Source organism: Patagioenas fasciata, chromosome 11, assembly GCF_037038585.1.
Source record: "Patagioenas fasciata isolate bPatFas1 chromosome 11, bPatFas1.hap1, whole genome shotgun sequence".
Taxonomy (NCBI): Eukaryota; Metazoa; Chordata; class Aves; order Columbiformes; family Columbidae; genus Patagioenas; species Patagioenas fasciata.
The window spans coordinates 7,652,360-7,713,416 of NC_092530.1; the positions used below are offsets into that span (position 1 = coordinate 7,652,360).

Here is a 61,057-nt window from a genome sequence, read left to right on the forward strand (position 1 = left end):
GGGCTGCAGCCTTCGTAGCATCCTCCTCTTCCCCAGCACCTCCGCGCACTGCACAGAACCAGAGCTGATTGCAATGACTGGGGCAGCAGTGGGCAGCAGCAGCAGCATCTCTCTTCCCAGCTTCCAGCTGCCGAGTTGCCCTGCGGGGAATTTCTGCCTGGGAAGGGCAGAGTCAAATCACCATCAACTGGGGGCTCAGGACAAAGCTCAGCACCGCCACGTCCCCAGAGCAGAGCCCTTCTTTTCCTGGTTTGGACTGGTGTATCCCTCCTGCTCACAGCGCGCTCCTTCTCTGGGATAAGGTGACGCCAGCACTTTCAGGGAAATTGGAACTTCATCATGGAGTGCACGTGAAACAGCCACACTTCATGAAAAGCAAAAGGAGTAAAATTGACATGGAACAAAGCAAGAAACTCGCCACAGCTGTCCAACCTGCGCTCCTCAGGTGGGAGGCGACCAGCGACATGTTCTGGTGCTGCGGGGCTGTGCCGCAAGTCAGTTGGGGCCGTGGCCAGAAAGGTAGTGATGTACATCTAGAGATACCCACATGGTTTTGTGGGAAGCATCTGCTTCCCCAGCACGACTGGGAACACTTTTGACACACGGGACTTGCTGGGCCCCAAATCACAGCTGTGTTGACTCCTCTAAGGCCCCAGTTCCAATTCAGCAGGTGCCCAGTTCAAGGTGTCGACACAGCAATGTGTTCTTCTCTTTCATCTGTATTATATGTTCTCTCTGAAATCAACACTTCCTTCCTAGGAGCAATCTGGGTCCTAATGTAGGCTACGAAGCCATTGGACTTGTTGACAGTAGTTTACCAACAGTCATTTGCCAACAGGAGGAGTTCTTGCTAAATGAACAGCAAAAGCCACGCTGAAAGACAAAAGGAAGGAATCAGGGAGGGCTGGAGTCGTGCTCGGGAGCTGTGTCCGTGCATGAAGGTTTATGTGTCTCGCTGGGTAGTGCCCAGGCAGTTGGTCTGATCGCACCGCAGAGCTCCAGGAGACATCAATCTGTTTGCTTCTCTCCTACACCAAGCTTTCAAGGCTGGTTTTGATAGTCAAATGGCATTCAAACGTAACATTCCTCCAAGAAGGCCTTGGGTAACTCATTTGCCAAAATTCAAACTTCTTTTCCCAGGGAGGCTGAATTTCCTCCATAGCAATCAAAGGATCAGGTTTTGCACTGAAGAGTTGCTGTGGTTCCGAGCGTCTTTATTTTGTCGATGCTGCCTGAAAGCAGCAGGCTGTTCTGCCTTTTGCTTTGGGTGATGCAAGTCGGGAATGGCCAGCGCTGTGCTTCATGTTCGGATGGTTTCATTCTCGTCTTACTGAAACTCAACTTTTGCGGGATGCAACTCCAAGAAAAACGCCTCAGTCTCTTCCAGGGCCCTGCTCTTTAGTCCGCTCTCAACATCAGCGGCAAAGAGCTGCTGCTTCTCTTCTGCCCTGGATGTTTGGACATCTCTTTGCTCTAGGGACAAGATCCCTTCGATCAAGAGACTGAAGCAGAAGCATCACAAGTTGACATTCCTCCAAGTTTTGCCCCAGTGCCTCAAGTCCCAAAGCAAAGAGAAGGGCATGGCAATGGTGTCATTTTCTACCTCAGGGATAAAGTTGTGGCAGGAATCGTAGTATGGAACATCTTCTACAGGATGCCTATTGCCGGCAAGGTCAGTGCAGGACTGATGTGCTGAACAGTGAGTCTTGCTTAGATTGGGGATTTTCTTGTGGAAAAATCAATCTGCCCATTTAAAATGATGAAAAAGAAATGGAGATGCTCTGTGCGTGTTGGTACGATACTTGCAAGAAACTTGTAGGTTGGTTGTGCTTCAGTTGTTAGCAGTGCAGGTCAGAGTGGCTTCCAATCATCTCCTTCTAAAGAAGTGCTGTTTTGTCTTGAGCTTTCAGACTTTTTTCTAATTTTAGGTGCATGTTTTCTTCTACCTCTCTCAAAATCACCGAATCATATATCAACTAGTGGCACATCACACTGGTGGATGGTGGGGACATGTTGGCCTTCCACTTAGGGCGGTGTAGTTGTTGAGACTGGGATTTTCTTCTTTTCCTGTGCTGACATAGGACGTGAGAATAATGCCTACTTTTTCCAAGGATTTGTCTGCTCCCTAGGCTGAAACCAAACTGCATGGAGGGGGGAATAAGTGTGCTAGGGGAGCAAAAGGAGACTGAGAGCTTGCAAGGACCTTGTTACGGTCTACTCAGGAATGGACTCATGATGATTCATTTACGTTCTTCTCGAAGCACAAAATTAAGGCATTTAAAATGACAAGGGCTTAGAGTGCAATCAAACAGTGTTACTTTATTATTTTGCCTGTAAAGTGGCACGCGATAGCGAGAGAGTAAGAAAAAGGGAAAGGAAAAAGAAACGGGGAAAGAAGAAGGAAAAGATGGCAAAGAGGATTGGTTTACCAGCAGATGAGTCCCAAAGGCGTCCCTCTGGTGTCCAGTCCCGTGGAGTCCTGCCGGTCCTCCATCGTGGTTTGGGATCCTGCGGTGGGGAGATCTCAATGATGGCCAGTCAGGAACCATCTTTATACTTCTCCACCCTCCCTCGCTGCCATTGTTTGAGGCCAATCTCCGCCTTGGTTTCTCAATTTGGGCGTAACTGCGCAGGCTCGAAAGTCTGCGCCTCTCTTGCCAGCGCTCGTCTGCGCCTGCGTGGCCTGCGTTCAGGGGTATCTCTCTGGTCCATTGGGTGACCTCAGGACCCTTGGCGAGCTTCTAGGCATGCTCTTTTTTGTTGTCCTCTGTTCGAGGGAGCGGGTGGGGGACAAGGTGTGACTGAGGCTGCAGGTAAGAATCCATCTTCTGGACGGCAGCGATTGTCCCTGGGTCAGAGTGACCCGTATAACCATCCCGTTTAGGAGGCGGGGGCTAGCTTGGCTGAAGCAGCAGGCGAACTCCACACAGCAGCCATTGTTAGCAGTAGCCTTCCAGCTCGGAGACACCTGTGCAACACAATGCTTCTCCTCAGGCCTCTCTCTAAGTCACTGTCAGTCTGTTCTTGATGGCGATGTCCAGGCAGATACTGCTCTTTGGACCGACTCCTACAGACCTGGAGCAGATTCTGAGAGTTTGCCATTCTAGAAAGGTTTGGCTGGTGCAGCAGCTGAGAGGTAACGGCCATGATGGGTCCCCAGAGTGATGCTTTGGGGCCGGTGGCACGTGCATCTCCCTAACCAGGCAGTAGAATGCACTTCGGGCCCGGTAGAAGGAAGGTGGCAGAGGCAATGCATTGGAGAGCTGGCACGCTAAAACTGGGAGTTGGATGAGGCCACCTCCTTTAGCAAGTGAGTCATGGAACAGCTCAGAAGTTCTGTAAAAGCGCACCTTGAGAGAGCCCTGGTTGTCACAAAAGGGGGAAACGGTAGATTCTATTGCTGCAAACGGACTGTGTGGTTTTGTGAATGTGGCTTCAGCCTTTTTCTTCAAAGTAGGCTCATGCCTACTTCAGAAAACTCATGACGATCATGTTGAAAACAAAGAATCAGTGTGGTGAGGCTGTAGAGCGGCCCTTGGTGTGTCCTGCAAACAAGCTCTGAACGCGGATTGTTGCAGGTGTAGCGGAGCAGGCAGCAGCATCTCTGAGCCAAGCTCTGGGGCACGGGCTCCTGTGTGCTGGGGACAGCTTCCCTCGCCATGCTCTGCTCCCTCCTCCTTCAAGCAGGGGCTGCCCCACGCCGTGCACAGCCAGTCCCAGCCGGCCCGGAGGTGGGTGTCTCCATGGCGACCGCCCGGGCTCTGTGATGTGGGCACCTCGTCATAACCAGAAGCTATTGTGACACGGGGTCGTCATAGCCAGAGGCCATTGTGCCATGGGGGTCCCCGCCCTGACCGTGGGGGTATTTAAGGAGCAGCTTCTGAGGAGGCAGCAGCTTCTGAGGAGGCAGCAGCTTCTGAGGAGGCAGCAGCTTCGGAGGAGGCAGCAGCTTCTGAGGAGGCAGCAGAACTCCTGGGTGCCCGTTGCAGCTCTGCAGCAGGCGAGGCCCAAGATGCCGATTGACAAGGAGGCGAACGCCCACTCCCAGCACTTTGGGCTGCCCCCCTTGCTTCATAAGCCACAGGGGAGGGATGGTACAGGGCAGGAGGGAGAGGCCGGTGGTTGGATGGGGCCGCAAGCAGCTGCTGCGGTGCCAGGGCTGCCGCCTCCATCCCACGTGTCCTGCTCCTCCTCCTGCCCGCAGGTCAGCCACGGCCCGGGCCAGCACACCATCCAGAGCACCTGGGTCACCCCCTTGGTCCAGAAGAGCTTCCAGGACCACCATGGAGGTCCCCAGGAGGGGTCTGGCTGGCCTCGCAGCACCGACACCGAGGCAGCAGCAGAGGCAGAGTGCCCGGCACCTGCCCCACAGGGCCCCACAGCCTACGACGTGGCTCTGTGGGACACAGCCCAGCGCATCGTCAGTGAGGCCGTGCGCAGGGCTGTGGCTGAGATCTCAGGAACTGGCCAGGAAGCAGAGGAACAGCAGGACCTAGCCCAGCACATGGATGTGGAGGATGAGAGCAGCAAAGAGGGGTGCCAAGGCAGAGACAACTCCATCCACAGCATATGGATCAACCCCTCGGTCCAGGAGCTCCTCCAGGACGCCCCTGCAGGTCCCCAGGAGGGCTCAGGCTTGCCCAGCTGCACTGACACGGAGGCGGCAGCAGAAGCAGGGAGCCCGGCACCTGCCCAGCACGGCCCCACAGAGGACGATGTGGCTCTGTCGGACATCGTGGAGTACATCGTCAGTGAGGCCGTGCGCAGGGCTGAGGCTGAGATCCAGGGACCTGGCCAGCAAGCGGAGGAACAGCAGGACCTGGCCCAATGCATGGATGTTCCAGCGGCAGCACCAGCACCTGCAGCACTTGAAGCCATTGAGGCTCATTTGGCAGGAGAGGATGAGGGACAGCCCAGCACAGCCCCTCTCGTCCCAGCTGCAAATGATCAAGAGGAAAACAGGGTTTCTTCAATGTCTGGAGAGCACGGAGGAGAGACCAGCACAGACATCGCCTGCCCAGCGCAGGGCCCAGCTCCACGGCGACGGCCTTCCCGGTTCAGGAGGGCGCTCCGGGCTCTGCGCAGGGCTTTCCGCTGCAGCTGCATCGCGGGACAGCAAGAGGAGTAGAGCCCGGCTGCCAGCGCCACGCGGGTCCCTGGACATGCGGCTGGTCCTGAGCCTGCGCAGCGCCCAGAGGGAGCGTCTGAGGGCGGCACACCAGGGATGGGAGCATGGACGGCGACCGCAGCGTTCACCTGCCCTGAGGACATGGTGCTGCCAGCCTCTGTCTGGCCTTGGATTGTTTTTAGAAATCAATAAAGCCAATTAAAAAAAAAATGACAGTTTTCCCCCTGTGCTCATCTGTTCCTGCTCCCCCTCGGGACAAAGAAGGCTGCAGGAAATCTCTGTCCTCGGGGTGTCCCGACATTGCTTTCGGGAAGCCCTGGGCTGGTGCTGCCGCAAGCCGGCAGTCTGGCTGGATCCCCCTCAAGCTCCCTTCCCACCTGCCTGTCTCCAATTCGAGTCAAGGACTTGGAACATTTGAGATCTATCGCCGACTTGGCCTGGTTGACCTAATCCATGCACCGTACGGCATCCCCTTCGTCTCACAAGGAACCTCCCCATTGCGGGGGTGTTTCGGAGCACCTCCCTGAGCTGATACAGGCGAGACCCTCCAAACCCACACGCGGTGCCTCGCCTCCACCGAGGGTCTTCCAAGTGAGGAAGAGCCGGCTGCTCGCTCCCTTGCTGGAAATCTGAGCCATGATCCATCTCTGCACAAGGCTCTGACGCACAAGGCTTCCAGCGTCACGAGAGCACGTTCAGGCCTGAGACACCGGGGAGAAGCGCCGCAAACAGTGCTGGTCTTGAGAAGCAATGCGCCCGCTCAGAGCTTCATCTCAGATGTGTACTCCTCCGCCCTGGGTTTCTGGGCTCTAAAAATGGAGGGAGGCTCAGGTATAAACCCGGTTAGCCAAGAGCCGCAGCAGCTGCTGATCCCTGTGTGGCCCATTGCAAACCAGCCACGGCTGTCTGTGGCTGCTGCACAGCCTGGGCTGAAGCCTTCGCAGCATCCTCCTCTTCCCCAGCACCTCCGCGCACCGCACAGAACGAGAACTGATTTCAATGACTGGGGCAGCAGTGGGCAGCAGCAGCATCTCTCTTCCCAGCTTCCAGCTGCCGAGTTGCCCTGCGGGGAATTTCTGCCTGGGAAGGGCAGAGTCAAATCACCATCAACCGGGGGCTCGGGACAAAGCTCAGCACCGCCACGTCCCCAGAGCAGAGCCCTTCTTTTCCTGGTTTGGACTGGTGTATCCCTCCTGCTCACAGCGCCCGCCTTCTCTGGGATAAGGTGACGCCAGCACTTTCAGGGAAATTGGAACTTCATGATGGAGCGGACGTGAAACAGCCGCACTTCATGAAAAGCAAAGAAGTAAAATTGACATGGAACAAAGCAAGTAACTTGCCACAGCTGTCCAACCTGCGCTCTTCAGGTGGGAGGCGACCGGCGACATGTTCTGGTGCTGCGGGGCTGTGCCGCAAGTCAGCTGGGGCCGTGGCCAGAAAGGTAGTGATGTACATCTAGAGATACCCACATGGTTTTGTGGGAAGCATCTGCTTCCCCAGCACGACTGGGAACACTTTTGACACACGGGACTTGCTGGGCCCCAAATCACAGCTGCGTTGACTCCTCTAAGGCCCCAGTTCCAATTCAGCAGGTGCCCAGTTCAAGGTGTCGACACAGCAATGTGTTCTTCTCTTTCATCTGTATTATATGTTCTCTCTGAAATCAACACGTCCTTCCTAGGGGCAATCTGGGTCCTAATGTAGGCTACGAAGCCATTGGACTTGTTGACAGTAGTTTACCAACAGTCATTTGCCAACAGGAGGAGTTCTTGCTAAATGAACAGCAAAAGCCACGCTGAAAGACAAAAGGAAGCAATCAGGGAGGGCTGGAGTCGTGCTCGGGAGCTGTGTCCGTGCATGAAGGTTTATGTGTCTCGCTGGGTAGTGCCCAGGCAGTTGGTCTGATCGCACCGCAGAGCTCCAGGAGACATCAATCTGTTTGCTTCTCTCCTACACCAAGCTTTCAAGGCTGGTTTTGATAGTCAAATGGCATTCAAACGTAACATTCCTCCAAGAAGACCTTGGGTAACTCATTTGCCAAAATTCAAACTTCTTTTCCCAGGGAGGCTGAATTTCCTCCATAGCAATCAAAGGATCAGGTTTTGCACTGAAGAGTTGCTGTGGTTCCGAGCGTCTTTATTTTGTCGATGCTGCCTGAAAGCAGCAGGCTGTTCTGCCTTTTGCTTTTGGTGATGCAAGTCGGGAATGGCCAGCGCTGTGCTTCATGTTCGGATGGTTTCATTCTCGTCTTACTGAAACTTAACTTTTGCCGGATGCAACTCCAAGAAAAACGCCTCAGTCTCTTCCAGGGCCCTGCTCTTTAGTCCGCTCTCAACATCAGCGGCAAAGAGCTGCTGCTTCTCTTCTGCCCTGGATGTTTGGACATCTCTTTGCTCTAGGGACAAGATCCCTTCGATCAAGAGACTGAAGCAGAAGCATCACAAGTTGACATTCCTCCAAGTTTTGCCCCAGTGCCTCAAGTCCCAAAGCAAAGAGAAGGGCATGGCAATGGTGTCATTTTCTACCTCAGGGATAAAGTTGTGGCAGGAATCGTAGTATGGAACATCTTCTACAGGATGCCTATTGCCGGCAAGGTCAGTGCAGGACTGATGTGCTGAACAGTGAGTCTTGCTTAGATTGGGGATTTTCTTGTGGAAAAATCAATCTGCCCATTTAAAATGATGAAAAAGAAATGGAGATGCTCTGTGTGTGTTGGTACGATACTTGCAAGAAACTTGTAGGTTGGTTGTGCTTCAGTCGTTAGCAGTGCAGGTCAGAGTGGCTTCCAATCATCTCCTTCTAAAGAAGTGCTGTTTTGTCTTGAGCTTTCAGACTCTTTTCTAATTTTAGGTGCATGTTTTCTTCTACCTCTCTCAAAATCACTGAATCGTATATCAACTAGTGGCACATCACACTGGTGGATGGTGGGGACATGTTGGCCTTCCACTTAGGGCGGTGTAGTTGTTGAGACTTTGGGATTTTCTTCTTTTCCTGTGCTGACATAGGACGTGAGAATAATGCCTACTTTTTCCAAGGATTTGTCTGCTCCCTAGGCTGAAACCAAACTGCATGGAGGGGGGAATAAGTGTGCTAGGGGAGCAAAAGGAGACTGAGAGCTTGCAAGGACCTTGTTACGGTCTACTCAGGAATGGACTCATGATGGTTCATTTACGTTCTTCTCGAAGCACAAAATTAAGGCATTTAAAATGACAAGGGCTTAGAGTGCAATCAAACAGTGTTACTTTATTATTTTGCCTGTAAAGTGGCACGCGATAGCGAGAGAGTAAGAAAAAGGGAAAGGAAAAAGAAACGGGGAAAGAAGAAGGAAAAGATGGGAACGAGGATTGGTTTACCAGCAGATGAGTCCCAAAGGCATCCCTCTGGTGTCCAGTCCCGTGGAGTCCTGCCGGTCCTCCATCGTGGTTTGGGATCCTGCGGTGGGGAGATCTCAATGATGGCCAGTCAGGAACCATCTTTATACTTCTCCACCCTCCCTCGCTGCCATTGTTTGAGGCCAATCTCCGCCTTGGTTTCTCAATTCGGGCATAACCGCGCAGGCTCGAAAAGTCTGCGCCTCTCTTGCCAGCGCTCGTCTGCGCCTGCGTGGCCTGCGTTCAGGGGTATCTCTCTGGTCCATTGGGTGACCTCAGGACCCTTGGCGAGCTTCTAGGCATGCTCTTTTTTGTTGTCCTGTGTTCGAGGGAGCGGGTGGGGGACAAGGTGTGACTGAGGCTGCAGGTAAGAATCCATCTTCTGGATGGCAGCGATTGTCCCTGGGTCAGAGTGACCCGTATAACCATCCCGTTTAGGAGGCGGGGGCTAGCTTGGCTGAAGCAGCAGGCGAACTCCACACAGCAGCCATTGTTAGCAGTAGCCTTCCAGCTCGGAGACACCTGTGCAACACAATGCTTCTCCTCAGGCCTCTCTCTAAGTCACTGTCAGTCTGTTCTTGATGGCGATGTCCAGGCAGATACTGCTCTTTGGACCGACTCCTACAGACCTGGAGCAGATTCTGAGAGTTTGCCGTTCTAGAAAGGTTTGGCTGGTGCAGCAGCTGAGAGGTAACGGCCATGATGGGTCCCCAGAGTGATGCTTTGAAGCCGGTGGCACGTGCAAACGGACTATGTGGTTTTGTGAATGTGGCTTCAGCCTTTTTCTTCAAAGTAGGCTCATGCCTACTTCAGAAAACTCATGACGATCATGTTGAAAACAAAGAATCAGTGTGGTGAGGCTGTAGAGCGGCCCTTGGTGTGTCCTGCAAACAAGCTCTGAACGCGGATTGTTGCAGGTGTAGCGGAGCAGGCAGCAGCATCTCTGAGCCAAGCTCTGGGGCACGGGCTCCTGTGTGCTGGGGACAGCTTCCCTCGCCATGCTCTGCTCCCTCCTCCTTCAAGCAGGGGCTGCCCCACGCCGTGCACAGCCAGTCCCAGCCGGCCCGGAGGTGGGTGTCTCCATGGCGACCGCCCGGGCTCTGTGATGTGGGCACCTCGTCATAACCAGAAGCCATTGTGACACGGGGTCGTCATAGCCAGAGGCCATTGTGACATGGGGGTCCCCGCCCTGACCGTGGGGGTATTTAAGGAGCAGCTTCTGAGGAGGCAGCAGCTTCTGAGGAGGCAGCAGCTTCTGAGGAGGCAGCAGCTTCGGAGGAGGCAGCAGCTTCTGAGGAGGCAGTAGCTCCCCTGGGTGCCCGTTGCAGCTCTGCAGCAGGCGAGGCCCAAGATGCCGATTGACAAGGAGGCAAACGCCCACTCCCAGCCCTTTGGGCTGCCCCCCTTGCTTCATAAGCCACAGGGGAGGGATGGTACAGGGCAGGAGGGAGAGGCCGGTGGTTGGATGGGGCCGCAAGCAGCTGCTGCGGTGCCGGGGCTGCCGCCTCCATCCCACGTGTCCTGCTCCTCCTCCTGCCCGCAGGTCAGCCACGGCCCCGGCCAGCACACCATCCAAAGCACCTGGGTCACCCCCTCGGTCCAGGAGAGCTTCCAGGACCACCATGGAGGTCCCCAGGAGGGGTCTGGCTGGCCTCGCAGCACCGACACCGAGACAGCAGCAGAGGCAGAGTGCCCGGCACCTGCCCCACAGGGCCCCACAGCCTACGACGTGGCTCTGTGGGACACAGCCCAGCGCATCGTCAGTGAGGCCGTGCGCAGGGCTGTGGCTGAGATCTTGGGAACTGGCCAGGAAGCAGAGGAACAGCAGGACCTGGCCCAGCGCACGGATGTGGAGGATGAGAGCAGCAAAGAGGGGTGCCAAGGCAGAGACAACTCCATCCACAGCATCTGGATCAACCCCTCGGTCCAGGAGCTCCTCCAGGATGCCCCTGCAGGTCCCCAGGAGGGCTCTGGCTTGCCCAGCTTCACAGACACAGAGGCGGCAGCAGAAGCAGGGAGCCCGGCACCTGCCCAGCACAGCCCCACAGAGGATGATGTGGCTCTGTCAGACATCGTGGAGTACATCGTCAGTGAGGCCGTGCGCAGGGCTTGGGCTGAGATCCAGGGACCTGGCGAGCAAGCGGAGGAACAGCAGGACCTGGCCCAATGCATGGATGTTCCAGCGGCAGCACCAGCACCTGCAGCACTTGAAGCCATTGAGGCTCATTTGGCAGGAGAGGATGAGGGACAGCCCAGCACAGCCCCTCTCGTCCCAGCTGCAAAGGATCAAGAGGAAAAGGCGGTTTCTTCAATGTCTGGAGAGCACGGAGGAGAGACCAGCACAGACATCGCCTGCCCAGCGCAGGGCCCAGCTCCACGGCGACGGCCTTCCCGGTTCAGGAGGGCGCTCCGGGCTCTGCGCAGGGCTTTCCGCTGCAGCTGCACCGCGGGACAGCAAGAGGAGTAGAGCCCGGCTGCCAGCACCACGCGGGTCCCTGGACATGCGGCTGGTCCTGAGCCTGCGCAGCGCCCAGAGGGAGCGTCTGAGGGCGGCGCGCCAGGGATGGGAGCATGGACGGCGACCGCGGCGTTCACCTGCCCTGAGGACATGGTGCTGCCAGCCTCTGCTCGGCCTTGGATTGTTTTTAGAAATCAATAAAGCCAATAAAAAAAAAAATTGGCAGTTTTCCCCCTGTGCTCATCTGTTCCTGCTCCCCCTCGGGACAAAGAAGGCTGCAGGAAATCCCTGTCCTTCTCCCTTGCAGAGCCGGCTGACGTTGCACAGTCGTGACCACGGTGACGAGGGAGATTTAAAAGCGGCTGTAACTCGAGACAAGCACTCAGTCCCTCGGATCAGGTGACTGAAGCCAGCTCGGCCCGAGCCGTGAGCGAAATCTCGAAGCTACAGAGGTAAGAGAACGTAAAGAGAGGAGTATCTGGTCGCGTTTTCGATTCCGCTACCCGGCAGTCCCCGTCAGCCGTTGCGCGGACGTTACCACCGTGACGGGGATCACACCCCCTCCCTCTTGCTTTGAAAAAGCCTCCGGGAGGGTAGCGACGTCCACCAGGCGCTGGGAGGTGAACCTGCTTGTGAGGCGGGTGAGCACTGCCCACACTGTGCTGTAGCAGCAACTGGGGCTGCTCGTGCGGTAGGGCTCAGAGGTTCTGTCACTCCTTGCTGTTAGACCTCTCACCTGTTCCTGGTGACACAGACTGGGGTGTGGCAGGGCAAGTAGACTGGACACAACCAGCTCTTGTAGGTGAGTTTGTCGGGGGTTTCATTTTGTTTTTTTCTCCCCAATTTAACTAAAGGTAGTAATGGTTTCTAGAAAAAGGAAAGCTGTTGCTGTCATTAATACAAAGAACGTGTCTACACAGACACTACCTGCCAAGAGGGATGCAGCCACCCAGGCTTCTGGCTGTGCAGAGTGTCTGTGCCTGGCATTAGTAACAGAGAATGGTATGGGAGGCACCTGTGTACGATGTGACCAGGCCAATGACTTACTGTGCCCAGTGGCAGAGCTTAAGGAAGAGGTGGAGAGACTAAGGAGCATTAGGGATAGTGAAGAGGAAATTGACTGGTGGGGTCAAACTCTTTTGACTCCTAAGGGTGTGCAACAGGAGATGGCAAAGCCTTGTCCATCCTGCCATAAGGGAGATAGAGCAGATCTATTTGATGGGGGGAATGGAAACAGGTGCCTGATCGGAGAGGTAAAAGAACCCTCTCTCAAACCCCACCACCACCCTTGGTGCCCTTAACAAATAGATATGAGGCCTTGGACCCTGAAAATCAGGCAGAGAACAGCCAAGAAGATCTGCCTGGAGAGCCTCCTGGAGATGGACCTCATCTACAAAATGGATTACAACTGCAGCTGTAAGAAGAAAAAAAAAAGGAGTGGTAGTAGTTGGTGACTCCCTTCTGAGGGGAACAGAGGGCTCTATATGTCACCCAGACCCATCCCACAGGGAGGTCTGCTGCCTTCCTGGGGCCAGGGTGAGGGACATTAATAGAAGACTTCCCAAGCTAATTCAGCCATCAGACTATTATCCCCTGTTAGTAGTCCAAGCTGGCAGCAAGGACATTAACAGAAGAAGTACCAAGATAATTAAAACAGACTTTAAAGCACTGGGTTGGTCAGTTCATGGGATGGGAGCACAGGTGATATTTGCCTCAGTTCCTGTGCTATCTGGGATGGATGAGGAGCTAAATAAAGAGAGGAGTAGAAAAGCCCATCTCATCAACAGGTGGCTTAAGGATTGGTGTCACCATCAAAATTCTGGGTTTTTTGACCATGGAGCAAACTCCATGGTACCTAGTCTCCTCAAATCAGATGGGCTTCATCCTTCTAGGGAGAGCAAGAGGACGATAGCCCATAAGTTGGCGGGGCTGATCAGGAAGGCTTTAAACGAGGTTTGAAGGGGGAAGGGATTGAAACAAGCTCTTCAGAGAAGATAAGCAGGATAGGGGAGGTGGAGGAGTGGCTTTATATGTTAGAGAGTCACTCGACTCTGTTAAATTTGAGGTCAGCAGTGACAAGGTTGAGTGCCTGTGGACCAGAATCAGAGGGAAGTTCAACAAGGCTGACATCCTCGAGGGTGTCTGTTATAGACCGCCCGACCAGGACGATGAAGGAGATGAATTATTCTACAAGAAGCTGGCAGATGTCTCAAAATGGACAGCCCTTGTTCTTGTGGGTGACTTTAATCTGCCGGATATCTGCTGGGAGCTCAATACTGCACAGAAGAGGCAGTCTAGGAAGTTCCTGGAGTGTATAGAGGACAATTTCCTTCATCAGCTGGTAAATAAGTCTACCAGGGGCAAGACCCCGCTAGACCTACTGTTTACAAACAGAGAAGGGCTGGTGGGAGATGTAGTGGTTAGAGGTCGCCTGGGGCATAGCGGCCATGAAATAATAGAATTTTCAATACTCAGAGATGCAGGGAGAACCATTAACAAAACCTCTACGCTGGACTTCCGGAGGGCAGACTTTTGCCTATTCAGAAGTCTAGTTCAGAGCATACCCTGGGAAACAATGCTTAAAAACAAGGGGGCCCAGGAGGGTTGGACATGCTTCAAGCGGGAGGTTTTGAGTGCACAGGAACAGGCCATACCAGTGTGCCGAAAGGCTGGCCGGCGGGGAGGACAACCGGCTTGGCTAAACAGGGAGATTCTGAATGAAATCAGAAATAAAAAGAGACTTTACCGACCGTGGAAAAAAGGGCTGGCTACTTATGAAGAATTTATGGAAATAGCTAGATCATGCAGAAAAAATATCAGGGAAACAAAAGTGCAATTTGAAGTTAAATTGGCCAATTCTGTCAGGGATAATAAAAAGTCCTTCTTCAAGTATGTTAATAACAAGAGGGGCAAGGAAAACCTCCATTCTCTGTTGGACTTTGAGGGAAATATAGTTAACAAAGATGAGGAGAAAGCTGAGGTACTTAATACCTACTTTGCCTCAGTTTTTACCTGTAAGACAGGTGGCCCTCAGGACAACTCATCTCTGGAGGTGGTTGACAGAGATAGGAAGCCAAATAGCCCCCTTGTATTCCAGGAGGAAATAGTTGGTGATTTACTGAGCCATCTGGATCTCACAAGCCTATGGGACCAGACGGGATCCATCCTAGGGTGATGAGGGAGCTAGCAGAAGAGCTTGCCAAGCTGCTCTCCATCATCTTCCAACAGTCCTGGCTCACTGGGGAGGGCCCATATGATTGGAAATTGGCCAATGTTACCCCAGTCCACAAAAAGGGCTGCAAAGCTGACCCTGGCAACTACAGGCCTGTCAGCCTGACCTCGGTGCCTGGCAGGCTTATGGAGCAGATCATCCTGAATGCAATCACACAGCACCTTCGGGATGGACAAGGGATCAGACCCAGCCAGCATGGGTTTAGGAGGGGCAGGCCCTGTCTGACCAACCTGATCTCCTTTTATGATCAGGTGACCCACCTGGTGGATGAGGGGAAAGATGTGGATGTGGTCTATCTGGACTGCAGCAAAGCCTTTGACACTGTCTCCCATCATATACTCCTGCAGAAGCTGGTGGCCCATGGCTTGGACAAGTGCACTCTCTGCTGGGTTAAGAACTGGCTGGCGGGCCGGGCCCAGAGAGTGCTGGTGAATGGGGCTGCATCCAGCTTGTGGTCGGTCACTAGTGGTGTCCCCAGGGGTCACTGCTGGGTCCAGTCCTGTTTAACATCTTTATTGATGATTTAGATGAGGGGTTTGAGACCATCATCAGCAAATTTGCTGATGACACCAAGTTGTGAGGGAGTGTCGGCCTGCTGGAAGGCAGGAGGGCTCTGCAAAGAGATCTGGATAGACTGGAAAAATGGGCCGATTCCAATGGGATGAAGTTCAACAAGGCCAAGTGCCGGGTCCTGCACTTTGGCCACTGCAACCCCCTGCAGCGCTCCAGGCTGGCACAGAGTGGCTGGAGAGCAGTCAGGCAGAAAGGGACCTGGGGGGACTAATGGACAGGAAGCTCAACAGGAGCCAACAGTGTGCCCAGGTGGCCAAGAAGGCCAATGGTGTCCTGTCCTGTATCCAAAATAGCGTGGTCAGCAGGACAAGGGCAGTGATCCTTCCCCTATACTCTGCACTGGGGAGGCCACACCTGGAGTATTGTGTTCAGTTCTGGGCCCCTCAGCTCAGGAAAGAGATTGAAGTGCTGGAGCGGGTCCAGAGAAGAGCAACAAGACTGGGGAAGGGACTTGAACACAAGCCCTATGGGGAGAGGCTGAGGGAGCTGGGCTTGTTCAGTCTGGAGCAGAGGAGGCTTAGAGGTGAGCTGAGTACTCTCTAGAACGACCTGAAGGGCAGTTCTAGCCAGGGGGGGATTGGGCTCTTCTCCCAGGCAGTCAGCAATAGGACAAGGGGGCATGGGCTTCAACTCTGCCAGGGGAAATTGAGGCTGGAGATTAGAAAGCAATTCTGTGCAGAGAGAGTGGTCAGCATTGGAATGGCTGCCCAGGGAGGTGCTGGACTCACCGTCCTGGAGGTTTTTAAACTGAGACTGGACATGGCACTTAGTGTCATGATCTAGTAAATGGACTGGAGTTGGACCAAGGATTGGACTGGATGATCTCTGAGGTCTTTTCCAACCCAGTCGATTCTGTGTCCCGGCACTGGTTTCGGGAAGCCCTGGGCTGGTGCTGCCGCAAGCCGGCAGTCTGGCTGGATCCCGCTCAAGCTCCCTTCCCACCCGCCTGTCTCCAATTCAAGTCAAGGACTTGGAACATTCGAGATCTATCGCCGACTTGGCCTGGTTGACCTAATCCATGCACCGTACGGCATCCCCTTCGTCTCACAAGGAACCTCCCCATTGCGGGGGTGTTTCGGAGCACCTCCATGAGCCAATTGCCCCTCCATTTTTACGTCCCTCCTCCATGGTGCTTGTGCTCTTCCATCAATGGTAGCAAGTGCAGCGCTCTACCCTGTTGGTGAGTCCTTCCCGGCAGTGCATAATCGTGGCCTTCGTTCCAGTCCCACCATCAGGGCATTCCCGCTGCCCTTGATCTCTCACAGCCACGTCAATAACCTGCCAGGAGCAATCACAAGCCTTGTGCCTCTCATCCTCTGGATCACCACACAGCTCGGGGATGCCAGTAGTCCCTTTTCTTAGGGACCGCTGCGTGGCAGGGTGCTGAGCTCTTTCATGGATTCCCTGAATTAGTTTCACTTGTTTTTTCTTCACAGCTGAAGAGAATTTTCTCTGTGCAGCCCATCCAGGGTCCCTTCCTCTAGAGACTGGAGGTTGCAGGTGTGCTCTGCTTCCCCTAGCCCAGCTGTGGGGCCCTGGAACAGCTGCACCATGTGTCCTTCTCCACTTGCCTGACTTTTTTTCCTCCAAAGCTCAGCTGTTTGCCCCTCTCCCACAGGCTCTAGTCCCTGGAGACTCTGCACTCCAGTTGGAGCAGCAGCAGTTGGGTGTTGTCGGAGGGTAACGTGTGACCCTTCATTTGCTTATCAGGCTGCCCTGACTGCTTCTCTCCAGGCTGGTGGGGCCGTGACTGCTGCCCTGGAACCTGCTCACTGCCACGCTCTGACTCCTGCCTCGACACCAGCTTGTTGCCATGCCATGCTTGCTGCCTCGTTGTTTCCATCCCTTTTACCCACCTAATCTGTGTACTGATGCGGCTCTCAGATTCTTCAGCAGGGGACTTGTAGATCTCTGCCAGAGCCTTCTTGCTCCAAACTTGACCCCTGTTGGTGACTTCTCTGCTTCTTTGGCTGGTACAGATGGTCCCCTACTCAGGGCTGTAGGCCACCCTCTGCTCTGACTTCATCTCCCTGGATTCTGTGCTGAGCTCCTGCTCCTGGCAGGTCTGCAGGTCTGCTCCAGCTCAAAACCGTGTCCTGGAGGTTCCTGCCTTTGAGAAACACGTCGCTGCTGGCCTGCTGAAATGCAGCACCCATCTTACTGCATGAACCTTCACCCTCCTGGTTTTCTTGTGCCCCGGTGCTTGGGCACCACCTCCTGGTTCTGGTGCCAGCAGGTGTTGGCTGCTGTAACGGTGCTGGTGTCGCTGGCTTGCGGGCTGATACAGGCAAGACCCTCTGCACCCACACGTGCTGCCGGGATGGGGTCCCTTGCTTCTGCCGAGGGACTCCCAAGTCAGGAAAAGCCGTCTGCTTGCCCCCTTGCTGGAGAGTTGAGCCTTGATCCATCTCGGGGGACACTGGAGGGTCCCTCAAACACCAGCAGCCCCCCCTTCACACTCCTGAAGGCATCAGGAGGGGACCAAGGGGGCCCAGCCATAGTGAGGTCTGATCTCATTGTGTTTCTGCAGTTGCTTGGGGCTGGAATACGCGCTACATCCATGTCTGAACCTGCCTTCTACGGGAAGCTCTCCTCCATGGGGTGTTCTCAAACCAGTTTGGCTTGGTTTATTTTTTGTGTATACCTATATATCTCGCTCCAGGGTTTCCTTAGACACCACCACACAAGGCTCCGCAGAGGGTTTTGCTGTTGCAAAGCAGCTGTTTTTGTGGAAACGCCCTTCACTCCCCCTCCACACTGCTAAGGTGATGGAAACAATTCAGGGGAGCGGAAAAAAATCCTCATCCACCTCATACTTTATGTGATAAACGCTATGCAGATCTCTGTGGTCTCCCCTGTGATGCAAAGCCATCTTTTAGCCATGTTCCCGTCCTCTTGAACTCATGCTAGGAAGCTGCTCTGGTAAAATTATTAAAACCCATTTCTTTGTCACTGTCATGGGCTCCTTCGTGTGCCCTCACAGTCCTGCAAATGACCCATGGGGTCAGGGAATATGTTGATGCCATTCCATGAGTGCCCTTTTTGACCTGGCATTTGGATTTTTTGCACCTGTGGCAGTTGCACATCCCCCTGAGATCTGGAGCCTTCACTGGGGCAGCTGATGGCTCTTTAGCACCTTTTGTGCCCCACTGTGCCTGTCCCCACGTACACACCTGGGGTGGTACCAAGGTGCTGACAGTCACATCCTCCTCTATCCCGGGGCAGGGTGACTTCACCTCCACCAGCTGGGGGGGCAGGAGGGGTGAGACCCTCAGCCAATTGACAGGGTCGTTAACAAAGGAGGTGCCCAGAGTAGCATGAAGCTTCTGGACCATGTTGTAATGCCCACAGCCAGATCTGACCTGACTATAAAACAGGGTCCCTGCTGAAGGCCCCCTTGGAGTGGTCTTCTCAGAGCAGCGGGTCTGCAAACTGGAGCCCTCTGCTTAGACTGGGACGCTGTCTAAGGAGATTCCCGGCATTGAGAGCGTCTCACCTCCTTGTTTGGTAATTTACTGGATATGTCCTTGAATGAGTCCTTGTCCAACCCAGGCGAGTGTAAGCCCTCACCTAATCCAGGTGAGTGATTATTTCTTGCGGGTACCCTGGAGTCAGAGGCCTTCAGTTTTGTTTCTTGTGTGTGCATGCACGCTGTGGACCCTCATTATTCTTACTTTGCTGTACCCCAATAATCTCCTCAACTGATATACAAACCTGTATTTTATGTTGTCGGAGTGCTAACTAATTGCATGAACCCTGTTTCTGGTCGATTTATTGGCTGCACTTTTCCAGCCAGAATAAAGTCTGTTTTGGAACTCATTGTCCGCCTAAAACTGACTTTGTGGCGCCTCTGTGACAAAACCTTACAGACCTCTCAACTGCTGCACAAGCCAAATCGTTCTAGAATGACAGGGTCTAAAAATCTGCTACCAGTCCGCACAAGCTCTCAGTCTCCTTTTGCTCCCCTAGCACACTTATTCCCCCCTCCACGCAGTTTGGTTTCAGCCTAGGGAGCAGACAAATCCTTGGAAAAAGTAGGCATTATTCTCACGTCCTATGTCAGCACGGGAAAAGAAGAAAATCCCAGAGTCTCAACAATTACACCACCCTAAGTGGAAGGCCAACACGTCCCCACCATCCACCGGTGTGATGTGCCACTAGTTCATATATGATTCAGTGATTTTGAGAGAGGTAGAAGAAAATATGCACCTAAAATTAGAAAAAAAGTCTGAAAGCTTAACAAAAAAACATTTGTAAAGGGAACCGTGGCAAACAGAGCAGGTACCTGAGAGGCAGCAGGAGGCATTGCTTGTGGATTTATTCCTGCGTGCTGAGTTTGGCCGCTCTGGGAAGGGGCGTGGAGAAGCAGAGAAGGAGGAAGAGGCGAGGAAACGGGGCTGCGGAGCCAGCAGCCGAACCCGCGCTCCCCCACCCCTGACCCCTCCTGTTCCGAGGAGGCGCCGCTCCCCAGCCAGGGCGGGTTCTCCGGGCTGCGGCGGGGCCGCCCGGCCGGGTCTGCGTGCCGACAGCTGGACGCTCTGGCTTCTGTCCCAAGGTCACCCCGCTGAGCGACAGCGGCACAAGCCCGTTGGGGCGGCTCCCGGTCTCCCCCCGCCCCGTCCCGGTGCCCCATGGCGGAGCTGCCTCCGCTCCGGCCCCGCCGATGCTGCCCGTGCTCTTCCTCCTCCTCCTCGCCTGCCCCGGCAGCTCGGCGGGCGGCCTGGGGGTCACAGGCAAGTCTCTGCTCACCGGGGGCGAGTAGTGGGGGACAGGGGGGTTCTTGGGTCGCGCCGGGTGGGTGGTCGGTCGCGCTCCGGGGGTGCCCGTGGATGTGGCACCGCGCGGTTTGGGGAGTTTTGCTGCCTGGGGAGCTGCCGAGTTGTCAGTTGCAGCAAGGGCAGCCGTAGCTCAGTAGCGGGGCTGCATCTCACCGAGCCTCTCCCCAGGCTTTAGGGCTGCAGGACACTTTTTCCTGGCCCGTTTTTGAAGAAGGGAAGGCAAGTCCCGGGCTTGGGCGCTCCTCAGCCCCGGCTTTTCCCGGCGAAAAATTTTTCAAGGAGGATCGGGAAGAGGCTTGCGAGCTTTCCCGTTTCTTAATGCCATTTTTTGGCACAGATCCGATGGGAAAGTGCTTGTGTGTGGGGAGGGCTCCTTGAGCTCAGATTTGTGCCTTTGGTAGAAGGGGAGGGAGGAGAAGGGCTCCTGAGTGGGATTGGGGAGTTGTCCCCAGGAGCGCAGCCATCGCCGGGTTGAAGCTGCTGGCGCTGTGCAGATACATCAGCTGAACGTTTAAGGCAAAGAACTGCATTTTTCAGGTGAGAGGTACAAAGGGAACTCCTATGCAAATGTTGGGACTTCCTGCATTTCCATGTTGTTGCTTAAATCCAGAAATAATGAAGCCCCCAGCGCTGCTGTTTGCAGGGCGGGTGTCGCGGTGCAGTGGGGTGACAGGGGCTGGGCCCCTGGTGCCCACGCAGCTGCTCGATCACCACCCTCTTTGGCAGGACAGGGAACAGAGACTATAATGAAGGCTTGTGGGTCAACATAAGGACAGGGAGGTCACCCAGCGATTACTGTCATGGGCAAAACAGACTTCACTCGGGAAAAATTAGTTTAATTTATTACCAGTCGAATCACAGTATGGTAATAGGAACATAAAACCACCTTCTCCTCACCCCTCCTTTTCCCCGGGCTCAACTTCATTCCCAAATTCTCCACCTGTGGATGGATGCTTGCTCCCCTGTGGACCTCCACGGGCTGCAAGACCATCTCCTCCCATTCCTTCTTCAAATGGTCTTGGTGTCTGCATGGCTGTTTCTCTCACATATTCTCGCTCCTCTCTCCCAGTGACTGTCATACAGCAGTGTTTCCCCCTTATCAAATATGTTATCCCAGAGGCACTACCCCTGTTGCCAATGGGCTCGCTCTTGGCCAGCAGCAGGCCCGTCTTGGAGCCAGCTGGTATTGGCTCGGTTGGACGTGGGGGAAATCTCCGGCATCTTCTCACAGAAGCCACCCCTGCAGCCCTCTGGCTGCTAAAACCCTACCAAGCAAACCCAATACATGCAGCCGCCTCCCAGGTGCATGAAGTTGACTCTTAGCGGCTGCAGAGTAACATCTGATTTCTTTTTCAGCCCGCACGCTTTCTCCATGCTACTCTGCTGACCTCAGGCCAGCATCACAGAGACTCGTCTCGGCTGTGGGCTGCACTGTGCTTTTGACGGTACCACCAGTGAACGCCAGCGAAGTTGTCTTCTGGGAATACAAAACCGGCTCGCAGGAAGGAGTCATCATCAATTATGCTTTTGACAGACCTGCCAACGTGTCTCGTCCCTATGAGAATCGCACATGGTTCAATGAAACGGACTTCTCGCTGCAGATCGTGCTGCAGCAGGGAGATGACCAGCTGTACCGGTTCAGGTCCGAGTTGGAGGCCACAGACTGGTTCCAGCTGCGCGTTGTCGGTGAGTGATGAGATAGCAAACCCTCCGCCACAGCTGGAGAGCTTGAATCGCTGCGGAGGAAGGTGCTCCGGTCTGGCCTCCGGAGAGCCGTGAGTTTGAATGCTGACAGTCGCTTCGTCTCTCCCAGAACCACTGTCCGAGCCAGAAATCGTGGGCAACTCATCTGTGAAGGAAGGAGGCAACACCAAACTGGTTTGCAACGTCCTGGAAGGGAAGGCAGACTTGTACTGGTGGAAGAAAAATGGGGAGCTGCTTCTCGGAAGCGACCACATCCAGTTTGTTGACAATACCACGCTGTGCATCATTAAAGCATCAATAAATGACAGCGGCTACTACGCTTGCGTGGTCCGCAACGAAGTCAGCCAGAATGAAACCTCCTTCCTGCTCCACGTCCAGAGTAAGTGGGGAATTCTTCCTGATGCCTGGGAAAAGAAACAAGGGACATAGCCCAAGAACACATATCTCTGTGTCCCTGCACCAGGTGTATCTGCCTGTTGGCGGGTTTTTGCTTGGAGGGTGTGGGTGGGAGGTTAAATTTGGTCTGGCTGCAGAGACTGTGAGTCCTCTCCTTTGCAGACGCTGCAAACGTGGTGCTGCCCGTGCTCCTGGCGTGCGTCATCATGGGCTCGCTCGCAGGTGAGTGCTGGGGCTGGCTCTTCACTGGATTGTTGGCGGGCTGCTGCATCACTGGTGGGTGCTGCAGCAGGTGCTGCACGCCAGAAGGGATGGGGTGAGAGGGTCTGTGCTGGCTGACATGGCACGTCTGTGCTGGGACCTGCGTTTCCCACCCAGGCATCGTGTTGGCAGGGGCCGGGCTTTGTCACTGCCATCACTTCAAGCAGGGTGTCCCCAGTCTGAGGAGGTAATTTTGTGCTCTGTTGGCTTCCCTTGCCTCTCTGCTCCCAGAGGGAGGGAAGGTTGTCATGAAAACTCCCCCTGTGTGTCTAGAGCGGACATGAGATTTATACTTTACTGGGGGAAGCTGCACATGCCTTCTAGGGTAAGGGCACTGGGCCCCCCCACCAACCATGGTCTGCTGTGGTTTTCTGCCCTCAGAAAGGAAATGAGCTTCCTTTAATCAGTGGTCTTGATTTTCCTCCTTTTTTGGAGCTGGAGAGCATTTTTTCTGGCTCATCCCCAGTCCCTGGCATAGTGGGGATTTTAATTCTCAGATTACCAACTGCAAACTTGGAGGGACCTTGACAAAAAAAGTCCAAGTCTGGACCTGGATTTGTCAACTTAAAAGAGAAGTGGGAGGTCCTCCCTGGGTGATTCATGTGTATGTTTTGCTATTGCACAAAGCTTTCAGGTTTTTCCTGTGGAAAGCCTCCAGGCGCTGGGTAGGTGCTGGCAAAGGTGTGCTCCTGCTCACGTCACCCCCGTGACACTCCCCGTGTACCTGATCACACGTGGCCAGAACTGGTGGCCCGTGCTGCTCCCCGGCCATCGGCTGGGCTGGGGCAATTGGTACCTGTGGGGCAGCGTGGAGATGGGCAGGGGTGGCCCCCAAACACCAACCCTGTGTCAGGGGGTGCTGGCTCGAGGTTTCCCATCCGAGTGCTGTCTGAGCACCATCTCTAGGGTGTGTGATGGAGATGACTGGTTTGTCCCCAGGTGTCTTCGTCTGGTGCAGAAGAAGGGACCGCCCGTGTCGCAATGGCTGTAGGTAAGGTGCTTTAGGTCCCTCTCTTGGGTTACTCCTCCAACCATGGCTACAAGCCAAAGTTTTATCGTTGGCTGGAACCGAGTTAACCAGAAAAGTGGGAGAGCACAGGTCCTTTGCCAGCCTCTCCATGCAGTTGAGGGGTTGCTTTCCCTGCTCTGGGGGCTCAAAGGATTTGCTGTCCTGTCTGTTCAGTCCCCACTGGGATTTGCTCTGGAAATATCCTTCATTTCCTCACCCGCAGCCTGATATTGCTGGCTATCTCTGGCAAAGCGGGCACCAGGCACTGCCAGGCAGTGGGGAACTTCAGCATTCCTCCTGGTCCATCGTCCGTTTGCTCCATCAGCTCTTCTCCCTCTACGTTGGCTTTTAGATTCCCGTTACACATTTTCTGTAGCCGAATGTACTGCCGTAATAAGTGGTGGTCCTGTCCCAATTCCTCCCATTGCAAAAGCAGTCAAAAACTCATGCTGTGTTTTTTGGGAGAGCAGATTCTTGCCCAGAGGGGAAACACCTTCTCCAAGTCACATCTGTGGCTCACAAGGGGCCAGACTCTGGTTTCCTGTGATGCTTTCCAGATTGGCATAACTCAAGCTGCAGCAACCTCCAGATGCAGAGGATGTGCAGACTCACTCTGAAATATGATCCTTAATGGGTGTTGGTTTGTTTTTCAAATTGTCCAAAGGGCTCCAGAGATTTCTGGGGAGTGATTCTTGAAATCTTATTGGAGATTGCTCATTCTATGTGACCACAAAAAACTTGGGCTGTTAACTGGAGCTTCTTGAAAGGTGAAGACAAGGATGCGATCCCCTAAGGGTCGGAAACCACATCCACGTTGTGGCCAGTCAAAAATAAGAGAACTCTCAGTTGTCTTGTGCAGCCAGGTCCCAAATAACTCCTCCCAGAGTTAAACTGGCTGAAGTAGCTCCTGAAACTGGGAGCAGAGCACACAGGTTCTGAACTTCTCAGTGCTGCCACCACCCTGCAGGTGCCTGAGGCCTCGGAGTGGGGTTGAGCGAGTGTCAGATGCAGGATCTGCACGCAGGAGATGGCTTAGATGGAGACCTCTCTTCTCCTTGCAGGTGGAGATCTTGAGCAGCTGTGCCCTTGCTGCCTTCCCCCAATGGTGGTGGATGCTGCCCGGGGAGTGCCGGATGTTGGATGCTGTCCCAGCCTCCGAATTGCTTAAGCTGCCAAAGCCCACCAATATTTTTTGTATAACACCAGCTTGGACTATTTCTGTGTTGTCCTGCTCGTCCCCAAGGCCCCTTGCACATCCCTGGGGGAGAAGTGGGCATGGCTGTGCCTGGAGACCCGGCTGCTGCTGTGCTCCACACCTCCTCACCTCTGGCCTTCCTCCAGAGCCCGTCTGGGGTAAGTGCTTGCAGATGGGCTGATGGCTTTGGAAAAATGCTCCATCTCCACTGGACAAACACACAGTCCTGGGGCTGCTGGGGAGTGCTGTGGTGACACAGCCCAGTGTGGGAGATGTAGGGATGCTCCCGAGCCCATCTCCTCTGTCCTCCAGCCTTGGGCTCTGGCGAGATCTGGGGATGCATCCTCCTCTTCTGAGCACTCGCCACCCGGGTTCTACGTGTTGTCCTTCGCTTTTGCCGCTCCTGCGGGTGATGGTAGACTTGGTCTGGTTTGATATGGCTGGGGCAGCCCTGCTCCCAGCCCCTGCTCTTGTTGCCTCCCTTCCCCATGCTGCTTCTGCAAAGCTCTTCTGGGCTTTGCTTGTGAAGGGGGTCATTATTCGTTCTTATAGTTGAAATTATTTAGCCTGAAGGCACAACTGCCATCTTCACACTGGAGAGAACTGGATGCTCTCCCAGGAGCCCTGGACCTCACAAGGTGCGTTTTGCTGATCATCAGGCCAGGGTGTTTGCACCCATATTTCATTCTGATGGGTACAGGCGCAGGTCCAGCACCCTGAGCTGGTCCCCAGCACCTCTGCGGGTGCAGCTGTTTTGGGTGCCGTGGTCTAGCTACTGGATGGTCACTTCTGGTGACCACCAGCAGCTGGTGGCTTGGGGACCTCTCCTTGCCCCAAGCCACAGTCAGCAGATGGAGAGTGGTACGAGTGGGTGTTTTTAGAGCTTGGGTCTTGCCTGTAGACCTGCAAAGGGCTTTCCTGGCCAGGGGAGTGGTGGGTTTCCCTCTCCTCAGAGTTATCCCTTCTCTCTGGAGAACGCCTGGGAGAGGCTCAAGTCATATCCCACGATGTGAGCAGTCACCAAGCTGTCCTACATCTCTTTCTGGGGCAAACAAGAGAGTGAACTGGCTGGAGTGTCTTGGATGCTGCCTGCTCTGGCGCTGGTCCATCCCATGGAGCTCTCTCCTGTGAGATAACTGGGATATAAAGGGGCCAGCAGCAAAGGGCCATCTATCAGTCTGGGATTTCATGTTGCAATTACAGCACTAAAGGAAACAGGGTGGTTTGGGACAGTAAACTAGGTTTCAATGTCAGCTTTAAGCTGCAATGCAGGTTGTCAAATTTTCTGTTGCACTTGCAGGTGTAAAATGAATGCAGCCTCATGTTTTACAAAAAATACTTTTCTAAGCTTTTTGGAGAGTTCTCTGTAAATCATTTTGGAGATGTTGTGGTTTGTTCATGTCTGTTGCTGCCAATAAAAGTGCCTGTATAATCCCAGTCGATGTGATCTTCAGGGGTGGGTATCCAGAGCCTGCGGTAGTGCAGGGATGCGCTCCCCACTGTGGGACTTGTGCGGGCTCCAGGCTTCGGTGGTGGGGTGCAGCTGGTGCAGACCTTGAGAAGCTGGATTTACCCCTGATGTCCAGCCCTGCAGGAAGAGCCACTGTGCTTGGGGAGGCCATTTACTACTGCTGTGGTGCTCCTGCATCCCCGTCTGTCCTTCTTCCACGCAGCCCGGCTCCTCCTGCAGTGATTGCAGCCTGGGGGAGTGAGGTGGGCTTAAACCCATCCCAACAACCTTGCTCTGAAGCCAGGTGAGGGTATTTTTAACCTGTATCAGTTCCCTGGTGACTCAACCAGGACCTGCCAAGCAGCCACCCTGGCACAGCTCCTAGTCCTGGGGTAGCTGGACTGGAGAGAAGATTCCACCCAAGTGAGATGGGGTCAGAGATGTCTGGGGTTCACCCTGTGGGTGCTCCTTTAGCTTCCAGGTTTATCTGGTGGCCTTTGTATGCACATTTACGCAGAGCAGCTGCGTTTGCAGTCATAAAAACGTCCTCTAGGCTGTAGGAAATACCTTTGTGCTGTTGTAACAGCTAAATCTGGTGGGGGAAAAATAGCCTTTGGGAATAGTTTAATGTGCCCTGAGTAAACATGCACAGGAGGGTGTCAGATGCGCTGCAGGGTACCTGTGGAAGAGACATCTCCAGCATCCGTCTCCTCCGCATCTTTGTGCTTGTGCCTTCCATGTCCTCCCTCCCTCCTGGGCCTCTTCCCTCTCCCTGGGAAGCTTTGGCAGGTTAATGCACCATCCACCTAATTAGCAAAGGGCTGTGAAATCAAATCATTTTGCTGTGTAGATGAAATCTGACCAAGCAGCTGTCCCAAGCAGCAGAAGCATTGCGGTGTGCTCAAGTTTGCCAGCCAAACAAATTACTGCTGGTGAAGCAAGTATATATTTCAAGTTGCTACAAAACGGCTCCCAGAAAAGCAAGTATATGTATGTAGTTCAAGCTACTACCAAAATTACCACTGCTAAGGCAGCAAGTATCTGCATATCAATATTAGAAGCACATATAACTATGATTTATTTTTTATATGAATTACCGATATATGTGAATAATTTAAATGTCACCAATATAGTGCTCATCAGTTGATGATGGACAAAGTCTCCCTGCATGGATGAGCCGTGTCAGGGAATCTGGAGTCACACAGCCATCCCATCTCATACAGAAATTCTTGTAGGGAGACAGACTCCATTTGGGGTAGAAAGCGAGTGATTTTTATGCCGTAGTGACATGAGGGGGCGTAGTACACCACTATTTGAAGCAGATGTTTTTCTTTCGCCTGGAACAGCCCATAGATGATGCTGGTTTCTATTTTTCTCAGACCAATCCGTGCTTTCCCAGGCTGTTTCTCTCTTCCATCAGCTGAAGCAGCCAATGCCTATCACTGATTCCTCCTTTTCCAGGCTGCTTTTCAGCTTTTTTGATGAGTTTTCCCCTTTTCAGATGATAAGTTTGTTGTTGCCATTTCTTGTTTTTCTGGTTATGAAGGGTATCCCGGGCCGTTTCAGGTTCTCGGGTACCAGCTGCAACCCACGGATGCCAGCTGTGCTCCTCAAGGATGCTCCTGGTCCCCAGGCTGGCACTACCTGCAGATATCTGCTACTGTCTGCATTTCAGGGGACATTTTCCACCAGTATTTTTCCCATTATAACCTTTATGGCTTCTCCCATCGGTTGCTCACACCAGTCTCCACCAGTTCCTGGCTCTGAGTCCTTACAGCACATCCCGCATGGGCTGGAGAGTGAGATGACACAGATAGTAGAGAAAGGATTTAATGAGAAGCTGGAGCAGACTGCAGTGATCAGGGCTGAGTCAGACAAGTGCCATTTACACACAACCAGCCCCTGTTACCCTCCTCTCTACTCCTTCCTCCAACCGTGCCTCAGGAAGTTTTGCACAGTGCCATATCCCCTCTTAAATATCCCAATTCCTCACCTCCCTCCTGCTTCCCCACTCTTATCAGTTGCAAACTCCAGGTTTGTCCTCTCTAAAGCTCTGCCTGCTGGTTGTTCGTGCCCCATCAATTGGTGAATGGAGGTTTTTGGTCTTTGGCATCATCTCCTGTTTTCCTGTCTGCCTGGGCTGTGTCTGCATGTGCTTTTGTTTATCCCTTCCCCTTTTGCACAGGAAAGATCCTTGATTGGATAACCTGAAGCAAGCTGGGACAGGATGGATGCAGCTCTGGCCCAATACCTCTGCGGGTCTCTGAGAGGCGTTTCACAGGGTTTTTACCTCAGTTTAGAAAATTCATTATATTCCGAGTAATGGCTGGAGCTCCCTGGGTTTGCTACATCCCTGATCCTGCTCCCTGCCACAGGGACTCAGCAACACACAGGGTCCCAGCCCAGCACTGTGTGGCTGGAAGGGTGTTTTTCTCCTTGCTATGGCATTTCTCTGGGGCACAGCCTTTCCTGGCCCCTCAAACAAGCCAGGACTCCAGTGGATTCCCCAGAGGTGCAGTCTGCCTGCCCAGCCATCCCGGTCTTGTGCCTGGCCCTGCTGTCACTCCTCCCCATCCCCTTCCTCCCTGTGGTTCAGGCTCAGTGGGGGGGTGAAAAATGGGTGAGTTGTAGGTCTGCACCCCAGGTTTGATCCACAGCATCCCAAGCTGCTCCCTCCCATGAAGGTGATGGAGTGGAGCATCTCCCTTATGAGGAAAGGCTGAGGGAGCTGGGGCTCTTGAGCTTGGAGAAGAGGAAACTGAGGGGTGATTCATTCCTGGGGATCAATACGGAAAGGGTGAGTGTCACGAGGATGGAGCCCTGGGCTTTCTGTCCCTGTCCGAGCCACACTGGAGAAGTGCCCATCCCTGGCTCAGCTCCAGCCTTGCCCAGGCTGGTGGGACATGGTCCCCTGCACCCCAAATCCAGCTGGGGAGAGGGCTGTTCCTCCTCAGGACATGTTCAATCCAGCCTGGTTGTGGGGATGAGGGATGTCCCAATGCAGCTGATGGGATAAGTTGAGAAGAGAGGGAAGCATCCCTACTGGCACTGCCTAGGGGAGATTTGGCAGGGCCCGGGGTGCTCAGCCGCCTGGAGCTCAGGCAGGGCTTGAAGTAATGAGGTGGAGGGCGGTGGTGACACGGAGGAAGGCTCCCAGCACCCTCCTGTCGCTTAACAGCCTGGATGATTCCCAGTGGCACTGGGGGAGACCCTGAGCCCATCGCAGCCTCGCAGGGCTCAGCAGCCGGAAAAAGGCAGGTCCAACACAGAGTGAGAAGCTGGCTGCTTCCCAAAACAGCATTCCCCCTTCATCAATGTAAACCAGCGCCTGGCTGGGGAGCCGAGGGAGGAGGCAGCTGTGGAAATGCCAGCAAAACCCTCAGTTCACACCTGGGCAGTGAAACCTGGTCCAGCACTCACAGGGACAGGAACCAGCCCATGAGTGGGGCTGAAAATAGGATGGAGTTGTCTTCTGCCCGAGGAAGCAAGATGGGGATACACACAGAAGTAACCAATGTGGAATATGTTTATAAAAGGGTTTACAACAAAGTGGAGAAAAAAGCCCTGTGTGGTTGAATAGGGATCTGTTGGGTATGCTCAAGCAGAAGAGGAGAGTTTACAGGTCAGGGAAGCAGGGACTGGCCACTTGGGAGGAATATAAGGCTGCTGTTAGAGGATGTAGGAAGGCAGCTAGGGTAGCCAAGGCCTCCTTAGAATTACAGCTGGCAAGAGGGGTCAAGGACAGCAAAAAGAACTTTTTCAAATACATAGCAGATAAAACTAATACCAGAGGCAATGTATGCCCACTGATGAATGAGGTGGGTGCCCTGTGGGAGCCCTGTACCCCTGAGACCCTGGATGAAGCCGGGTCAATGGAGGAGTTTGCTTTAGTCGATGAGGACTGGGTTAGGGAACAGTTAAGTAGACTGGACATCCATAAATCCATGGGTCCAGATGAGATGCACCCGCGGGTGCTGAGGGAGCTGGCTGAAGTCATTGCTGGACCACTCTCCATCATCTTTGCCAAGTCTTGGGAAACAGGAGAGGTGCCCGATTATTGGAGGAAAGCAAATGTCACTCCAGTCTTCAAAAAGGGCAAGAAGGAGGACCTGGGTAATTATAGACCGGTCAGCCTCACCTCTGTCCCTGGGAAAGTAATGGAACAGCTTGTCCTTGGTGCCATCTCAAGGCACATCAAGGATAAGAGGGTCATTAGGGGCAGTCAGTATGGCTTTACCAAGGGTAAGTCATGCTTGACCAACCTCATAGCCTTTTATGAGAATGTAACAAGGTGGATGGATGATGGCAGAGCGGTGGATGTGGTCTACCTTGACTTCAGTAAAGCCTTTGACACAGTCTCCCACAGCATCCTCACGGCTAAGTTGAGGAGGTGTGGTCTGGACAACAGAGTAGTGAGGTGGGTTACAAACTGGCTTAAGGAGAGAAGCCAGAGAGTGGTGGTCAATGGTGTGGAGTCCAGTTGGAGGCCAGTATCTAGTGGAGTGCCTCAGGGGTCAGTACTGGGGCCAATATTATTCAATATATTCATTAACGATCTGGATGAGGGAATTGAGTGTACTATCAGCAAGTTTGCTGATGACACTAAGCTGGGAGGAGTGGCTGACACGCCAGAAGGCTGTGCCGCCATCCAGAGACCTGGACAGGCTGGAGAGTTGGGCGGGAAATAACCTGATGAAATTTGACAAGGGAAAGTGTAGAGTCCTGCATCTGGGCAGGAACAACCCCAGGTTCCAGTATAGGCTGGGGTTGACCTATTAGAAAGCAGTGTAGGGGACAGGGACCTGGGGGTCCTGGGGACAGCAGGATGACCATGAGCCAGCACTGTGCCCTTGTGGCCAGGAAGGCCAATGGTACCTGGGGTGGGTTAGAAGGGGGTGGTCAGTAGGTCAGAGAGGTTCTCCTGCCCCTCTGCTCTGCCCTGGGGAGACCACACCTGGAATATTGTGTCCAGTTGTGGCCCCTCAGTTCCAGAAGGACAGGGAACCGCTGGAGAGAGTCCAGCGCATGACAGCAAAGATGGTGGAGCGGAACATCTCCCGTGTGAGGAAAGGCTGAGGGAGCTGGGTCTCTTTAGTTTGGAGAAGAGAAGGTTAAGGGGGGACCTTATTAATGTCTATAAGTATATAAAAGGTGAGTGCCATGAGCATGGAGCCAGGCTCTTCTTGGTGGCAAACAACTATAGGACAAGGGGTAATGGGATCAAGCTGGAACACAAGAGGTTCTGTTGGAACGATAAAGGACTCAGCACTCCGATTCAATGTGACTCACGCAAAGCCATTTATTACAGAAAAATGTCTCCTTATATACGCAACTATTCTCTAATCACGAATCCACGCTCCAAGCATGGATTCGCTAAATGAGTATCATGGGCAGTCCACACGCTGGAGCCCCACCGATGATAGGTCCGACGACTCACGCCATGCTGAGGCCCTGTTAATGAAGAAACGCCCCTCTTTCTCACAGCAGATTCTGTTCTCAGCTTCTCGAACTGGCCTTGAGATTCCTTTGGGCCTGACTAATTCAACAACATATTTCCTTCTAACGAAACCCCTTCACAAGGTTCCACTTAGATTTGAGAAGAAACTTCTTCTCAGTGAGGGTGACAGAGCACTGGAACAGGCTGCCCAGGGAGGTTGTGGAGTCTCCTTCCCTGGAGACATTCAAAACCCACCTGGACATGTTCCTGTGTGACCTAGGCCTTCCTGCTCTGGCAGGGGGATTGGACTAGATGATCTTCTGAGGTCCCTTCCAATCCCAACCATACTGTGATACTGTGATATTTTCTCTCAGCCTGGGTGTCATGAATAGAGGGCAGGGGAGGAAGTATCATTTGTCACCTGGACCTATTGTGTGAAGACTTGGGTTGCAGCATTTTGGCAAGATTTTTGTCAAAGCCTTGCCTCACTAGTGCTTGGGTAGAGGCAGAGCTTACGGATACTTTGCTTCAGCTGCCCACAACGTGTGGACGCAGCTGCCTGGCTGGAGTAGTCACGACTGTTTACTCCCTCTGTCCTTCGGTTTCTTCCATCACCTGCTGAAAACACAGACCCCGTGTCATTCGGTGGCACGAAAGGGACCAGGAGCTCTTTAGCTACGCTGCCAAGCATCGCAAGCTACACTACTGGGGGGTCAGGTTGCCCCAGCCCTGGGATGGGCACCCCTCTGGTACACGGTGCCGTTGCATTCCTCTTAAAACTCCCAGTCCCTCCAGTTACCCCAGAGACTGGCCTGTGGAGAAGCAAACCACCCCAAACCACCATGACCCCCTGCAGTGGTGGGGGAAGGCTGCAGCTGCACATGGGCCAGCACCCCCAAAATGCAGGGGTGTAACATCAGCCACCATGCTGACATCAAGGTGAGGGCTGAAAGGCTGAGGGAGCAGGGGTCTTTAGCTTGGAGAAGAGGAGACTGAGGGGTGACCTCATTAATGTTTACAGATATATAAAGGGGCAGTGTCAGGAGGATGGAGCCAGGCTCTTCTCGGTGACAACCAGTGACAGGACAAGGGGCAATGGGTTCAAACTGGAACACAGGAGGTTCCACTCAAAAATGAGAAGAAACTTGTTCGGGGTGAGGGTGTCAGAGCCTGGCCCAGGCTGCCCAGGGAGGTTGTGGAGTCTCCTTCTCTGCAGACATTCAAACCCGCCTGGACACCTTCCTGTGGAACCTCAGCTGGGTGTTCCTGCTCCATGGGGGGATTGCACTGGATGAGCTTTTCAGGGCCCTTCTAACCCCTCACATTCTGGGATTCTGTGAAGCCTAAGGCTCAGCTGCAAGAAAGATAAGGGAGAGGCTCCACTGACCCCAAAATCCTTCCGACATCTCCAAAATAAGGAGGCAGGAGAGGAAGGTGGGGCTGGGGCAGGTAGGCCCTGCCGAGGCTGAGCGTTGGTAGTGATGCCAGCGTGGGAGGGAGGGAGGGAGGGAGTTTTCCGTGGGCAGGAAGAGTGAATCAGATAGGGGAAGTGTGTGTATTTAACACTGATGTTGTGGTGGAAAAGCCTGTTTTGGATGTGTAGTAGGAGAGTGTGTTTTTATCCAAATCAGACTGCAGCAGCCCTGAGAACTGACGTACTCTGGAAACCAAGATGCTTTTCTGGGCAGCCAAGCACATTCCTTGTGGTGCTGGCACAGGCAGGTGAAACCACAATGCTTGAGGCATTGTCCACTGCACCTCCAAACCCAGGAAAGCTCCCCAGGATATGGCAGTGACCCCATGGGTCCCATGGGACCCAGTTGAATTACAGAACTGGCCACCAGCATGCTCACTGTGTCCCCCCAGGGTGAGCACAAAGCGCATGGCATTCTGCAGGAAGGCAAGCAGATGCTTCCCTGCTATTATGAATTAAATATTCATAAATATTCATGATGAATTAAATATTCATCATTAAGGAATAAGGATATGCAATAGTGGGGAGCCAGCTAACGGCAGTGAATTACCATGGCGGCCCTGACTCGTGTGCTTTCCTTGGTGTGATGGCTTCTCATCATCTGCTTCTTATGCTTTTTCCCGTGATCTGGAAAGAAAAGAAAGGCCAAGTAACCCTTGGGTTTCCAACAATGCCCCGGCAATTTGGGCTGCTCCCTGCATTTCATGGGACGGGTGAAGAAAACCTGGCTGCAGAGAGCAGTGAAGACAGTAACATTTCACTGGGCAGAGCCCCCCTTCTTTCCAAAACCAGGAGAGCCCCGTTTTGAGGGTGGAGAAACAAGAAGGCATCCTGGAGGGTGATGACACCCATCTTGCCTGCAAGCCTCTGCCTCCCTGTGGCTATATGGACTTGTTGCAATATTTCCTACATTCCAGACTTGGAAGTGCTCTGTGCCCTCTGGGAAAGCATGAGAGTCCGCTTTCCACCATCTCCCGGAGGGCATCCTCTCCTTAACATGCTGTTGACCCTCCTTCTTACCAGTTGCCTGAGATGCTTCATGTGATCCCAAAGGCTGAGCCAGCATTTTTGGGAAGCCCGCTGGGATGGCAAGCCAGCCCTGGAGACCAGGCCACTGCAAAGCCTGGCCTGGGGGAGGCCAGATACAATTGCTAATCAAGGCAATGAGGGGACTCACACGGCAAGACCACAGAAGCCCGGAACTTTAAAAGGAGAAGCTGGAGAAAACACAGTAGGCTTGTGAGCATCACATGATGATCATAATATGTTCCCACAGCCATTCTTGCCTGTTTATCAGATAGTTTGTGCTCCCGAAGCTCGCCAAGGCTGAGGTTTTTCTGACCATGGCATGGCTATCATTAGGGTAGACCATGGCAGGACATTCTGCAGGAGAAATTTGCTTTCCTTGAGCATCCGTGGATAAAGCAGAGGTGCTGGCAAGGACTGCAAGCAGAGACCAGTGCCTACTGGGGCTTTCCTTAAAGCATGGACACCAGAGTTGGGTCCTCAGCTGATTTGGACAGTTCTGCTCTTTGAAGCAAAAGTCTGGCTTTATCTAACAGAAAGCATCTGTACCCGCTGCCAGGGGAAGCTGTGAGAGCTGAGTGGGAGGACTCAGTGGCTTAGTAGTTTGTTATGGTTGCTGGAAGGAAACCACAGGGCTACTTACAGGATAGGAAGAGCAGCAGCAGTGCAGTGACAAGAGCTGCAGCAGCAAGGACACAGCTGGTTATCAGATCAACAGCCTCTGAGCAGCCTCGCTCTGCCAAAGAAAAACGCAGAACTTGTCAGCAGTTGCTCCTCAGGCCAACATCCCCCTGTGAACACTTAGGTGCCGTGAGTTTAATCCAGGGACTTGCTATGTGACACAGAGGGAGGATTCCCATGTTTCAAGTCATGGAACCACCGGGATGAACCTATGGAAGAGCTATGACCTCCCCACTCACTGCAAAGCTGCCACAACTACATCAGCTACAACAAGATTTCTTGCAGGACCAGCCATGTAAAGCCACCTAAGGACTCTCTGCCCTGTGCGAATCCACCCCGGCCCCCCAGATACCCCACCGCTCCCCAGAAGAAAGGCGAGCAAGGACATGGGTGGTGCAAACCCAGGCCACCTCTTACCATGGAGCTGCTGGATATTGTGGAGCAAAACGGTGGTGAACAACAAGTTGACAATCAGTGTTGTGGGGGCTATGGAATTCCGGATGATACAGTGCCCTAGGAGAGGGAAAAATTGCTGATGGATGAGAGCAGAACGCGTAAGGAGTGCAGGGTGGCATGCAGGGGAGCTGAGCTTCAGTGGGAGGGTGAGCAAGGTGTGGGCAATGCCTTGGACGAGCGTCACGACAGCGTGCTGAGCCTCCACTTCTGGGACTGAAAACCTACGGAGCTTAGTCCTGGGCCATTATCAGGGCTTTTCCACCAGAGGCTTAGATCATACACAGCAACTTACAGATTTTCATTTTGAAGCGGCTGAGAGCTGCAGGTTTCCACACCGCCGCGGCTGCTGCCTGGGCAGTTCCTATTACCGCAGTGAAGAAGAACATCCCAAGCAAGATGAAGGCAGCAGAAAGACCTGTGGGAGCAGAAGTAAACCAGAAGGTGAGATGGAAACTGGTGGAGGCAGCGGTCTGAGAACAAGGCAGAGAAAGTTGGCTTGTGGCGACCCTGCGCCCAGCTGCTGCATCTGGGAGCGTAAGATCCGTCACCCTGTGCATTGGGGTTGTGCAGCGGGAGCAGGACTGCAGGTGGCAGCCAAGAAGGGTCCGCATGGCCTGGGGATGGGTCTGGAAGCGGGGCTGGCTCAGCTCTGCTGGCTAGGGGACCATATCCTGCAGCTGAGGACAGTTTTTATCCTGGAAGATGGCAGCAAGCAGTATTTATTATAAATGTACACACACCCTTCCTTTAACAGAGAATGGGGAGAAGACTTGCATGGGGTTTTTTTGGGGGGTGTTTGGGCTTGTTCGCCTGGATGTCTGCTGCCAGCTCAGCATGTAGTAAACGAGCACCCATGGCATGACAAACAGGTAGCCTCAGCCTGAAGCAGGGAAGAACTGGCTATGGAGCAGTTTTAGAACAGTCGAGCTCTGTGTCTGTTGCCCATGGTCTCTCAAGGTCTGGTGGAAGTGGTTTCTGAACAGCTTTTTTATTTGTGAGAAGTCCTGCAGAAGGAGTAGTGGTACCTGAAGAGTGCAGAGGAACAAGCATAGCCCTTTGGTTTCAAAAGGGTAGAGAAAGAGGAACCTTCAGACTACAGAGCAGTGAAGTCTAACTTCTATTTCTCCAGATCAAATACTGCTCCATCAAAGACGCTACTGTAAAGATCTGGAGGAGAAAGAACGATGAGGAGATGAGAACGATGAGGAGAAAGAACGAAGGAGAAAGAACGATGACGCACTGAAGCAATTAAGAACAAATCAAGTAAAATAAATCCTACCTTCTTCCTTCATCCAGATGATGGAGGTGGCAAACAGGAGGAGAGAAGAGATACACAGCAGTCCATAGGTAAACAGAATTATATGTTTCCATGCTTCCTTTCCTGGGAAAAAAAGGCAAATGGACTCAGTACTACACAAACAAGATGGATGCAGCCTGTAAGGGAAAAATAAACAACAAGCACAGGTTTCCTTTGTCAAGAGTTGAATCCCTGAGGTTTCGAAACCCTGAAAAGAAAATCTGGTGGACTTTCATGGACTTGCTTTGACTTCAGGAGATACCAGGAGAAACCACCCAGACCTGGGGTTGTTTCACACTGAACCAAACACCAGTTCCACCTAGTGATAAACTTTACAACACTTCTTCCCAGTTTTTGCCTCCTATAATGACCTGATAAGTGCTGGATTTCCTCTGGAGACCCGTATTATGGGGGAAAGCCCACATGGCACAAGCTCTTGCCACAAGCACCAGGCATGGCGAGCTCCTCAGGGGACATTACACTCAAAGGCAAAACTCAACTCCACAACCTGCACATGTCCCCAGTGTTAATGCTGAGAGACAAATACACATGGGAGAACATTCCAGGCACTCACCGAACCTGAGCTCCTTCAGCTGATAGAGCAGGAAAATGAAGCTGATGGCAGAGAAGGTGATGAGCATCAGGGCAACGACGGCCAATCTCTGCACATGGTGTAGATTCGGTGTGAGACCTGCAAGGAAGGGCAGGAGGGAAATCCCATGCTGGGGACAACCCCGAAACACAGAGCAGCGATCCTGCAAAATGCTGGAAAAACCAAGTGATGAGCCCTGGGTCTTCCTTGCTCAGGAATGTCCAAGAGACCATTGCACCCTGTGGGGTGGACCTGTGACAACAGGACAATGACCTGTTGGAGAGCAGTGTGGGGGAAAGGGACCTGGAGGTCCTGGGGACAGCAGGATGACCATGAGCCAGCACTGGGCCCTTGTGGCCAGGAAGGCCAATGGTACCTGGGGTGGGTTAGAAGGGGGTGGTCAGTAGGTCAGAGAGGTTCTCCTGCCCCTCTGCTCTGCCCTGGGGAGACCACACCTGGAATATTGTGTCCAGTTGTGGCCCCTCCGTTCCAGAAGGACAGGGAACTGCTGGAGAGAGTCCAGCGCAGCCACCAAGATGCTGAAGGGAGTGGAGCATCTCCCGTGTGAGGAAAGGCTGAGGGAGCTGGGGCTCTGGAGCTTGGGGGATTCCACTGGATGAGCTTTCCAGGTCCCTTCCTATCCCTGACATTCTGGGATTCTGTGATTCTGTGAAACCACTGGACCCACCAAGGCAGGGCAAGACTAACCTGTCACTGTCAGGTTCAGTGCTGCCTCCTTCCAGCTTATCATGTTGCTGACGTTGCAGGAGTAGGAGCCACAGTCTGACTTTTCTCCGCTCCTTATCTGCAGCACGGTGACGTTTCCAGAGACCAGAGAGCATTTTTCAGGAGGAAGTGGATGTCCCTCTTTCTTCCAGGTGATGGAAGCCACCATTCCCTCTGGCACCACGCAGACCAGCTCTATGGGCGAACCAGCCAGGTTTGAACTGCACTGGAGCTCAGGCTGGGGCACAGGCTCTGAAAAGCAGAGAACAGTATGGTAGCACCCCCAGAAGAGTGAGTGCCGCCTTGCTTTGGACCTGAAAACTGGACAACATAGAATCATAGAATCATTTTGGTTGGAAGAGACCCTTAAGATCATCGAGTCCAACCATAACCTATCTCTAGCACTAAACCATGTCCGTAAAGCCTCGTCTTTTAAACCCCTCCAGGGATGGTGACTCCACCACTGCTCTGGGCAGCCTGTTCCTGTGCTTCACAACATGCAAGAATACTGAGCCCCTGGGGAATAAGGGGTCCTTCCCTTTTTATTTCCATCCTAGGTCTGTTTGGAGGGAAAGAAGTTACTGCAAGAATAGAGCAACATTCACCAAGTGCAAAGAAGAAAGAAGATGGCCCCATCCCTGCCACTGTGCCACCATTACGATGGACACTACCAACTCAGAGATCAGGCACAGTGTGTGGGCTCAGGCCACCAACTCAAAAGAGCTGCGAGTTGGGAAGTGATGACAAGGACTTCTGAACATTGTCTGCCATGGAGTGTTCCAAGAGGAGAGGGCAATGTTGTTGTGAAGGAAGAGTCTGCAAGGCCTGGAGCTATGCAGGGGGAGAACCTGCAGGGAGCCACAGGAGATCACACGCATCTGCCTGGCAGACGGAACTCTGGTGAAATTCATCCATCAACCCAGCTCATCTCATGGTCTGATCCTGAAGGGTTAGTGGGGCAACTGGTGAGGCAGCAGCTTACCCTGGGATTGCTACGAAGGAGCTTCTGGCCCCAGCTCTAAGGGACCAGCCACAGCCTGCAGCTCCTGAGTTCCTCAGATCATCTCCAGTCTGTGTCTTTCAAGGCAGTGATGAAATCAGAAATCCTCCTCTAGTTCAAGACTTGGTGCTACAGTTGGATGCACATAACCCTAATGCGATTTATCCCAGGGTACTGAAAGACCTGGCTGATGTTATCACAAGAACTCTCTCAATTATTTTTATTTTTGTTTTAATATGGAGAAGTCTTAGTCAACCAGAAGCTGGTAAACGTTGTTGTGATTTTCAAGAAGGGTAAGAAGGAAGACCCTGGCGATTACAGGCCTACCGGTCTCACCTCAGTGCCTGATAAAATGATGGAGAAGCTTATTCTGTGAGTTACTGAAAACCACTTTAGAGACAACACAGTAATTGGTCATAGCCAACACGGGTTCACGGGGGGGAAAGTCCTGCTTACCTAACTGAATTTTCTTTTATGATAAGTTCACCCATGCAGTTGACCAAGATAAGCCAGTAAAAGTGGGGAGTTTTGCATTTTAGCAAAGCTTTTGATACGTTCTCCCACAGCATCCCTCTGTGATGGATGTCACAGCACACAGCTAGACAAGTCCATAATATATTGCGTGAGCAACTGGCTGATGGGTTGGCCTCAAAGAGTTATAGTGAAAGGGGTGACATCAGACTCATGGCCAGTCAACAGTGGGGTTCCCCAGGACTCAATTCCAGGGCCAGTGCTCTTTAAGGTTTTGTCACAGAGGCACCCCAAAGTCAGTTTTAGGTGGACAATGAGTTCCAAAACAGACTTTATTCTAGCCAGAAAAGTGCAGCCAATAAACTGACTAGAAACAGGGTTTGTGAAATTAGTTAGCACTCCGACAACGTAAAATACAGGTTTGTATATCAGTTGAGGAGATTATTGGGGTACAGCAAAATAAAAATAATGAGGGTCCACAGCGTGCATGCACACACAAGAAACAAAACTGAAGGCCTTTGACTCCAGGGTACCCACAAGAAATAATCACTCACCTGGATTAGGCGAGGGCTTACACTTGCCTGGTTGGGCAAGGACTCATTCAAGGATATATCCAGTAAATAACCACTCACTCAAACGAGGAGGTGAGATGCTCTCAATCCCAGGAATCTCCTTAGACAGCGTCCCAGTCTAAGGAGAGGGCTCCAGTTCACAGACCCTCTGCTTTGAGAAGACCACTCCAAGGGGGCCTTCAGCAGGGACCCCGTTTTAGAGTCTGGTCACGTGTGGCTGTGGGCATTACAACATGGTCCAGAAGCTTCATGCTACTCTGGGCACCTCCTTTGTTAACGACCCTGTCAATTGGCTGAGGGTCTCACCTCTCCTGCCCCCCCAGCTGGTGAAAGTGAAGTCACCCTGCCCTGGGATAGAGGAGGATGAGACGGTCAGCACCTTGGTACCACCCCAGGTGTGTACGTGGGGACAGGCACAGTGGGGCACAAAAGGTGCTAAAGAGCCATCAGCTGCCCCAGTGAAGGCTCCAGATCTCAGGGGGATGTGCAACGGCCACAGGTTTTTATAAATGATCTAGATGCAGGAGTTGAATGTACATTAAATAAGTTTGCTGATGACACCAAATTAGGAGGAGCTGTGGACTCCCTCGCAGATAGAGAGGCCTTTCAGAGAGGTCTGGATAGAGAGAAGGGCAATCATAGGAAATTTAACAAGAGTAAGAGCTGGATTCTTTACCTGGGACAGGGTAATCTTGGCTATATGTACAAACTGGGGGACGGGAGGCCGGAGATCAGCCCTCCTGAAAGACATCTGGGGGTTTGAGTTAATGGCAAATTGAATATGAGCCAACAGTGTGCCCTGGCAGCCCAAAGGGCCTACCACGCCCATCAAACTCTGTATTGCCAACCAGTGTAGGAAGAAGACTGTCCCACTCTACCCTGCACTGATGAGGTCCCACCTCAAGTCCTGGGTGCAGTTTTGGGCATCTCAGTAGAAAAAGGACATCAAACTATGTATTAGAGTGTGCCCAGAGGAGAGTGACCAAGATGGTGAAAGGCCTTGAAGGCAAGAACTTAGAAGGAGCAGTTGAGGTCACTGGGCTTGTTCAGCTTGAAGGAGAGAAGACTGAGGGGTGGCCACATCACTGAAAGGTGACTTCATTGCTAAAGGTGACCTCAGTGAGTCTACAACTTCCTTACAGGGGGCAGCGGACGGGGAGCTGCTGATCTCCTCTCTTTGGTGATCAGCAATAGGACACAAAAAAATTGAATGAAGGGGGAAGTTCAGATTCAATACTAGGAAAAGGTTCTCCACTGAGCGGTTGGTTGGTCCCTGGAACAGGCTCCCCAGAAAAGTGGTCACGGTACCAAGCCTCTCAGAGTTCAAGGCGCATCTGGCTGATGCTCTTAATCATATGTTTTAGTGTTAGGTAGTTCTACAAGGAACAGGAGTTGGACTCCATGATCCTTATGGGTCCCTTCCAACTTGAGATATTCTATGGCTCTATTCTGGTTACTATCTTGTGGGCCTGTCTGCTGCACTGACTGTTGAGTCTTTGTTTCAGAGAACCATCCTCTCAACACATTTGACTTACTGATAACTTCAAGGAAGGTTGTTCTAGCTTCTCCCTGCTTCAGATCAACTGTTGCTTTATAGATGCCGCTGTCTGTCTCCTGTAACCTCTGCAGGAGAATCGAGCCATTCTCCTTAAAGAAAATCAATCTACTTTGGTAAGCCGGGTAAATGATCGGAGACTGGGAATTCACATAGTACTGCAGGATTAATTCAGAGGTGGTGTTTCTTATATATTCCCATTCGGTTAATTCTACGTTCTTGATATCTGGCGCATCCATCAGTACGGAGGATCCTTCAGCTGCGAGTCTTCTTTCTGTGAGTTCCTCCACTGCGAAAGACCCCTCCAAAACTAGTAACAGGTCTGGAAATAGGAGAGATGCCAGAGCAGGATGGGTTAGTTTTAAAGCACGAGCCAAAGAGCAATTTAATCTGCTTGTACTTTATTTTGTTGTTGTTTTTTTTTTTTTTACACAAGTCACCAACTGTCTCATGTCTGATTTCCTTCCTCCTTTCTTAGGATAAAAATTGTAACACTTTTGTTGGTGCTATATAAGTGCTTCTTAGCTGGTTAAGACAATTCCGTGCTCTGTGGAATGAAAATGATGGGAATCTGGACTTTTGGGGTTTTCTGCACATCAGAAGTTGCTAACAAGAACCATAATCAGTGCAGTTTCACCCCTGGATCTCAAGCTGCTTCCTCAACACCTGGGAGGAGGAGCACTGCTTGGAAAACAAGCTCTGAAATACACTTTATTGGGACTATGTAGTCCTGGATGCTAAATAACCAGTGTCTGAGAGCTGACCTTTCTGAATGCTGCTAAAACCTACAGCCTCAGCCTCACCATCCTCTTGAGAGGAGGTTAAGCCCTGCAAAACGGATGCTTCCCACTCAACCAGGCACCCAGTGACCTTATACATCTGAAAGGTGATTATTCATCACACATTCACAATTCTTGGTACCTCTGAGTAATCTAATGGTTTTCTGGTGCAGCTGCTGTGTAGACAAGCTGCTTTCAACATGAAAAAGAATCTAAAAGAGCCTTTGTCTTGAAAATGTCTTATGGTTTCCCCAGAGGAAAATCAAGCTAATGTGGGGGTCAGTCTGCAACTGTGACCCTGAAACAAACCTGTACAAAACCCATGCGTGAGAACACCATCGTAGTACTGCTGGTGTAAAAGGACTTAGCAAGCGGAAAGTCACGTCTGCCAGAACTGTCATCCTGAAGCCGCTTCTTTGCATGTTTAAAAGGTTATGCTGGTTGCCTAAGAGTGAACAAGCTATAGGAAGATGTACCAAAAGGAAAGTTCATCTGAGCAAAGAGGAAAGCTGATGCACAGGAGGCTCAGAGGCTCAGCAAAGGATACTGGAGGGCAGATCGTGGTCGGAGAGTGGCGAAGAGGCGCAGAGGGAAGCAATCCTAGGGTACGCAGTGGAAGAGAGCTGCTTCTAAGAGGTGGTGGTGGTGCCAGGCACAGTGATGCTGCAGCACTGGGAGGAAGGAGGCGCCTGCCAGGGTGGCTACCGGGGCACACACCTTTACCGGCAGTGCCACAGCTTGGGGAAGGTGTGCAAGAAGAGCACAGAAATGTGCAAGCATATGATCTCTAAGGAGATGCCTGGCCAACGCAAGCCTTGCACGAGTCCCTTTTCATACTCACAGCCTGTGATGGTCACCTGCAGCCAGGTTAACATGGTAAAGCCCTGCAGACTTTCAAACCAGCACGAGGGACGAGGTCCTGCAGCGACATACTCTTGGGATGGCCTCTCTGGGCATGAGGGACGGGCCTGTGAAGGACACTGTGAAAAGCACATCAGCATCTGCCATACAGAGGTTGGGAACGGCAAAGGGTGTTCAGCGCAGTGATGAGGGACCCCCAGCTCCATGTGTCCCCACAGCACCGGCATCTCTGCAGGCAGCGCAGGCTGAAGCAGGGGGTTGCGGTACAGCAGCCTGAGCCCACACTGCTCAGAACAGCACAGCTCTGGGAAACCATCACGGCCATTTGTGTTCAGCACCACAGTGATTCAAAAGAAAGATCTCCTAGACACAAAGACCACTGATATCCAACAGCATCAAGACCAGCTGTGGCAGAATGCAAACCCCCCTCTCTCCCCGCCCCCTCCTTCAGTATGGAGGGAGTAGGCACATCTCCCTCTCTCTGCTACTTGAAGCTAACAGCTGCTTTTGTTTGGCCCAGAGCACCCTGGCCAGGGCCATTAGGAGAAGGGGTTGCCAAGGCTCCAGCGAGCCGCTGGGCACCTGTGACCAGTGTGGGGGATGTTTGGAGGCTTCAGGGGCACCCCACACACGGTGTGGGGGTGCAGAGAAGCTTCTGGAATGCCTACAGTCAGGTCTGATCAGCCAGTATAAAAACGGGACTCTCGTCGAGACTGGGCCCATTGTCGCCGGTCTCTCGGAGCTGCGAGCTGAAGATGCTGCCGCCAAGAGCCTCCCTCCCCGGGGTGGAGACCCCGCTTGCATTGGGCCACGGGTGTGAGTAAAACCCCTCGCAGGATTGCGAGTATATTTATCCTTTCCGTGCACATATGCACGTGTAACTTCCCGTGCTTAATACAAGCATGTATAAAATTATTTCCTCACACAATCGCGAGTGTATTTATATTTCGTGCACATTTGCACGCGTACTTTAAATTACTTCCTCCCACAATCGCGAGTGTAACTTTATTTCCTCGCACAATTGCGAGTGTATTTTCCTCCCGTGCTTCCACATAAGCACGAGTAGTATTCTGTGCACATTTGCACGTGTAAGTAAATTAACCCTCGCAGAATTGCGAGTGTATTATAAATTTACCCTCGCGGAATCGCGAGCGTACGCTTTACCTGTATCTCTTTAAGAATAATCCCGCACCGTGTTCAGGCAAGTGTGTACTCCTCTGGGACTCGGGGGTGGTTCCGGCATTGTTTTGGGTGAAGCCACGTGCATGCACTCTGTGGATCGCCTGTTGTACCAGTTGCTGCCCCTTAATAATTTTCCTCAACTGATACCCGAACCTATATTTAAGTCACTTTTGGAGTGCTAAAACCCTGTTTCTCACCGGTTTAATAAAAGTTGTTTTGGACCCTGTTGTCCCTTAAATTAGCCTCGGGGTGCCTCCGTGACAATTTTGGCGCAGCAAGCAGGGTATCAGAGATGGAGGAATTATTTAGAGGGTTGAGTAATATTTCTGCAGCAACTTGGCATCTCGTGGTGTGTTTCCTTCTGGCCGTTTGCTTTGACTTAGCGCGGGATGTGTGTAAACTTGACTTCCAAATAGAGGAAGAGGTTTTGCGGCAAAACAAACGCGCGGGCTTTTTGAGCGAACGCCCCTTCGCCCCCCCGCTTCTCGACACTGAAAACAGTGTTGATGAAATAGAAAGAGAGGATGCGCGACCTCTCATTGAAATGGAGACGTGTACGTGCTTTGTTTGTGTTGCCCCATGAGCCGAGGGTGATCGGATATTGTTGGACGCTTCCCCACCCTCTACGGAGGGATCCGGTACTGGTGGCGCTGCGACCGGTCCGTGGGAGCCTTGGTGGGTTCGCTATAGCTGGCCCATCGCAGTCGAGACCGCGACCTGTCCCTAGCCGCGGTGCCCAGACGGTCCCTCCCCCGTACCGGCAGCTCGGAGGTTCCGGCTTAGCAAAGCCCGACCTCGGGAGCGCCGGCGACCGCCCCGGGACTGGCGGCGCGAAGCGGGGCAGCTTGAAAGAGCCGCTAGAAATACATATCCGGTACGGGCGTGACCCAAAAAACGAGGCAAACTTCCCCCCGTAAAGCTTCTATCGCCTGTCCGCACACCTCCTTCCGGCTGGCCCCCCCCACCGTTCCTGGCATCCAAGTGCTGGTGGTGTGGGGCGGGGCAGCCCGACCTCGCGGGCGCTGGCAGGCAAACACCTTCCCCGGGTTGGCCGCCTCCCCCTCCTCGCTGCGGGCGGGGGCGCCCCCCCACTCTTTCAAACTGAAGAAAAAAAAGCCGCGGATTGGGACCAGCAACCCCGCCCCGGCTCAGTGCTCTCTCTGAGGTTCAGAGGCAGCTCGCATTAGGACCCGGCAATATGCCTCAGCACTGCTGCTTACTAAAAGTAGCTGCTAACATTACTTGCTATCAAAAAATTAACCGACACTCCACTGCAGCTAAATGGGGCATGATGGAGGCCATTAATGATTTTGATAAAGAGTCAATAACAGGCAACGACTCGATAAAGACCTGTCCCCAAAACAAAAGGTCCAGGAGATATTTTCTGCTCAGAACCTTCTGAGCTAGTTCAACATGTTATTCCACAGAGGTAGTTTAAGCACACACAGTGCAGGCTTGTGAATGAAACATTTTGACTTTAGATGAAAACAAAGGGGAAATACAGGAAAGTGCTTGGGGACAGTCACTCTGGGTTTTGATCAGCTGTAGTATTGAATCAAACATCCTAGTCTGGTGTGTTTGCAGTCGGTTCTTTTGGTCTCTCAAGTCTAGCAAAAAATCCAAACTACTGTGAGGCTGTCATATGTAACCAGATATTCTTCCTTGCTTATTGTCTCTATTGTGATTAAGGTCATGACAGCTTTGCATAATGGAGCATCCTCCAAAAACCTGTCAACCAGCTAGCTATACAGGTTTTTTGGACTGAGCTGTGGAAAAATTAGCTGAATAGCTGATCTACCCCATCACCCCAAAGAGAACTATTCCCTGTCTCCCTGCTTTGAACTGAGCACAGCTTCAAGATTCACAAAACTATATTTAATTTGATCGCCAAAATTGGAGTCCTGGCTCATGTTTGGTGGTAGATTTAACCATAAGACACATTGTGATTACTGTCAACAGCTCCCTACAGTGTGTCTTCAATAAGCTGTCAGGAGCAGGAAAGCCTAAGCACAGGGTGTGTTAGTTCATTTTCCACTCTGTTTCTCAGCCCAGTGCATTAGCACAGGTTATGGTTGGTGATAGTTCATATTAATTCAGCAGGCTAAAAATTTCAGCAGTGCACGAGCTGGATGTGTATTTGTTCATCTCTGTTTAAGAATGTTGTCAATAACATGGAGGACAAGCTAGGATGTTGTCCTTCAGTATTGTGGCACTGCTGTCTCATTTTCTTTTTGTAATGCAAAAAAATGAAAGCCCGGTTCCAAAGGAACCGAAGTCTGTTTTTGTGTTTCCTTGCAGGGCAAAGGACAATGACGGGGTGGAAGACGATCCAACTAACACCAGCAAGGGGTGGAAGAGGATCCAGATGCCTTGGAAACGAAACGACACCAGCAATGACGGGGTGGAAAGGGATCCTGCTATCACCAGCAAGGGATGGAAGAGGATCCAGCTAACACCACCAAGCCATTCTCACAGGAATGGAAACACTAACGAACTGTGACTGATGTTTGGGACTCAATAATTACCTTGGGCAATTGTTGATTGTTCTAATTATTTCAATTCTATTGTTGATTGTTATTAATAACTGTGTTGCAGGGGTAAATCAACCCGTGCTCCCGTGCTTCCACATAAGCACGTGTAGTATTCCATGCACATTTGCACGTGTAAGTAAATTAACCCTCGCAGAATTGCGAGTGTATTATAAATTTACCCTCGCGGAATCGCGAGCGTACGCTTTACCTGTATCTCTTTAAGAATAATCCCGCACCGTGTTCAGGCAAGTGTGTACTCCTCTGGGACTCGGGGGTGGTTCCGGCATTGTTTTGGGTGAAGCCACGTGCATGCACTCTGTGGATCGCCTGTTGTACCAGTTGCTGCCCCTTAATAATTTTCCTCAACTGATACCCGAACCTATATTTAAGTCACTTTTGGAGTGCTAAAACCCTGTTTCTCACCGGTTTAATAAAAGTTGTTTTGGACCCTGTTGTCCCTTAAATTAGCCTCGGGGTGCCTCCGTGACACCAGCATAGGTGCAGGGGGGGATGAGGGTGTCTGGCTGCTTTCTGTGTGCTGCAGCTTTACAATGCTGGCAGGTACAGCCCGGCCTCGTCCTTTTGCTATTTATTTCTGCAACTGCTCGCCATGAAATTGCCCATTTGTATTTAGCAACGACCTCTCAGGGTAGCAGGATCCACACACCCACACCCTGATGCAGCTGGGTATGACAGTCTCTCCCTATACCAATGGGGAGGTGACAAGGCTTATCCCAGGAGATGGAGAATAAGGTGTATTTAGAAGGAGGGCACGTACCACACCTCCTTGCTCAAAATTCTGCTGCTCCTTTGAAAAATTAATCCCTCCTCCTTTTTCTGCCCGCAGACCAGGAGTCATGAGACATGTGGCTGAGGAAATGGATAAGAGCCTTTGGGTAGAGATACCCATGTAAGGTAGAGTGTGAGTTAGATCTACCTGTGGTCATGCAGACTGTTTTATCTCCTGAAGACAACCTCTGATCTCACACAAGGCATTAGCACAGTTGAATATTTGCAGTCTGAGAGGTGGTTGGAAATGTGAACCAACGCTTTTGGTAAGGGGCAGATATTTTCAGAAGTTTTCATGAAATCTTACATGAACAGGGAGAAAAATAGGGCTCGTGAAGATGGACGTATTTATAAGGCTGTTATGTTTTCCCCTTGGCCTCTAGTATAATCGCTATGCTGTGTTTTCTTCCATCTTTCCAAACACACATGGAAAAGCTGAAACAGAAGCATGCTGCAGCCTTCTGGAGTTAAACAAAGAGATCTTTTTAAGGAATATCTCAGGATCTTCATGGTAAAACATGCCTGTGGCTCTTGGGAAACATCCTTGACACTTCAGCATCTCATCCAGCCTTTTGTAGCAATGGGATGTGCGTCAACTATGTTTCAGCTGCAAAAAACTAACTTGTTATGTGAGCTGGAGCTATGCTATCACCAGGGCACCTTATATCTCAACAAAAATGTCCGTGTCAGCGGAATGGAAGTTCCTCGCACCGCGAGCCCGTCCAGGCTTTGCGGGCTGCTGGAGCTCTCCATCAGCCTTTTGCAAGCAAGCAAGTCCCTTCTGCTGCTGGAGAGGGGTGAGAGGCTCCCTTAGGGATAGAGGGGCCAAAGAAATGCTCCACCGTTATTTCAACTGCTTCCTCCTCTGGTCTGGAGTGAGGAAAAGGGCTTGTTGTTGTGTAACAAAGCAAGAGGAACTGCGTGTTGGGGGACGGCAAAGGCAATCAGTATAGGTGCAGGCTTTTAGCTCTGGCGTTGGCGTTGCACCGGAAGACAAGAAACCACACCAGGAAAGACAAGATGAAGAGCAGAAGTGTTTATCAGCCCCCCGCAAAAGGAAGGTGGGGGAGGTCTGGGGTGGGTATTGTTCCAACGGGGGCTGCAGGGGCTGGCTGGGCCCCCAGGGGATGGGGCTGCTCAAACACCACCTGTACCTGGAGACATGTCTCTCGAAAGAGCAAGGCAACACCAGCTCCTGCAGAAGAGTGCCATTTCCTCCTGGGTAACACATTAGTTTACATTAGCAGTTTGTTAAAAGCATGCACTTCCCCTGACCTAGGTTAATGAATAATTACAGATCTTGTACTGACAGACTTTGCAATAGGAAGAAACAAAAGGGAAGCTGCGATTTGCAAGAACAAAATAAGTTCCCACACCAGAAGTGCAGGCACCATCAGAGCCTTTGGTAAGGGTGTATGAAAAGGTAAGGGTGCATAAAAACCTTGTGTGCTCTTTCTGCTCATCATAATAATAATAATAATAAAAAAAAAAGAGATTAAAATCATCCTTTTATAAGCCATCCTAGAGCTTTGAAAGATTAAATATCACATTAGCAAATACGGAACCGTGTGGTGCAACGTCCGCTTCAGCTCTCTCATTTTCACATCTGTGTGACAAACTAAAAAAAGTCCCCAAATTCATTTGTGCTCAAATCAGAAGTGAGAATAACCAAAATGGAAACAGATGTAATGCTCATCGAGAAAACAGAAGCTTTATGCTTAAGTGCAGCTCTAAACGAATCAAGAAACTCCCTGATAAATTAAATACGAGGTACTTCAGAGACTTTTGTAACTCTACCCTGCCCTTGCCTAATGCTCTTCATGTCCTGTGCTCAGGTCACACAAATCAAGCTTGGTAGAGTCCTGGGACACAGTAGTCTAACTCACATGTGCGAAAGGCGCCCTGGCCCCTGTCTCATCCCTCCATCCACATTGCTCCAGTAGCCATCCCTATCACTCCATCATCCATCCCCATCCCTCCAGTCCCTGATCCTGCGGGTCCAGTATTCAGCCCCCATGGCTCCAGTCCCTTGTCCCCATGGATCTGGTAGCTGGCTCCATCACTCCAGTCTGTGGTCCTCCTTGTCCTGTCCACCCCCAGAGCCACAAAAATGATGGAGTGGAGCATCTCCCGTGTGAGGAAAGGCTGAGGGAGCTGGGGCTCTGGAGCTTGGAGGAGACTGAGGGGGGACTCAGCCACGGGGATCAATATGGAAAGGGGGAGTGTCAGGAGGATGGAGCCAGGCTCTTCTCGGTGACAACCAGTGACAGGACAAGGGGCAATGGGTGCAAACTGGGACACAGGAGGTTCCACTGAAAGATGAGAAGAAACTTGTTCCCAGTGAGGGTGTCAGAGCCTGGCCCAGGCTGCCCAGGGAGGTTGTGGAGTCTCCTTCTGTGCAGACATTCAAACCCGCCTGGACACCTTCCTGTGGAACCTCAGCTGGGTGTTCCTGCTCCGGCGGGGGGATTGCACTGGATGAGCTTTCCAGGGTCCTTCCAACCCCTGACACTCTGGGATTCTGTGATCCTCATTGCTCCAGGTCCCTGATCCCACCGCTCCAGTTGCCATCCCCATTTCCCTGGCTCCACAGAGTAGCCGCCAAGGCTGCAGCCCAGAACTGCCCCCCCACCCCGTGATGAGACCTCGGACCCTCCCGCGACACTCACCAGGGCTCTGGGGCCGCTCTCTCCCTTCTCCCAAAAGTGGTTCCTTGCTGGAGAGACACCAGCCCCACGGCAGTTTTTCCGACACGTCGTGTATGCTCAGCGTCAGTCAAGGAAGCTCCACCTCTGCCACCGCGTTTTGCAGCATGGCTCTCTGCTCAGCCACTGTTTGCCCACACCTGTCTCAACATGAAGAAGCAGTCTGATTGTGAGAGTGACCAGGTGCTGTGTCGTGGTTGAGACAGACAAACGACATGGACCAAGTTCTTCCAGGATGGAAGTAGTAGATGCCATTTATTGCCACAAGTGCATTTTTATACAGTTTTACCAATTCATGTGTCTCTTCATTATTGGTTACAAGTTACAGCAGTAACATCTCATTGGCTAATTTTGCTATCATCAGTGTTACTCTTCTACTCCCTTCTCTCTCACGGGTACATCCTTAACATCTCCGGATACTCCTTTACTCCCATCTTTCTCATGGGTAGGCCTTCATATCTTCAAGGCTAATTTCTGTTCCCATGCCCTCCGTCAGGGAATCCACGGACCCACCGTAGTCCCCCACAATTCCCCCTTTTTGTTTTTGTGCTAAAAAAATTGCCTTCATTGTCCACTGCAGGGTCCTTTGCAGCAGAGAAATCATGCATGGCAACATTAGTAACACAACCACAACAATCATCAAAACAGTCAGTCCTGTTTTCACTACTGATAGCAACCATCCTAAAAACCCCCAACCACTAAACAATGCTAATAACAAAAAGTCTATCGCGGCTCTACTCTGCCATGTGGCATGTCTTACAGAATCTACATCTAACAAAAGTCCACTTAAAGCCTTAGAAGTTCTGTTAGTTTGCTTAACTAACCAGCATCCTAATTTTTCTAAAGTATTTAAAGCCTTAGCTGTGCCAACACCAGATACATGAGGTTCTAAAACCCTTAACCCTGATCCCCAAAAGTCTACATTATCATCACATTTGACTCATATACATGCAAAAAGTATTTTTCTCGTCTTGCTCTTCTGTGATCTATTATCATAGATACATTGGGCGTTAAGAGAGTTAATAGTCCCAAACTACATGGTCCTCCAACAGCATTAGAAGGAATTCCTGGTCAGGTTCTATCTCCACAGATCAAGAATACACCATACAGGAGGTTTTTGGGGTCACTGTCCCACATTATCAATGACACCCCTTGGATTCTTCTGCGAGGCATTGCACCAACGAGTTTCATTTCTATAGTCACCAAGTCTTATCCATTCATGTTCTCGTATATTGTTCTGACACTTTTCACAAACCAGGTTGATACAAGCGTCCATGGACATAGATGCCAGCAATTCCAGTTCCTGTGGTTCAATATCTGCTTCCAGGAGGCAATTAATCCAAAGTGCCATGTTGGTATTATTACAGTTGTTGCAATGCCTCTGGATCAACCACTATTTTGAAACAGTCATGTGATGCTGCTGTAGTTATCAAGGGGGATGCCAACCAAACATGTGTGGAATGGGTTTTCCAGAAATGCCATAGCTAGGCATATGGAGTCCTGGCCACTCATGTTGGCTAAAGTAATCCGCGTTAGTCTTTGTCTGTGCAGGCATCCAAAGCGCAGCAGATGCAGCAATCATTGTCAGGAATATAACACAGATTTCACATTTCATGCTGGCAACCATTGCGGTCCTTGATCTGTAAGGACACAAGCATAGCCTCTTTCCCAGGTTATCAATTGATGCGGCCTTTTCCATTGACCATTAACTAGTGATTTGACCACAACTAATGTAGGTTCTTTCTGACTCAGCATATTTTTGGGTCATACTTGCAAAGTGTTTCATCACATACAATACTTTTGACAATTGGTTTTGTGGTGTTTTCCCTACTTCTCCCCCCTTTTTGTTTAAAAAAAGAAAAAAAAAACAAAAACACAGTTCAGAATCAGATACGTACGTTGGACCTTGACTATGTACTCAGAATCACAAATCAAATTTAGAGGTTCCTCCTTAAAAAACTCTAAGTAATGTAAAGCTTCGCCAAGTTCTACTAATTGGGTTGAACCTTCAATAATTTTTACAGAATGATGCCAATTGTTATCTTCACACCAAACCACTACAGCTTTATGAGACTTCCCAGAACCATCAACAAAAAACTGTGCAAGTATGTAGGATCAGACCAGATACAAGTATGGCCTATGACCTGATGTTAAAGAATTGCAAGTTCTGCAGCAATTTACATTTTACGTTTATGCGTGCCAAAAGCTGTGCTGTTACAAAAACCAGCTAGTGCAATTTATAAAGACATAGACTGCAAATAAAAAAAAATCAAAATTAAACTTCACAAATGGTACATGTATGACAAAAGGATCGTGGCCTATTGAGACTTAAATTCATTCCCTGCTTTTCTTGATCAGAGTAACAATCAATATATCAGTCTGTTAGCAATCTTATCATACTGTCCCACAAGAGCCACAGGTTTTTTCTATGTTGTAGCTATAAACAGACAAATCTGCAAGTCCAATCGAATGCAGTCAGCCTGTAAGGTTGTCATAAATTTATTCCTCAAAATCTCTGACTCCATTTTGGCTGTCGTATTTATTGGATATTGTTTTCCCTTACCGGATCGAAGTCCTGTTTCAGATCTATCAGTGCAGTGTTTGCTTTATCGAAACATTGGCTCTTAATATTAGTGGAAATACAGCATTCAAAATTTCCTTGGAGATTTTTCACTTGCACAAGTAGATCTGCACCATCCAAGCAGCTTCTTGTAGGACACTGTCACGGAGGCACCCCGAGGCTAATTTAAGGGACAACAGGGTCCAAAACAACTTTTATTAAACAGGGTTTTAGCACTCCAAAAGTGACTTAAATATAGGTTCGGGTATCAGTCGAGGAAAATTATTAAGGGGCAGCAACTGGTACAACTGGCGGTCCGCAGAGTGCATGCACGTGGCTTCACCCAAAACAATGCCGGAACCACCCCCGAGTCCCAGAGGAGTACACACTTGCCTGAACACGGTGCGGGATTATTCTTAAAGAGATACAGGTAAAGCGTACGCTCACGATTCCGCGAGGGTAAATTTATAATACACTCGCAATTCTGCGAGGGTTCATTTACTTACACGTGCGAATGTGCACGGAATACTACACGTGCTTATGTGGAAGCACGGGAGGAAAATACACTCGCGATTCTGCGAGGATAAATGTATAATATACTCGCAATTGTGCGAGGAAATAAAGTTACACTCGCGATTGTGCGAGGAAATAATTTAAAGTACGCGTGCAAATGTGCACGGAATAAAGTTACACTCGCGATTGTGCGAGGAAATAATTTTATACGTGCTTGTATTAAGCACGGGAAGTTACACGTGCATATGTGCACGGAAAGGATAAATATACTCGCAATCCTGCGAGGGGTTTTACTCACACCCCTGGCGGCAAGGCAAGCGGGGTCTCCATCCCGGGGAGTGGGGTTCTCAGCAGCAGCATCTTCCTCGTGCTCCGAGAGACCGGCGACAATGGGCCCAGTCTCGACGAGAGTCCCGTTTTTATACTGGCTGATCAGACCTGACTGTAGGCATTCCAGAAGCTTCTCTGCACCCCCACACCGTGTGTGGGGTGCCCCTGAAGCCTCCAAACATCCCCCACACTGGTCACAGGTGCCCAGCGGCTCACTGGCACCCCGGCAACCCCTTCTCCTAATGGCCCTGGCCAGGGTGCTCTGGGCCAAACAAAATAAGCTGTTAGCCTCAAGTAGCAGAGAGATGGAGATGTGCCTACTCCCTCCATACTGAAGGAGGCGGGGGGGGGGAGGGGGGGGGGTTGCATTCTGCCACAGACACGCAACTAAACAGAATTCTCAGAAAACGTTATTTCAGCTTACAATTTAGTTAACAAATCTTGACCCAAGAGAGGTACATGACTTCCTGGCAAATACAAGAATTGATGTATTAAAACTTTGTTCCAAATTTGGCATTCTATTAGTCTCAAAAAACAGCTTTCCTTTCGTTTTATCCCATGACCTCAAAAAGTAGCACAGTGAATTTACTAAGAAGTCTCTTACAACCAGTTACCACAGAATGAGTCTATATATACATATACATATATATATATGTATATATATAATATTTTTGTTTAGTTTCTCAGCTTCATTAGAACTGTGGATCCACTGGTGATGCCTTTAAATTTCACCCTCAGACTCCTTCATGCAGTATTACAGGTCTCTAGCAGTAACATTGCTTAGGGGAGTGGCGCGGGGGGGGAATAAAACCTCCCTCTCACCCCCATCTGAGATGGCAAGACGTCCAGCTCAGCATGAAAACAAATCAGTTTGAACTCCACATCAAACCAGCCTGGCTCCACTCCACACCCAAATCAGCACCAGTCTGACCCAGAGAAGCACTGAGCGCTCTGACCCCCAAAAGCTGACCAGTGTGAAAAGACTGACTTCAGCAAGGAGGTAAAATGATGAGCTCTTTCCTCAGATGTGCCAAAACCTAAGAAATAAGACAGAAGCAAAAACAAACAACACCAACAACCCCTGATTCAAAGCCGAGAAGCAACACAGTGCCACAACAAGGATGGGTGACAATACTCCAGGGAAAATAAAAGACAGAGCGGGGGGAGTAAAGCCCCTCTTTCTCCGCTTAGCAGCAGGAAAACAGGTTTTTCCTTTTTTTTTCTTTTTTTTTTTTCTTGTCTTGCTGCAGTTCAGCTGCACCAAGGCCACGCAGCTGGCGTAATTGCTGGTATGAAGTAGGAGGCTCTGGCAAACTCCTCGCAGCTCGACACAGGCCTGGGATATTTTGCTTTTTTGTTTTCCCATTTCATTCCAACCACAACACACTTTATATGCAATTCCAAGTAGCTCAGCAATAGTTACATTCCTCAGCCCCATTTACCTTTTACAAGTTACAGATGTCAAAAACCAGCCTATTAAACATCAATCCATTATTCCATTTTCTTACATCCAAATCAGTCCATATTCTAGCAACTTTTAAATACAACTTCATACAATACCAAGTTCACATCCATCATACCATTTAAGTGGGGTTTTTTTTGTTTGTTTTGGGTTTTTTTTTTTTTTTTTTTTTTTCAATGCAAAGCAGAGTTTAACAATTTAAATTATTTTCTGGTCTCAAAATTACTAGATAACAATAGAAGCAATTACTCTAATGCGGAAGGATGCATCCTAAGGGGGAGCAAGGTGGAATTTTAGCAGTGGAACCGGTTCCCATTTTGTAATTATCTCCCCAAACAAAATTCTTTTGGTACCAAATATAAATATGCAAATTAAAATACTGAGCTCAGATATGAAAACCAAATACCAAGTTCAAATATGCAGATAGATCAGAGTTACACTTATTCAAGACAATATCTTGATTTTAGCATTGCACCTTTGAACCACTTACTGCTCAGCCAGGTAGCGGTGCTGCTGGGTCTCCCTGACAAAACAGGTCAGTGCGCGCTGGGGCCCCATCGGCACCCGCCCCCCCGCCGCAGCAGCAAGCTGGACCGGGCAAGGCTTTTAATAGTGTCTCATCTGGGGTGCTACAACTGTTATCCCAAAAACAGGGTTCTTTAATTGGTGTGCATACACAAGAGCCAAATTTAGTACATAGTGATGAAACACAGCCCATCACAGAGTTGTGCAAGTCTGAATGCCGGAATAAAGTTAGCATGCTAGAAAGAAAAATAACAGCTACTACACACAAAATTTTACCATCACATTCACACAGTAAAGAACTAAACTACTCATGTTCTTCTGTATTATCACAAAACGCACATTTTGAGTCTCATTCTCATTATTTAACAGTCTGTGAAATCACTGGACCACACAACAAAAGGCCTACTAAAACTGCTACATGCTTAAACAGATACCTACAAAGAAAACAGGTTAATGAGGAAAGCATCTTGTAGACTTCAGCAAGTTTACTGTGACCTGTGTGTTATCAGTTAACTCTCTCTCAGCTTGTTGAAGTTCAAACCGTTCCAGCTGTAAAACTGTCTGAAATGATTCAATGATCTCTTGTAGAGTTGTATTTTTGTCCTGCTCTTCTCACTTTAGAAACAACAAAGAGTTATACTTCAAGGTTCTGTTCTCCGGACGCTTTTCCCAATCATCAAACTTACACAGCAGCCACCATTTATTATAATATTTCACAAGATCTTCCTTCCTCATATTTCCAAGTGCTTTCCTATGTTCTAAACCACCTCCCAATACCGATTTCTTATGAATACGACTGAAAACAGTCATTCCTGACCCCATCTCCTAAGTAGAAACTACGAGAAGAGGGAGGGAGGGGGGAAAGCACAGGGCTGCTTGCAGCCCAAGTGGGAAAAGTGGGGAGAAGGTTTTACGGTGCACTTATACCACAAAGAAACAATTCTAACAACAACCAGTGAAACAATTAACTCACAATCCTGACAAGCTGCTTGATTTTCAGAGAGTCAATACACAGAAACACATAATATGTACTGTAAAACTCACGGATAACATGTTGATAGCGAACATTAGCACTCTCTACTGCGAATTTCAACACCAGTGCTTCCTTAGCTTCTAAGTTTTCAACCTGCTTATTGATGGCCTCTTGAAGGTGGTCAATAAATTGCCTGTAATTCTCATCGGGACCCTGATTAATAGTTGCAAATGATTTGGCTGCTTTGTCAGTTTCAGGCACCTTTATCATAGCTTGATATGCGAGGTCTCTTGACTGCCTCAGGATTTCAGGAATTTATCGTGCCTGTAGTTGTTGTATGTCAATTAGTGTCTCTTCCAAGAGTTAGGGGGTAAATCCCAGCTTCTTGGTAAGTTTGGTTTACGTTCTGAAACTCTACCCCCACCCTCAGGAATTTGCTCTGCAGCAGCGTGGGAGGGGGGCGGGGGCAGGCTGGGAGGAACCCAAATTTATAGGAATTACGTTATTTGGCTCAGTCTGGCTCACCACGGGAGGATCTTCCCCACCTAAATCTCCAGGCAAGGGGGGATAGGAAAAAAAAATGTCCACTTTTTCCTTCCGCGACTGATAGCAGCGGGGCAGAAGGTTGAACTGTGACCAATGGCGGTAACGCAGACGGCGGAACCACGATTGATGATGGTGGAGCAGACGTTTGAGCCGTGATTGATGATGGCAGAGCAGTCGGCCGAACGCACCGCTCCGACCGGTGCTCCGGGGGCCCCTCCCGAGATCGTATATAACCCAACGCTGTTTTTTCACGTGAGTCTTTCATAGCTTTTATCTGATCTCGGGGCCACCATATGTATACGACTCTTTCATAATTTTTATCTGATCTCGGGGCCACACATACGTACGCTCCTCCTCTATTCCTTTTAACTTTCCAAGAAACTGTCGCGGATCCTTATCCATATCAGATAATATGGACTTGGGCAGTGTTGACGAACTTTTAGTAACAGGGGGGGTCGCAGTAGTACTTAATCTCGCTTTTTCCTCTGAATCTGGCCCAGGAGAGCCAGGAAGACCATCCCTCCCCACTGTCTCTGCATGTTCCCGTTGCTCTTTTAATCCTCTCAAAGTCTCTAGCAAAAAGTGCCATGTTGTTAACAGTTCAGTTGTTTCTTTGCATCTTTCACTAATGCTTTGCCCCATAGTAACACAGCCCTTCCTTCGTAAAGCCAGTTCCAGAGGGCTAATACCCTGCTTCTTCAGAAGCAACTTTCATGTAGATAATATAATACCCTCTTCTTTAGATAAGTTCCCCCCCATGTTCCCGGTAGCTCACCTACTCCTTAGCGAGGTGTCTTTTCAACCATCCGGATCTTCGGCAGCTCTCCTCGGCTGCTCTATCAGCTGTACCGGGCTCCGTCTCCACAGCTCTCCTTCGGCTGTCACAGCTTCACGCTGTCCCCTTCTTCATGCAAGATCCTCTTCAGGTAGGATCACGTCGGGGTCACCATATGTCGTGGTTGAGATGGACAAACGACATGGACCAAGTTCTTCCAGGATGAAAGTAGTAGATGCCATTTATTGCCACAAGTGCATTAGCAGTAACATCTCATTGGCTAATTTTGCTATCATCAGTGTTACTCTTCTACTCCCTTCTCTCTCACGGGTACATCCTTAACATCTCCGGATACTCCTTTACTCCCATCTTTCTCACGGGTAGGCCTTCATATCTTCAAGGCTAATTTCTGTTCCCATGCCCTCCGTCAGGGAATCCACGGACCCACCGTAGTCCCCCACAGTGCTGGCATCGGTTGTTCAGAGAGGTTGTGGACTTTCCACTGTCGCAGTATCACAGTATGTTTGGGCTTGGAAGGGACCTCAGAAGATCATCCAGTCCAATGCCTCTGCCAGAGCAGGAACGCCTAGGAGAGATCGCACAGGAACATGTCCAGGTGGGTTTTGAATCTCTCCAGGGAAGGAGACTCCACTCCCAGGGATGGAGGTGAGGCTGACCGGTCTATAATTACCCGGGTCCTCCTTCTTGCCCTTTTGAAGACTGGAGTGACATTTGCTTTCCTCCAATCCTTGGGTACCTCTCCCGTTTCCCAAGACTTGGCAAAAATGATGGAGAGCGGTCCAGCAATGACTTCAGCCAGCTCCCTCAGCACCCGCGGGTGCATCCCATCTGGACCCATGGATTTATGGATGTCCAGACTATTTAATTGCTCCCTAACCCAGTCCTCATTGACTAAAGCAAACTCCTCCATTGACCTGGCTTCATCCGGGGTCTCAGGGGTACAGGGTTCCCCAGGACAGTCTCCAGCAGAGTAGACAGAGACAAAGAACGCATTCAGTAATTCTGCCTTCTCTGTGTCTTCCGCCACCAGGACACCCACCTCATTCATCAGGGGGCCTACATTGCCTCTGGTGTTAGTTTTATCTGCTATGTATTTGAAAAAGCTCTTTTTGCTGTCCTTGAACCCTCTCGCCAGCTGTAATTCTAAGGAGGCCTTGGCTACCCTAGCTGCCTTCCTACATCCTCTAACAGCAGCCTTATATTCCTCCCAAGCGGTCAGCCCCTGCTTCCATGACCTGTAAACTCGCCTCTTCTGCTTGAGCATACCCAACAGATCCCTATTCAACCACGCAGGCCTTCTGGCTCCCTTCCTCGACTTCCTACGTGTGGGGATGCTCTGATCCTGAGCTTGGAAGAAGCAATCTCTGAATGCAATCCAGCTCTCTTGGGCCCCTTTTGTTCCAAGCAGTCCTGCCCATGGGATTTCCCCCAGCAATTGCTTGAAAAGGCCAAAGTTGGCCCTGCTAAAGTCCAGGGTTGCAATTCTACTTGCTATTCTGTTCCTGCCACACGAGATGCTGAACTCCACCATCTCGTGGTCACTGCAACCCAGGCAGCCCTCAACCTTTACCGCTTTGACCAGACCCTCTTTGTTAGTGAGGATGAGATCCAGCAGTGCACCTCTCCTGGTCGGCTCCTCCACCATCTGCATGAGGACGTTATCATCAATGCACTGGAGGAACCTCCTGGACTGTGGCTGGCTGGCTGAATGGTCCTTCCAGCAAACATCAGGGAAGTTAAAATCACCCACAACAACCAGGGCCTGTGACTGTGAGGCCACTCTCAGCTGCGCATAGAAGGCCTCATCAACTCCCTCAGCCTGATCTGGTGGCCTATAATAGACACCTACAACCGTATCACCCCTGCCAGCCTGCCCCTTGATCCTGACCCATACACGCTCAACTCGCTCCTCATCCACTCCTGGGCAGAATTTAGTACATTGCAGCTGCTCTCTCACATAGAGAGCAACTCCACCACCACCCCTGGCTGGCCTGTCTTTCCTGAAAAGGGCGTAGCCATCCATGACCACATTCCAGTCATGTGAACTGTCCCACCACGTTTCTGTAATTGCCGCTAGATCGTAACCTTCTGATCGAACACAGGATTCTAACTCCTCCTGCTTATTCCCCACGCTGCGCACATTGGTGTGCAGGCATTTCAGGGAGCATGCTGAGCACACCAATTTCTCCCTAGGGGCACAGGAGGCCACCTGGTCCTCATCGGTTCTAGAAAGCTGCCCCACTGGGACAAGCCCAGCTACAACCCCACCCCCCTTCGAGCCTAGTTTACAGTTCTACAAATGAGCCCAGCTAATTCCTGTCCCAGCCTCCTTTTGCCCCTGCAAGATAAGCCTTTCCCGCGTATCATCAGCACTCAAAAGCCATCTGTCTATGGTCCTGAGCAACCATGCACCCTCAGCCTGTCTAGTTTAGCCTGCTAGATTAAATCCACTGCTGCTTATTTATTTATTTATTTATTTATTTAATCTATTTTTAAATCTTGATGGTATTACAGAAAAGCCAGAGACTCTGCTGACAAGGGCTAGGCAAACACAGCCAGTAAATCATATTCACTGCTACCAGAGCAATAGGAAAGCAAGACATAAAGCTCAGAGATATAGAAACATGGCCCATGCCCCTCAGTGAAACTCCTTTCCATCTTTCCATCCATTATTAACTAGAGATTCTCATGATGTTGTGTTTATAAGAGAGAAAATTCCCTTTACACATGGCAGTCGCTGTCGGTCTGTTTGTATTTGCTTTTCTTCGGGCCGGCCATGAGGTTTGCCACATGCAAAACTGCAGGGCTCAGTTACATCTGCAGGGATACCTAGGGGGGTTGGAACTGAAAAAAGAGACTTTTAAAAGCCATAAAAGTGGTGAATCCTTAACTCCTACCCTTAAACTTACCTGACTCTGAACACTCAACCTGAGATTAAGCTACAAGTCATGATTTCCCTGTATCCTAACAGCTAAACACAGGTATGTATCATTGCTTAGCGCCGGGTAAAACCACAGGGTACCCAGAATCTAATTTCCCACTTCTGTTTTTAATATATATTTTTCTTATGTCTCAATCTGACTCAACTCCTGATCTTCAGTTGAATGCTCCTTCTAAGTCAGGTTGTTTGTAGAGGGGTCCATCGAAAGTACAGTTCATGCTGAAAGTAACAGGGTTTTTCCCCATGTTCTTGATACAAGAGGCCCAGGAGCTGTTGCTCTGCACAAGGAGGGAGTGAATGGGAGAGGTTGAGATACGGATGTGGTGTTGCCTGTTCAGGCAGCAAAAAAAAGGAGGAAGACTCAAAAAAACAAAAAACATGTTAGTAAGGATGCAGATTCCTGCTGAACATGAGGAGTGAGACCTCACCTGTCCCATGCAGGCAGCATGGCCCTGAGCCTCATGGTGAGGGGAGAGCAGTCCCCTGGAGGTGCTGTCCCACACTAAAGGGGCACATATAGACCTGTGGATTCAGGGGGGGGGACACCTGACCCCTCCCTCCCCCCAGCATACTGTGAAATCATCTGCACTGGGGCGCGAGAAGTCAAGCATGGCAGCAGGAAAGGGTGGGGTGGGTGTATTTGGTTACCCATATATGTTTAGAAAAAGATACAGCCTCATTATTGTGATAAAACCCGCCTGGACACCTTCCTGTGTAACCTC

General features: G+C 51.1%; 2 protein-coding genes across 7 annotated transcripts; one reads left to right on the plus strand and one right to left on the minus strand.

The window, feature by feature from the left end:
• The first annotated feature begins 19,159 nt into the window (after positions 1 to 19,159).
• Positions 19,160 to 25,534, plus strand: LOC136106257 (transmembrane and immunoglobulin domain-containing protein 1-like). The gene is made up of 6 exons (XM_065846516.2): positions 19,160 to 19,495; positions 20,897 to 21,226; positions 21,354 to 21,623; positions 21,803 to 21,862; positions 22,841 to 22,892; positions 23,972 to 25,534. The coding sequence occupies exons 1-6, from the start codon at positions 19,426 to 19,428 to the stop codon at positions 23,982 to 23,984; spliced, it is 795 nt and encodes a 264-aa protein (XP_065702588.1). The 5' UTR covers positions 19,160 to 19,425; the 3' UTR covers positions 23,985 to 25,534.
• A 5,318-nt stretch (positions 25,535 to 30,852) lies between these two features.
• Positions 30,853 to 57,578, minus strand: LOC136106093 (uncharacterized). Of its 6 annotated transcripts, XM_071813382.1 has the most exons (12): positions 49,654 to 49,946; positions 43,647 to 46,522; positions 42,463 to 42,601; positions 40,823 to 41,164; positions 37,227 to 37,496; positions 36,501 to 36,617; positions 35,909 to 36,010; positions 34,922 to 35,044; positions 34,591 to 34,686; positions 34,136 to 34,228; positions 33,017 to 33,093; positions 30,853 to 31,610 (listed from the first exon to the last, which is right to left on the minus strand). In XM_071813382.1, the coding sequence occupies exons 3-12, from the start codon at positions 42,494 to 42,496 to the stop codon at positions 31,575 to 31,577; spliced, it is 1,290 nt and encodes a 429-aa protein (XP_071669483.1). In that variant the 5' UTR covers positions 42,497 to 42,601; positions 43,647 to 46,522; positions 49,654 to 49,946; the 3' UTR covers positions 30,853 to 31,574. The 6 variants fall into 6 exon arrangements, with proteins under 6 accessions (XP_071669483.1, XP_065702232.1, XP_065702227.1 ...); XM_065846160.2 differs by lacking the exons at positions 43,647 to 46,522; positions 49,654 to 49,946 and adding an exon at positions 57,374 to 57,578; XM_065846155.2 differs by lacking the exons at positions 43,647 to 46,522; positions 49,654 to 49,946 and adding an exon at positions 56,124 to 56,487 and having other exon boundaries at positions 30,853 to 31,607.
• Between the last annotated feature and the right edge of the window lie 3,479 nt (positions 57,579 to 61,057).

Coding starts and splice junctions, on each gene's coding strand:
- LOC136106257 (XM_065846516.2), top strand. CDS start 19,426: ATGCTGCCCGTGCTCTTCCTCCTCCTCCTCGCCTGCCCCGGCAGCTCG. Junction 19,496..20,896: donor GGGCGGCCTGGGGGTCACAG/GCAAGTCTCTGC, acceptor TTTCTTTTTCAG/CCCGCACGCTTTCTCCATGC. Junction 21,227..21,353: donor GTTCCAGCTGCGCGTTGTCG/GTGAGTGATGAG, acceptor CGTCTCTCCCAG/AACCACTGTCCGAGCCAGAA.
- LOC136106093 (XM_065846154.2), bottom strand. CDS start 56,147: ATGTTCGCTATCAACATGTTATCC. Junction 41,165..42,462: donor GCAGGTGACCATCACAGGCT/GTGAGTATGAAA, acceptor TCCTATTTCCAG/ACCTGTTACTAGTTTTGGAG. Junction 36,618..37,226: donor ACTGAACCTGACAGTGACAG/GTTAGTCTTGCC, acceptor CCTTCCTTGCAG/GTCTCACACCGAATCTACAC.